The sequence below is a fragment of the Eutrema salsugineum genome, unplaced genomic scaffold (genome assembly GCF_000478725.1).
Source record: "Eutrema salsugineum unplaced genomic scaffold, Eutsalg1_0 scaffold_15, whole genome shotgun sequence".
NCBI lineage: Eukaryota > Viridiplantae > Streptophyta > Magnoliopsida > Brassicales > Brassicaceae > Eutrema > Eutrema salsugineum.
In genome coordinates this window covers 2,218,584-2,288,121 of record NW_006256867.1, presented here as the reverse complement: position 1 = coordinate 2,288,121, position 69,538 = coordinate 2,218,584, and the positions used below count along the sequence as shown (strand labels likewise).

Genomic DNA, 69,538 nt, shown 5'->3' with positions numbered 1-69,538 from the left:
GCTTTTATGTTTGATGTTTTTGAGACCTATTGCTTGTACAGCTCGCTTATGATACTATTAGTGTGTTCTGCCTTCTTGTGGCTAAACCTTTGATATTGATTTATTTATATGTTTTTGTTCATTAGTTTATTGTTTTCTCTATACATATCATGTTCTTTTGTTATCTTCTCGTTTGAGGAACAGAGAAGCCACGATTGTGATAATGACTATACACAGAGCTAGGCTGTAACATGGAAGAGCACTAACTTTGTCTCTTGAGACACATGCAACGACAATAATTTGAAAGTGAAACCAGCGTAGAAGATTACATATTTGCACAAGAGATGGCAAAAAATACAAACTTCTTTTAAGGTTTCGAACAAATGTTAAAGAAAATTGGTTATGAAGACGTTCATATTTGTTATTGGGTCTTGTTCTTTATATGTATTTGGGCCCTAATTTAGTAAGAAATTAAAATTTTCAAGATTCCTTACTTGTTTATGGATTAATTATCAGTTGCTCGAAGTAAGAAACTCCAAGAATAGAATGTAGATGATCAAAAACATGTCCAACTCCCTATTAGTATTACAGTAGTATGGTGTCAAACCTGTACGGATTTGTGTTTTAAACTTGTTTCCAAAATATCTCATACTAATTGGAGTTGGATTTAACTTATATTAAACTATATTGTCTAAGGATTGCTATCCCAAATCAAGTTGTTGATGAAAGAGATGTTAGAGGTTTCCAAGATCTTTATTCTCAGGTTGTTCCAGTGAGTCAGCTTTTCGTGAAATACCCCAACATTGTAGTACATGTCATATCAAAGAACCAATTAGCAAAGACAACATACATGAATCTCCTACTTGGTCTCATCTAGAAATTGAACAACCCTCCACATAGCTTCAACGAGACTATATATGCTCACAGAGAGTTTATAACTTTATTAAGCTAACAAATGTGGGTTTCAAGCTAGATTGGTTGGAGAGAAAGCTTGATTAGTTTCCGTGGAGAGGAAGAAAGCAAATGCTGATTGGTCTCAAGGAACACATCAGGAATCTAAGTTAAACTGAACAAAGAAATGGTCGAATCTGTCTTTTAAAGTCTGGCTCAAGGGTGTTGTCCACTCTTGGAATGAGTGGAAAGTAAGAATGTGATTTGCTTTTCTTCGTAAAGAAAAAATAAACTTTTAGACGTTTTATCTGTGCTTTTATGTTTTCTTATATTAAATGAAGAAGTTCCAGGTATAAAAAGAAGAAGCATATAAGATATTTGTTCGACCAAAAAAAAAAAATGGAAATATTTATACACATGACGAGTTCAGTTAAGTGTTGTTCACATAGTTTGATAGATCTATGATTGTGGGTTTTAGATCTTACAAAATCTTTTGCTATCGTGTTTTTTAATTCTTTTTTGCCGCGATAGTCAAGCTTTGGCTTTTGCTTTTTTGTAAAACCGAACATCATTTATATGATATTTACAGTTTGGCAAAAAAAAAGTTTGATAGATCTGAAATCTATTTAAGGCTGCTTGATTATTCTAATGTCCTCATGCAGTCATTCCCAAATAATCAAATATGCTTTGTATTCCCAATACTTGGGTTTAACAGGATCAGCATAGTGACAACAAAACCTTTCAATTTACGAAAATCCATGTTTTATATGTTTACAAATGAATATCTCTTTGTTCTGTCTGAACTGGAGGATTGCTTGGCTGGATCCTAAAATCAATATTCATAAAGAATAAGGATGTGAAATAGTTTATGCTTTGTAGTAATGTCCACTAGATGAGTTATAGGGTATGGTTCGAATCCCATCAACTATGAATTTATATTGTTGGTTTTCCATTTATCCATCGTTACACGTCTTAAATGGCAAAAAATACTCGGTGTTCTATACGTTTTGGAGAATATTATTCTTGTATCGATTTAGATTATAAAGTTCTTCAGAATTCAGAAATGGTGTAGTTCCAAGTAACTATTGCGTCTAAATGAAGATTAATCCTTCAAAAAAAAAAAAGGAAACGTGAAGAGAAGATGAAGAGCAACGAAGTTGTCTCTCACGAGGTCTATGTTTTTTGGTTCTTGCTTTCTTTTACGTAATTGAGCACATGAGATAAGACGTCTTCCTTCTCTATTCTGCAATACCAAGGCGTTACGGGAAGATATCATAAGCATCAACCGGTTCAGTTAGTGGATTTTATTCTCAATTTTCTACTACCGGTTCAAACCGGATTTTAATTATAGACTACACAGTTACTCACCATCTCACTCTACTATTACTATGCTCACAACCTAATCCTAGACAAATACAAATTACAGTTCATTAAGATATAATCGTTATTAATATTAATATTGACTTGATAAGAAACCCAAAAAAACGATAAAGTTGTTAAACAAGCTCATAGAACCTAAGTCTAGGACCAGAACATGTTATTTAGTCTTGTTCCAAATGCCATTTGATCTTATGATTTCTAGGCTTTGCTCTTGGTAAATTGCCAATTGATTAAGCTAACGATTTCCAGACCCGAACCGTGATTTTGAGACGAAATTATTTTGTTAACTCCTCTAATAGATTATAAAAGTTAAATATATACAATATATTTTGTTTTGTTTACAAAAAAAAAAGAAAGAAAATATTCTAATCAACTTGATACCAAAACCAAAAATGTTCTAGTTTCAAACCGAAGTTACGAACATTAAAGTAAACCGAACCAAGATAAACCATGATTCCACGGAGAGACTTGGTTATTTATACTTTAGATAATCTCCCTATAAATTAAGACAAACGACAAATAACCCGAGAAAGATGTTTGATTTTGATAAAATGGAAGTTCAAATTCTCTTTCTCTATCTCTCACTCTTCATCCTCTCTCTAAACTTTTTCTTTCAAAATGTCAAGCCAAGGCTATCCCGTCTCCTCCAGCCTTCTTTCGAAACTCGAGTCAAGGCTGCCATTTTATCAAGAAAAGAAGTAGCCGAGTTTCTTGAATCTCCCATTGTAGAAGAAGAAGAAAAAGAAGAAGAAGAAGTATATCAAGAAGGTATCGGTACAATCTCCATTTCTACGTTCGATTTTGATCCATACATGACGAGCAAAACCGAATCAGTAAACAAAGCTCTAGACGAAGCCATTCCACTAGGGGAGCCACTCAAAATCCACGAAGCCATGCGTTACGCGATTCTCGCGGCAGGAAAACGCGTTAGGCCTATACTCTGCCTAGCTTCTTGCGAGCTAGTAGGCGGCCAAGAAAACGCAGCTATGCCAGCGGCTTGTGCGGTTGAGATGATCCACACGATGTCTCTAATCAAAGACGACTTGCCTTGCATGGACAATGACGATCTGCGTCGTGGGAGGCCCACAACGCACAAAGTCTACGGTGAAGGAGTCGCCATTCTCTCCGGTGGTGCACTCTTGTCTCTTGCCTTTGAGCACATGACAACGGCTGATATTTCGCCGGAGAGAATGGTTTGGGCGGTTAGGGAGCTGGCTAGGTCTATTGGAACGAGAGGTTTAGTGGCGGGACAAGCGATGGATATAAGCAGTGAAGGTTTGGACTTGAATGAAGTCGGTTTAGAGCATTTGGAGTTTATACATGTTCATAAAACCGCGGTTTTGTTGGAAACTGCTGCGGTTCTTGGAGCCATTATTGGTGGTGGGTCTAATGAAGAGATTGAAAACGTAAGAAAGTTTGCAAGGTGTATTGGATTGTTGTTTCAGGTGGTTGATGATATTTTGGACGAGACCAAGTCGTCGGAGGAATTGGGAAAGACTGCCGGAAAAGATCAGATCGCCGGAAAGCTAACGTATCCGAAGATGTTGGGTTTGGAGAAATCTAAAGAATTTGTTAAGAGATTGACGAGAGATGCACGGCAACATCTTCAAGGGTTTAGTTCGGAAAAGGTTGCTCCTTTAGTAGCTCTTACTAATTTTATTGCCAATAGAAATAAGTAAAAATTGTGGGTTTTTTTAGAACTTTGATTATTTGTTTTTTTTTTGTGTGTTTGTGTCGGGATTATGTATTCATGCTAAACTAGTGTGTTTACTTTTAAGTGTAACAACACTTTCATATTTTTATTATAAAAAAAATTGTAAACGCAAAAACTGAAACGCCAATCCATTTGCCTTTATGTACATGCATTTGATAATAAAAAAGGCCTTTTAACTACTTTTAGAATTTGAACATATTAACATGTAAACAAACACTCAAACAATATTATCTGAAGAAACAAGACTATAATAACAAAGAAATGAGTTATAAACTGATATTCTCTTTAAAAAAAATGTCAAGATTCGAGTGATTCTTGCTGTGTTGATTCCATGATATTCAGATGTCAATTTTCTCAAATTTAACATAAAAGAGTTACCATTAAATGACAATTCAAGATTTTGGAACAAAAAAAAATTACTCAAGTAGCATGTTCTATTTGAATTCAGCTACATTGCATTTGCATTTGTATTTTTCGTTATATCTTTTTGTGAAGTCTATAAATTCAACATTAACAAAAAAAAACATGACAAATGACATGTATGCATAATGCATGTGTGCATGCATGATGCATGAATGCATGTGTGTATGCATGAATATATATGTGTACGCATGAATGTATGTGTGTATATATGCATGTATGGGTTTGCATTCTTTTTTCTTTTTTTTTTTTGCTAAATTGTTCAATGAAAAAGTTTAACTAATGGGTTTGCATTCTTTATGTGATAGGACGAACACATAGAGAAATCAACGGTTTCAAGATACGCCACAATATGCTTTGAAATCGGTTTGATGCAGAAGAAAATAGACACAACATCAAATACTAAAAGTAAATATCAGAAGACTAAGCAGAAGAAAAAGATTAGAAGACATACCGGAAGAAAAAGAGAATCACTAACCGCGCCTTCCCATCTCTAATAAGAACAAAGAAATTCACTCAGATAGTTTAATCAGGTCAAAATACATGAGCAAGCCAACACCTAAAATAGACTTGGAACTTGGAAGATCAAATTCTGACTATATGCATGAAAAGGCTAACTCTTATAAGATTTATTCACTGATCTGAATCATACTTACTTAAAACCGATCAGTTCATTAATCATGCTTACGCAGTTGAGGTATGAATCAGTTAATCAGTTTGTTCTTCAGAAAGTGTCAACATGTACGTAAGTCCATGCGAAGAGCTTCCTAAAGATGTCAGCGCAGAGAGGTCCATGCGAGGAGATTCCTAGTTCACAGCATTGTCATTTATACTGTTGGAGATCAATCCAAGATCCCCCACATCTCAAGTTAGAAAAAGAATGATTAATATGTAAGTCATGTCCAATAGTGATTAGTATAAACTTTTTTAGAAAGGAGTTCAAAACAAATCTGTGTGGAATTTGTTAATTAGACCCAAAGCAGACAATATCATCTTAATGGAGAGTTGGACATTGGTTTGAAAAACCCAACAATTGGTATCAAAACTACGTTCTAGAAAAGGTGGATCTAGACAATTGTTAAGAAGACTTTCGACATAAGAAACAGGTACCCCTAATCGCATGATCACCTTAAAGGTTCTCCCTCCCACAACAAACATTCAGCCTTTTTAAAACTTGACTCCAATATCAATTGTTTTGTCTAACTCTCCATTAATATGATATTGTCCATTTTGAGACTAAGTGGCAAAACCTGCACGAATTTGTTTTAAATTCCTTTCCAAAAGATCTCCTATTAATCACTATTTGATGCAGCAGCATCTCAAGATGTGTCACACACGATGCATTCTGTATAACACACTAAGACACCAACTTAGATAGAATATTTACTTTTCTTTTATCATGGTATTTTAGAGTTTTATGTTTGTCTTCTATTTTTATTAGGGTTTTGCGTGTGTTTAGGTCGGCTGAGACCATACCTATATAAAATTTTGTAATTTTTCTATAATCTTTGGCTTTGATTGAATAAAACTTTGAGAGAGTATTTCTTTGAAATCAATTTTGTCCTGACTTCTTGAGAATAACTCAAGTCTGATTCGTCTCTAAGTTCTTTAATCTCAGGAAGATTATCGTTACTTGGTGTTTATGCTATCCGTTGCTACATTAGTTGGTATCAGAGAAACGATCCTCATCATGCCTAAGAAGATTTATCGAGATACGACTGAAGCCTTTCGTGAAATTCTTGCAGAGTTTTTAAACGAATTGCAAGATATGTTGCAAGAGTCCTTTGAAACTGTTTTTCGTATGTCAAGAGCATCAACAAGCTCCCATGAAACCTCGTCGAGTTAATCGACCCTTCACGGAGGATGATGAAGAAGAAGTCCTCGATGTTAACCAGTTTGCTAGTTTTCGAGAGCATTTGTGGCAGCCTCGACCGCAGGCTGATTTGCTTGTGTCACGAGTTGAACACAATTGTTGGAAATCTGGATCCAAGCTTGATATCCCAGGATTTCACGGTGGTTTACAAAGCATATAAGATGCTTTTCTTGGTCTAGAAAAACATATCACTAGATGTGCTTTGAGGAAGATAATATTCATGGTTACAAAAAGTACTTCGGTGAACACAAGCCTTGTCACGTCACGAAGGCGAATTTGAGGATATTACCAGTGGAAGAAGAGAAAAGAAAAGAAAAGATTTAACGCTATCCACCGGATCATGCTGAAAATTCGAGGACGAATTTTTCGTTAACCGGGGAGACCTGATGCAGCAGCATCTCACGATGTGTCACACACGGTGCATTTTGTGTAACACACTAAGACGCCTAGATAAAATATTTACTTTTCTTTTATCATGGGATTTTAGGGCTTTTATGTTTGTCTTCTTTTTTTTTTATTTGGGTTTTGCGTGTGTTTAGGTCGGCTGAGACCATACCTATATAAGGTTTTGTAATTTTTCTATGATAGTTGGCTTTGATTGAATAAAACTTTGAGAGAGTATCTCTTTGAAATCGATTTCGTCTTGACTTCTAGAGAAGAACTCAAGTTTGATTAGTCTCTAAGTTTTTTAATCTCAAGAAGATTATCGTTACTTAGTGTTTATGCTATCCGTTGCTACATTACTATTGGACATAATCTATATATAATAAACACTTTTTGTCTAAACTTTAGATGTTGGATCTTGAATTGATCCCGACAACGTTACTAAAAAGGAAAAATACAATTCCAGTGTAAAAAATTTATATACTTATATGTGTAGTGATTTGCTGATGTGTCAGCTTCACAGCGAGTTTCAGAGCGTTTTACTTATGTGTCAGTTCTACAATGAGTTTTGGCTGTAAAAGACATTTTAATCATATTTTTTAATTACATGTCATTTTTTACTGGTTCTTAATAATTTAAAATATACTGTTCTAAACTATTATGTTTTAGTACTTCATTTTATTGTCAATCAAACCATTTTTCAAATTTAATAAAATTGATATTTAGTCAAATCTAACAAAAAAGTAAAAATCAATAAATAGAATGTCTAATGAAATAACGGTATTTGTGATGTCTTGATTAGGATTTTCGACTTCAAATATTTTAGTAAAAATATGTATGACTTCTCTCTAATTCTCTCACACCCTACTAAATTATTTAATATTTTTCTTCTTCTTCGAATAAGTTTGTACGATAGTTCAAAAACTACATCTAAAATACACAGAATAGTGATCAAAATCGAATAAATTCGTAGGATACTTCAAAAACTACGTCTAAACTATAAGTGATCAAAATTTGGATACCAATATGTTTTTTTTTTCTTTTCAAAATTGATAAATATATGTTAAAAAAAATTACGTCTAAAATACTATTTAAACTAAATTATTTGAATACCAATATGTTTTTATCTACTCTCTTCTACACTGTTTTCACGATCATATCTTCAAACATTAAAATGCAAATGCATGGAAATCTAACAAACAAATATATTTAACAATAGAGAATAAAAAATAAATATATCCAAACTATTATTAAATTTTAAAACAATCAAATGAAAAACTATAAGAGTCCGCACAAGACGCGGGAAAGTTCACTAATTTTAACTTTGTTATTAATTTTCTAAAACACAAAATATTATTTGAAACCGAAATTAACGAAAACATAAACGAACAACTTACTTATCTTTGCAACTGGGTTGTTCTCAAATCTATTTTGTTACTTAAGTATTTATTGGTTTTGATGTTTATAATTTTCCCGGTTTAGACATCAAATAGAAACACTCCTCGTAATACATTATTTTGGTTTTGGTTATAGATTGGATTTCGAAAATCTTGGCATGAATGATTGTAGAATATCTCAAGTATTTATCATCATTCTTGCTTGTACAAAATCTGAATCATAAAAGTTATCTTATTGCCACAAACCAACCGGTTGGAGATTCCAAACCGAACCAATTACTAAACTAATTCAAATGTGTTGTTGATCGGTTTCATAATATACTCCGAATTCGTTTCAAATTAGCCAACTTTTTGCTCTGTTTATGTCTTTTTATACAAGAAAATGATTAAAATTTCAAAATTATACTTATTGAGCCTTTGTGTTTTTAACTAAGAAACTCCTCCAAATCTCTTGAAAGCACTAAAACCTCAGTATTCAAAACATTTCTAATTACAGTAAATTTTAAGAAATTTTTACAAGTTCTATATCCAATAACACTGATTTTAGAATACTTATGGAAATTCATGTTTGAATAACATATGACTTGTCATTTTAATTCAAATCACTTCAAATATAGCAGTTCAATACGCCCCTCTTTGAGTAATTGTATATATGCTAATATTTGAGAGTTAACTAATCTAGGGATATGTTAACTAATATAAGAATATGTCGGAAAAGAAAAAGAAAAAAAAAATGAATCTTGGAATATGTACTTCCAAACTCAAATAAGATTCAATGGTTTTCATTTGAAGTTAAAAGTTTAGTTAGAGACTTAGAGCCAGACATTGAGGTTAATCAATGAAATAGTAATATATCAATGAAATAGTAATAGCAGATTGATATATTACATCTACAAATTTCCATTGATACATTACTTTTACATTCATGAAGTTATATTACTTTTCTTATCTTCTTCTGTTTGTTTGTTTTTAGTAGTTACTTTTCTACAATTTTCTTATTTTTTAGAAAAATTGCTAGTCTTTTACCATGACTGTCGATAATGTAAGGGACGAGACATTTTATAGGCACAATTAATGGACCCAAAGCTTGAATGGTTGAAATTAAAAAATAGAACCATGCAAAGAAAGCCAGGGAAAAACTAACATAATTGCATATTAATTCTTACAGAAGGAAAGGAAGGTGGGTCGGCAATAAAAGTTTATAATTAGTGGTACGCTTTAAAAAATATGGTAGAAAATGAAGGGAACAAAAAAAAGGAAGCAAATAAAATATAAACTAATGGTGGTTTGTTATGCCTTTTGAGACTAGTCAATTTTATGGCATTTATGCCACAATGGGAAAAACATGAAGGTAAGAACGGCTAATGCTTAACAAATGGCAAATAATCAAGTGTTAAATGGCATCAACTTTTGGACTCTAGAATGATAAACTTAATTCCATGAGATATGAATGTGTTCTTGTCATGTCATGACTGCTCCTATATTTCTTGCTCAAACATTGTGCACAAAACCAAATTTTGATGTAATCTATATGTATTTCATTTTTTTATATATTTTCACTTCTAAGTTCTAACCATGTCATGTATAGAATTTTTCTTGGATATTCACGTTTGTATATTTTTTTTAATTCTAAACATTCTCATGTATGATAAAAAATTCTTTTGGTCCATAACCCCCACAAGTTACATCAATGTAATTATATAGGTAAGTCTGGCTTTTGTTTTTACTTCCTTGTGTTTTATTTCTGCAAACAAATCTGTTTCACCAATAGTTGATGTTCAAAATCTTTTTAATGTTATTTTTCAAAGTACAATAGCTTATATACATGCATCATTTTAATGTTTTGTGGTAGTATATGCTAATTTAGTTCAGCTGCTGCTATGCTCATGTTGAGGAAAAGAAGCAAAAGATATACTAACTAATGATTTTGCCGTTTTCAAAGTATATTTTTCTTGTGTTTTTTTTTTGCCAAGCTAGACATTGCAGCACCATTAGTCACATATCAGAAGCAAAGTATTATTATCTCTCCAAGATGTGGGAGCAAAAAAAGGGGAGGAAAGAAAATAAAGAACATGTTTAGTTTGAGAACAAGATTGAAGAAGAATTGAACGAAAGGACTATTGAGTTTGTTTTTTGGAGTTAGAAATCAAAAGATTGTAGAGCAGAAAAGAGAAACAAAGGGCAAAAGTATATAGTTGAAATGAAATCAAATGTAGAAATGATTGTCAAGGAAGAATTTAATGGAAGATGATCTTAGTATCTTGGTCAATCGACACTTGATTTATTTCAACTATCAAGTGCATAAACCACTATTTGTATGTTCTGCTCCACATTTTTGATTTTGCAAAGTAAACTGTCTCAGTTCGCGCTCTTCCTCTTCTATCTTATTTTTCAGAACACATTCTTTGTTCTCTTTTCTCTTAACATAGATAAGAACATCCCCAACCATGAACCATTCTTTGAGGTTCTTAGAAATATATATATATTTTTTTTTGATTTTTGAACAGTGATGAACCTCATATTTTTTTACACCTCCAACCCTGAACCTCATTAGGAGTTCTTAGGAATAAAATATATTTTTTTTAAAATTATCATTTATAATTTTAATTTATTTGGGAAGTTATTTCAAACAAATTATATTACATAAAATCAAATTTATATAGCATTACATGATTTTAAAAATACAAAATATAAAAATTTGGATAAAAACATACAAAATACAGATGGCCAGAAGTTAAAAAAAACAAATGGCCAATGACATTGTGACAGCTAGCCGAAGAACTCTTAAAGAGATAGGTTTGTTGGGTTCATCCAGAAGAAACAGTCTCATTGGATATATGGGCTTTTTAATTTTAAAAAAAAACTCAAAAATGCAGTTGGACCTGATGAACCTATGATAATACTGGATGGAGGTGTTTTAATAATCTCTTTGAGCTTGTTTCAAATAATAAAGCTGCTTTCTCTTTTCAAATGTATATCAGAAAAGTTTTGCATTTTGTCCCAACCAAAAGATTAGCGTGGGAAATTGAATTTTTATAATGAAGACATCTTTAGAAGTTTAATATCTTCTAGAAGGTAAAAGCTTCGTCCAAATCCCATCACTGATCAGAAAATATCAAGGACAAGTAGAAATCAAATTAAGGTCCATACAGCAGTTCACACACAAAACAACTTTGACATGGAAACAATCTCTACTTGGTTGTTAGAGAATAGAGATGCTTTGATACCATATTAAGGTATTGTTGTATGTAGAAATTAAATGAACGTACAATTTTATATATACAAATGATTAAGCTAAAAGATATTTTAACCAATGAGCCAAATCTATAAACTAATCCGGTATAACCAACAATACACTTTATTAAAGATTTGCTCTAATCTAATCCCATTTTTTTTCTATATCAAACCAAAACTTTCAAGGTATTAGGATGATTAGCCGGTTTACCATCATTAGGATTTAGGATGGAGCTCGACCACTGCTGATAGAAGTTCCGATATTACAGAAAAACAAAATTAGGCGATGTCTGATATTTGAAGAGGGAATCAACAGAAGTTGGATTCGCGAAAGAAAAGAGTTGATCGAAAAGGTTTTTTTTTTTTTATCGTCCCGAGTAAAAATCTAACCTTGGTTAGTATGTGTGTATCTGGTCTAAAACCCTTCAAATAGTCGCTATTGTTGTTTGTATAAATCGAAGTTTCTTTGAGTTTTCTTGAAATCAAAATTCTTGCTTGCAGTTAGTGAATGGGGAAGTAGAATTGAGGTCTGATTTTGAAGTTGATTGGATCAGACAACAAAATAAAGAAAAACAGATTCCTGATTAGCTCTTTTGAAGTGTTCTCCTTTCTTTTTTTCACAGAGAAATCAACAAAACTTAAATGGCGGCGGCGGCGGCGAAACTTCCCGGCGGCGACATGGCGGTCCGTCTACCATTCCCGATGACGCAACGGCGTCTTTCAACAGTTCCGAGCATTGGCTCTTTCGATCCACGGAGGCGCTTCGTTGCGATGGCAGCGGCCAAGAGAAGCCCTAAGCGTCTCAAATACTCTACTCCTCGCTTCACCAAGGTTGTTACCACATTTTCCACCATTTTTACTCTGATTCTTGAAAGGTGTTTAATTGTGGTGTTCTTGGAACATAGGAAGGTGAGTTTCTGTCAATAGAGGTCGATCCTTCGGGTGCTGATGCTTGGAAACTTGAACCTGTTATTGAGCTTCTTAAACAAGGAGCTGTTGGTGTTATTCCCACTGATACAGTGTAAAGCTTTCTCCTTTCCTCTGCTTCCTACACGTTTTTCTTTCTCTATGTATACACCAATCTTCATTTCATTGCTCTATAGATATGCAATAGTCTGTGATTGTAAAAACCAGTCGGCTGTAGAGCGTCTACGAAGGTTAGCTAACTCCTTTCAGTGTTAAAAGAGTGTTTTAATGGCATTTACTTTCAATCCTTTTTAAGCTTGACACAAATCCTTTTGAACCTTTATAGGATTAAAAAGATTGAATCCTCCAAGGTAAGGAAGGAACATGGTATCTGTTACTTCCACAGAGTTGGGATTCTTCTTATTCTTCTTTGAACTTCCTTGCAGCCACTTAGCATTTTATGCCGTTCCTTTCGGGACATTGACACTTATACAATGGGGTTTCCTCGTGGCGATGGTCATGGTCATGCAAACGTTTTTCGAGCTGTCAAGCACTGCTTGCCTGGACCTGTGAGACACTTCTTCTTTTTTTTAACTCTCATGTACATATAACTGCAATACTCAAAACAGTTTTCATGTTCATTAACAAGGATGATCTATGGCCTATGTTTGCACAGTACACCTTCATCTTGACTGCAAGCAAAGAATTACCCAAACAGTGTGCCGGGTACGGCACGACAAGTGTGAAATATGCGTCCAGGAAAAACGTGGGTGTCCGGATTTTCGATGACGCTGTCTGCCAAGCTATTCTCCAGGCAATGGATGCACCGCTGATTTGCACCAGGTTAATTTCTTACTTAATCCCAACCATGACTTGTAAGGATATTTATGTGTGTGTAATGTGGTAAATAATGTATATAATGTGGTAGTGAAAGGGCCAAAAGAAAATGAATGGATGATTGACCCAACCGCAATTGGTGACATGTATGGACCAGAGGTATTATAGATAGCTAAACACTCAGTCTCACTTGACTTAAAGCCAGCTCTTTTGGTTGCTCAACTTCTCTATGTTTCGTTCTTTTATACAGGGTCTGGATTTTGTGGTAGATGGAGGTGTAAGAGTGGCTCAACCATCCACAATCGTTGATATGACAGGACCATATCCCAAGGTCATACGGGAAGGGAAGGTAATAGAGATATCTAACATTTAGTTCCTGCTTAATCCATCCAAGGAAGGAGCTTTACTTCTGAATTATTTGTACAGCTGGGACCTATTTTGCCATGGATGGTGGTTGAGGATGACGAGCGCCAAGATCTTATCGCTTCGTGAACTTAGGAAAACATAGATCTTGACATTTAGATTTTAGACACAGGACTCCTTGTCATTGAAGAATATGAATAATGTGAATACAGATTACAAATGTGAAATCCAAAATCGATACAGAAACAGATACACATGTGTGGGGAGGTCCAAGACCAAGCCAAAGAATAAGAGGATGAACACAATTATACGTATGAGAAACACAAACATCAGCTGTGGGTTTTGCCGTAGAGATTTGTGTAGACCGGTTTGGTACGTTGCACGAGAATCATACTCAAGGCGGCTGCAATGAGGCAGAGTCCAGACATTATGAGTGACGTCAAGAAGTAACAGATGGAGCCTCGGCATCTCAGGACGTCGTCAGAACCGAACATGGATACATGTGCTTGCCGCTCTGCTTCACGGTCGTATATGGAGCTAGCAATCAGACCTGAGAAGACTAAAGACCCAGCCGGGTTGGCCAGCGTCAGGAAATTGTATAAAGCTCCAAACTTTTTGAGACCAAAGAGCTCAGAGGCAGTGGCTGGTACGATGGCCTAGTGAGCACCATAGCCAAGACCAATCAATAGTGTACCAATGTGCATAGCTCCAGGCCATCCATATGCAAAGAAGATGTGTCCTATTGACATTACAAGCTGTGCCACTGCTATTGCAATCGGTCTTGGGTACGCATAGTCCCTGCAAATCATTCTACAGCCACAGGTTTGTCAATATCCTATTACATACAGTGTATATGGGGCAGTAATGTCATACCTGACGATGAGTTCAGAGAAATAGCCGCCACCGATGCGTCCAAGGAAGTTCCAAATGCTAATCATCGACACAAAAACGTGAGTGTTATCATACCCAAGAGACTGACTCATCTGACCAAGATTGTCAATTACCGTAAGGCCCGAACCAGACCCGAGCAAGAGTGAGATGAAAATGAGCCAGAAATCAGCTTTCACGAGTACTTGAGTTAGAGTAAAATCCTCGCCTCTGTGAGGTCCTCTCCGTCTCTTGACACGAACTGCACCTTCTGCAGCTGCCTGCATCAGCTTTGCTTGCAACTGAGCGATTCTCTTATGTCTCTCCAACGCAGGAAGCAGGTCTACTTCTTTCGGTTTCTCGTCTTCCACTTCACTCAGTATAAGCTCAGGATCACGGTCAGATGCTGACTGCCCCGGTTCTTGACCTTGCTGATCTCCGACGAGAGGTTCTTCTAGTGTGTCACGAGGGTCAGCTGATGCTGTGAAGCAGCTCGTTGCGATGGGGATCAAGATGGGTACAAGGAGAATGCCAAACAAAACTATGGTGAAAGCAGTGATGACTGAATGGCTAAGATCAATGAAGTCTTCAACAAGCATCACTGTCATGAGATAGGCAGCAAGTAGAATGCAAACGGCATAGATGATGGTGAAGCTGGTGCCATCCGAAGAACGGATCTGCCTGTGACCACCAACGGGTCTGATGAAGAACATGAGCGGGACAACAACCACTGCTGGTGCAACTGCAACCATGAAGATGAGTGATGCACGGTCAGAGGAGTGGATCATTGTGTATATCTGAGAAAGGATGGCACCGCCTAGCCCAGCAAAGCCCTTGAGGATACCAACCACAGGACCACGGCTCTTGGGGAAATTATGTACACCGGAGACTAATGCCGCCGTGTTAAAGTAGGTCTCACCGTTGTTCCCAACGAATATGAGGATACACATCTGAAAAGATGACAAAGATTCAGTCAATAGCCTGCACAATCTTGAGCAGTTTCAACAAATAGTCTTCAACAGTTTCAACAAAAGTAAACTTGACCAGTTTCAACAAAAGTAAACTTGCATTTTCACAATCTTACTACTATACTATGTCCTCCTCACATTGTTTACTCGTAGTCAACTCATATGAATCGATCAAATCTATTCATTTCTAATCTTTGAAGACAATAATGGAGCTCAGTTTCCACGATTGAGAACAATAGGTGTAAAAGACAGATACTCAATCTCTCATGGATTTAAAAAAAAAAAAAAAAAGCAGATTTTGGGAGATTTTGAAACAGACATATCATCAAAAGGCAAACTTTAATAGAAAGTCTTCAACTTTAATAGAAAGTCACCAACTTTTTTACGATCTTGATATAACCCAACAAAGAATCAGATGGAATCAAGAACTCACAGCCCATAAAGGAAGAATCGGAGCTCGTCTGGTGACGATAAGCCAAACCCAGCCATACCCAACAAGGTTTTGTACAGAACCAACGAGAAGAGCGGCCCAGAGAGGCAAGATCTCGGAGAGAGTCCCAGCGAGGAAGCCGACACTGTCGCCGAGATCTTTAGCTACACCGAGCCTTGAGAGCTGTTTCTGGTTGTAGTTCAAGGAGCTCTTGATCACCGGAGATATGCTGCCGAACAAGTAACCGATCCCAGCGCAAGACTGAATCCACATGGCCGCCACAAACACTAGCCATCTATTGTTGATGAACGATACCAATCTTTCTCGCCTCGGCCACGCCATCTTAAAGGTGGTATAGATTGAAAATGCTTTTTTGGTGTTTGCGTGTCTTTAGTATTACAATCAACCTTTATGGTCTGATTGCAAATCAGGAGAAAACATGGTGTACTAGTAGAGAGAGTAGATTAGATTACTTAGTTGGGGAAAATCAGATGTTTTTTAGTTGGACAAGGATTTTTTCCCGTATTTTAATTAGGAAAAAAAACAAATTTTAGTTTTTTTTTTTTGGTTAAAAAAAACAAATTTTAGTTTCTACTACTTTCTAAGTAAAACAGAATATTGAAAATAAATTATGCTTTAACTTTCTTTATTTTGTTGGCGGGATGCATGCGTATTTACGCATTCAGAATCATTTTTTTTTTTATCATCAATCATACCTTTTTATTTTTTGTCAACTATCACCACCATTCATATTTTAAACCTTAATATACTCATTATTTCCTTATAGGTTATATAATAATATGACTAATGACTCACCAGAGCCTTGCATGTATCAAAAAAGGTATTTGCCTTAAGCCACCAAAATTTGTTCTAGTTTTAAAGGCCATATTTTCTTATAACTTTAACCAAATATGTAAAATACATGATTTTGTTTGTTATATATAGTAGAAGAACATTATATAGTTATATATAAATGTTTGAGACCTACAACAACAATAAAGGTATTTTGATGTTTAAAATTTTATTTTGTTTTAAGAAACTATAATAGTATTAACATAAAATAAACTATAAATAGAAATACATATTTAAACATATAAAAAACACATTTTATGATTTGTCTTAGGCCTCTATAAAGCTAGGCACGGCACTGTGACTCACTGGTTATTAAAGAAACTATACTAGTAAGTAGGCTGTAGGCAGACAGATAAAAAAGTAGGTAGACAAATTTAAATATTTGACTCAACTTCTGATCCAATCTTTGTGTCTCTGATTCACAAAACTGTGTCTGATATCTCATGAGGAAGTGAACAAAATTGTGTCTGTGAGCGATCAGCCTACTTATTATGGAATCGCCAAGAACGGTCAACGATACAAGCATGAAGCATTTGTATCTAGCTTGGAAATAACGATATTGCCATCAACTTTGTGTCTTAGTTTATGATAGATCTCGATGACTATTTTATTTTCAAATTAGTTTCCTTTAATTAATCGAAGGCCGCCGAACAATATACTTCTTATGTTTGATAATATAAATCATTTAATACATTATACCATTTTCTAATTTTTTTCTCTTATTAAAATATTATAATAATAAAATTAAAACTGAAATTTTCTCAAAATTTTCTATTAAAAGCGAAAACAACATTATTTGAAATAAATAAAAAATCAATTCTAAAACAACATGTTTAAAAATTTATATTAAAAGCGAAAAATTGCTCCCTTTCTGGATCTTATGGCGAATTTGGAAATCAAGATGCAACTTAATTTTTCGAAAGATACGCGTTTGTCTGCTTCATGTCAACAAGGATGCGAAAATTGATGTCTCACAATGGCTCACGGCAACAGTTCATGGAACTTCCCACTCTAATTTAACTGGATCTTCCAAATCTTGCTTAAAATCTTGGACATGCCCACCTTTTGATATGTTCAAATGTAACTTTAATGTCAGTTTTAACTTGAACAACAATAATTTTTCGGCGGGATGGATTGTAAGAGATCACAAAGGAATACCCTCTTTCTGGGGAGCTTCTCTCATGGGATTGGGAACAACACCTTTAGAAGCAGAAGCCAAAGCTCTACTAACAGCTATGCAACATACTTGGTCGTCAGGACTAAGGAATATTGTTTTTGAGGGAGACTGCAAATTCTTAATCGATGTTCTGAATGGCAAATCTGAAAATTATCAAATCTCAAACATCTGTTCTGATATCCTTCACTGAAAGCACTTGTTCCTCAAATGCATATTCATTGCATACTTCAAGAGAGAATAACACTCCGGCACATCTTTTAGCTAAACATGGTCCTCCTAATAATCTGTTTTATTCTGCAAAAACTTGTCCACCTTTGTGGTTGTCAAAATGCTGTATTCAAAGATTGTAATTTTTACCATAATCAATAAATCTGTTTGTTTGCTGAAAAAAAAAATGCGAAAACAACACATTATTTGATTATTGGCTAGAAAGTTCACTCATGAAAATGTTATTGATTAAACAAGAGATGTTTGTTCCTGTGGTGAAATATGTTTTTATAGGAGTTTTTGACGTGTTGCCTATTGTAAAGTTACATGTTTTAAGTGAATTTTAAATATCGTAGACTTTTTTGCATTGTCGTGAGTCTACATTATTTTTATCAGCTAAAATCTCCATATTTTTTTCATGTTTTACATTTTTTTCTTGGGACAAATTTTTGTCATCTTCCATCACGAGTCTCAGATAGAATTCTTAAACTTACTCTTTTAAGAAACATGATTAGATTGGTGAAACATGAAAGCAAGTCTTGCCTTTTGGCAGTTTTGTTTCTTCCAGATTTACCATACAAAACCAAACATAAAGCTTTAAATAATTGTTCAGTCCATCTAGTCCACTCTGAATCGAACTAATCAGACCAATATTTTAGCACGCTAAGGTGCATACTACATATGGTACACTTTAGTTTTGGAGTAGACTAAAAAAATCAGACGAAGGTAATAATTTGGTACACATCTACAGTTCATTGCGTTCTTACATGTTTTTTTGTCCGAAGTTGTTTTGAAATTGATCCAAAATAAATCAGACAAAAATGTGATTGATAAAAAAAAAGTAGACTAATCCGACTTTGGCCTGATCGGGAATGGATGGTATAATCATTCAATGCCTAAATGTTTTAGAAAATTTCCTAAGGATGGAACAAACGTAATGATGCATATGTATCATTTCCATACTAACAGTGTAAAAAAGGTGTAATTCATTGCGTTCTAACATGTTTTTTTGTCCGAAGTTGTTTTGAAATTGGTCCGAAATAAATCAGACAAAAATGCGATTGATAAAAAAAGTAGACTAATCCGACTTTGGCCTGATCCGGAATGGATTGTACAATCATTCAGTGCCTAAATTTTTTAGAAAATTTTCTAAGGATGGAACAAACGTAATGATGCATATGTATCATTTTCCATACTAAAGTGTAAAAATGGTGTAATTCACTACTTAAAATATTTTTAATAACAGTAGATTTGAAAGTTCATTTACAAATCACTAATTAATTTAATAACATAGGATTTCAAAAAACATTTTAAATTTAATGTTTGGATAACGTATTTGATACAAATAACCTCGAATTGTAAATTGAATACACTTTTTTAATCATTTATATGACCGTCCAAAAATCTGAACTGAATTAAATTTTAAACATGCAAAAAATTTTTTTAGAATAACGCATGTATTTTTTATTACTGAAAGCAAGCTTACTTTCCACGTTAAATGCTGCTCTATTTCAATTTTGGGAGTATATAGAAAACTAAAGATTTAGACACATTTTATATAAAAAAAATCTTTTTTTTATTAAACATGAAAGTTTTTAATAATGTTAACGGAAGAGTTTCAATTGTCTCTGATTTCGTTTTAATTTTGCTGGTTGTAAAAAAAATAATATAAGTAAATGCTCTTCTTCTCATTTCAATTTCAGGAGTATTAAAAGAAAAATAGAGATTTAGACAATTTTATAGTGTTAATGGAAGAGTTCTAATTTTCTCTGATTTTCCCTTTTTAGGTTTTTTTTTCTTTCTTCCTAGGGTAGGCCTCATATTTATAGTTTATGTTTTGAATAAGGTATTTGTTACAAATCATTTCAAATGGTAAATTTTCTTTAATCTTTTTCTACATATCTATGATCATCTAAAAATAACCAAAAATCTAAATTAAATTAAATTTTAGACATTGTGTTTGCGTAGGTATTCATGTAGTTATTACTGAAAACAAACTTTTTTCCCAAGTTAAATTTTGCTCTTCCCATTCAATTTCGGGAGCATTAAAGAAAAAGTAAAAATTTAGACACTTTTTATAAAAAATAATTATTTTTTGTTGAGCATGACAATTTCTTTAATGTTAATATAAGAGTTCTAATTGTCTCTGATTTTATTTTAATTTTTCTAGCTGTGAAAAAAACGTAAATGCTCTTTTTCTCATTTTAATTTTGGGAGTATTAAGAGAAAAATAGAAATTTAGACAATTTTTATAATGTTAATAGAAGAGTTCCAATTTTCTCTGATTTTCTCTTTTTGGGTATTTTTTCTTTCTTCCTCGGGTAGGCCTCATATTTATAGTTTATGGTTGAATAAGGTATTTGTTACAAATCATCTCAAATGGTAATTTTTTTTAATCGTTTTCTACATATCTACGATCATCTAAAAATAACCAAAAATCTAAATTGAATTAAATTTTAGACATTAAAAAACTAATTTTAAGAAAAACCTATGTGTTGTCATAGATACTCACCTTAGTTATTACTGAAAGCAGGCTTTTTTCCTAAGTTAAATCATGCTCTTCCCATTCAATTTCAGGAGCATTAAAGAAAAAGTAAAGATTTTAGACACTTTTTATAAAAAATAATTATGTTTTGTTGAGCATGACAATTTCTTTAATGTTAATATAAGAGTTCTAATTGTCTCTGATTTTATTTTAATTTTTCTAGTTGTAAAAAAGCGTAAATGCTCTTATTCCCATTTTAATTTCGGGAGTATTAAAGGAAAAATAGAGATTTAGACAATTTTTATAATGTTACTGGAAGAATTCCAATTTTTTCTGATTTTCTCTTTTTGGGTATTTTTTTCTTTCTTCCTAGGGTAGGCCTCATATTTATAGTTTATGTTTGAATAAGGTATTTGTTACAAATCATCTCAAATGGTAAATTTTCTTGAATCTTTTTCTACATATCTACGATCATTTAAAAATAACCAAAAATATGAATTGAATTAAATTTTAGACATTAAAAAAAATAACTTTTAGAAAAACCTATGTTTTTTCATAGGTACTCATCTAGTTACTACTGAAAGCAAGCTTTTTTCCTAAGTTAAATCATGCTCTTCCCATTCAATTTCAGGAGCATTAAAGAAAAAGTAAAGATTTATACACTTTTATAATAAAAAATAATTATTTTTTTGTTGAGCATGACAATTTCTTTAATGTTAATATAAGAGTTCCAATTGTTTCTGATTTTATTTTAATTTTTCTAGTTGTAAAAAAAGCGTAAATGCTCTTTTCCCATTATAATTTCGGGAGTATTATAAAAAAAAAGAAATTTAGACAATTTTGATAATATTAATGGAAGAGTTAAATTTTCTCCAATTTTGAAATTTTTTTTCTTTCTTCTTAGGGTATGCCTCCTATATATATATACATAAGAAGGCAGAGAAATTTACAAATCATTCTTCTACTTTCAAAACCATCTTCGGTTAAAAAAATTTAGTAAGATGAATTATTATTCTGAATTTCGAATAGATCCGGCTATGATCATATCAAAAAAACTATCAAAGCGTGATCTTGATGGTAATGTGAAACTACCAAAAATACAAGTAATGTCTGTCTTCAAAAAGATGAAAGGCGTTACACATGAGACTTTGCAAAACGGTATCGAAGTGAAAGTCCTCGACACAGCTGAAGCAGACCCCAACACTAACTATAAAAGCGATGAGTACACAGTTACTCTGAGATGTATTGACAATAATAAATTTTATTTCGGAGTTGGTTGGAGTACTATGAAACATTCGATGGATCTCAAGGAAGGTGAAACTCTAGAGCTCTATTGGGATTACTTACATGAAACATTCATTGTTCTCAATATTCCATATCTAGTTATGGACTAATGATGTGATTTGATGATGTAGCTCGATTACATCTATGTTCCATTCTTTTCCTATTTTTACCTTATGTTTTGGATTTTATATTCTAGTTAAATATTGTTGGTTTTTCCTAGTTTATTTTTTTTTAGTATTTTCTAATCTAGTAATTATACAATCTTTAAGTATTGATTAATGATGTGATTTGATGATGTAGCTTGATTACATCTATCTACTATTCGCTTTTCCTATTTTTACCTCATGTTTTAGATTTTATATTCTAGTTCAGTGTTGTTGTTTTTTTTCTAATATATGTTAACGTGCATAGCACGAGAACATTTTTGCTTACATAAAACTATAAAAGTCCAAACTTCCAGTTATAACATAACTAAAAATTACATCTATAAACCAACTTCAATATAAGAATGAGAGGATACATCAAAAACATCAACACACTTATTACTGATTAACAAGAACGAAATCAATGAGTTTGTAATCAAAAACATTAACACGCTTAATACACGACCCCTAAATGGCATTAAAATATTCAAGTTGGAGAGAATGAGTAAAAGAAAAAAAATGTGGGTCGATAAATTTTAGCTTAAATTTCGGACCTTTATGTAAGACGTTTTAAAACAAGCTAATTATAGCACTATAAAAAAGATAAAAGAGAAATTGAATAAGTTCATTGGAATTTTATCGTGAAAAAGTAAATAACTAGGAAAATTAGTTGAAAGACACCAAAAGTTAAATATTTTTGAACTGATATATATCATAAAGATTAAAAATAAAGAAGTGTTTTGAGACACCCTGAAAGTTACAAACAATATTCTCATAGCAATGATATATATATTTGAAACTATTTGTTTAAATCCTTAAACACATGGGTTTCATCGTTTTCGTTGCATACAATGAGCTTGTAAGGATGGTTTAATATTTTGGGAGATCGTACATGGAAATCCATTTGCAGAGTTTCTGTATGAAGTATCTAAATATGCATGTGGAGATCTCGTCCTGTTGGAGACCATATTTGAAAGATGTTAGTGCGAGGAAGTCCATGCAAGGAACCTTTTGAGCGATGTCGTAATCGGGAAGCCTCATGTTGGAGTGTCTCGAGTTGTGTTAAGTTCATTCTCCAGAAAGTGTCAACATGTGGAAGTCCATGCGAGGAGCTTCCTAAAGATTTCAGTGTGAAGAGGTCCATGCGAGAAGTTTCCTAGCTTGCAAAGTTTTTATTTATGCGGTTTTGATGTTCATAATATCCCGGTTCAGACTCAGATATCAAAACACATTATTAATATACATTCTAATTTTTTTCTTAGTATATATATATAAACACTCCTTGTAATACATTGTTTTGGTTTTGGTTGTAGACAGTTTGATTGGATTTCGATTTTAGTCTGTCTTGGCATGAATGATTGAAGCATATCTCAATTATCATCATCATTCATGCTTTTTACAGAAGCTTAATCATATTTTTTTTTATTTCTAATAGCCACAAATTCAAAACTCGCAGCCCTTTAGTCAATGACTAAATGGATTTTCATCAGATTCGTTGCATACAATTAGATTGTGTATAAGGATGTATGCACAAATCCCTTTAGTCAATATAGTTTAAAAGCACCAAACCAAACTTCTTAAAATACTCAAAACACTCCTTGTAATACATTGTTTTGGTTTTGGTTGTAGACAGTTTGATTGGATTTCGATTTTAGACCGTCTTGGCATGAATGATTGAAGCATATCTCAATTATCATCATCATTCATGCTTTTTACATAACCTTAATCATATTTTTTTTTTCTTTCTAATAGCCACAAATTCAAAACTCGCAGCCCTTTAGTCAATGACTAAATGGATTTTCATCAGATTCGTAGCATACAAGAAGCTTGTGTATAAGGATGTATGCACAAATCCCTTTAGTCAATATACAGTAAAACCTCTATAAATTAATAATGTCGGGACTATGATATTTTATTAATTTATCGTGATATTAATTTATCTATAAATTAATTTATAGAGAACATTTGCTTTCCGCTTATAATTTTATAATTTTTTTTTTGGAATAATGTTATATTTTAAAATTTTAACAAATTTCGTAATGCAAATTATGTTTAACAATCATAACTATCGCAATAAAATAGCTTTTAATACCATATTGGATTATCCATGTAAAAATATACATGTTCATAAGTTTAAAATTATAAAAAGACTATGGCTACTATCCGTATTATTGATGATAAAATTGAAGATAACACTAAAATACATTTAAAAACATTTACAAATAAGAAAATCAATGACCACATTAAAAGTTATCATAAATTTTGAATGTATATCGTAAAACATCAATAAAAGCTATTGATATAATAATTAAAGAAATAAGCTCCAATGAGATTTCAACTTTAAGTAAAAACAAACACATTAGTCATATTTTAGAATACTATATTTACATATATTTTTATAAATGTATATAATTATTAATTTATATTTTTGTTGGGATCATATCTTTACATAAGAATTTCAAAAAAATTATTATTTTATTATTTTATCAAATTTGATGGATTTTTACATTGGCCCGACTTGGGACCTGTAATTCATTAATATATTATAATTATTAATTTATTGAATATTAATTTTTAGAGGTTTTACTGTAGTTTAAAAGCATCAAACTAAATTAGTTTTTTGAGCTAATTTTTATATCGATAAATTAAATTTCTATAAATTAATAATGCCGGGACTGCAATATTTTATTAATTTATCGAGTTATTAATTTATCAATATAAAAATTAGCTCAAAAAACTAATTTGGGATTTAAAAAATATATTAATTTATCGAGTATTAATTTATAGAGATTATACTGTACTCAAATAGTTTTTTTTTGGTAACACTGTACTCAAATAGTTCGACAAGAATCTCTGTGTATTAAATTTTAAGATAGATAATCCATTTGATGTTTTTGTATGTGACCAAATGTTCTAAACATATTCCTTATGTTAGTTATTGTTGCTAAATTAGAAATCAATTAATGGTGTATAGTATATGGTTAACGGCATCCATCCGTTTTGGAATTTCCGTGTCTTAAGGTAATACAAGCAATGTGAACCTTTGGAAACTGTCCTTAATTTCATATGTTATCTTTGATGTAGTTTTTCTTCTCATAATGTTTGTTTTCGTTATCCGTATAACTCGTTATATAATTCAATATTAAACAGAAATGCAGTGTGCCCGATCAAAAGAATAAAACAAATAAAAAATTAGGCAAATGGATTACTGTTAAGTAACGATGTTGATGGTCCAGCCAGCCAAATGATATTTGCCCTTTGGCTTGGCCCCTTGTCTTTTGGTAGATGTTTACCAAAAGAATTTGTCGTAATCTCTCATAATAATATATTTTTCTGACGCTATCTTGAATCACAATATATACGTATAAATTTATCAAAAGAAACTAAATTTTTCTTTAAGATATCGAAATAAATTAATTTTTCTATTTAATGTTTGAAATTATTTTAGATCTTAATGCTCTGCAAAAATCTCCATTTAAAAACATAGAGGGAAAGAGTATTTGCATATCATTTTGAACTTCTAAATGCTCTCCTATGCTTAATTAACAAAAATTGAAAGAATTGTGTTTTAGTTTCCATTTCTATTTAATGGCGTCTCAAGTTAAATATAAAACAAAATTTTTGCTAGGGCAAAGTTTCTAGCAAAAGTTCGTTAAAATATACATTTCAATTTCTTAAAAATAAAATATAGGTGAAACTATTATAAATTAGATTTTTGTACTTCGTTTTTTGAAGAATAAACATCCAACCCTTTATAGAAAAAAATCGACGTTTGCGAAAAACTTCTCTAGCCAGCAGCTAATGAATGGTGAGTGCCATTTGAATAATAATACAAAAAAAAAAGATTCGTATCGTTAGTCATATATCAGCATTAATGAGTCTAATTATAAGTGGCAAGTGCCATTTGCTGGCATCACCATTAGGCCCAAGTCAATGTTGATAACATAATTAGAATTAATTACTTGTTAGACTTAGACACAATTGATGAATTGACCATATCAATCTAATTAATTTTGTTACTTTTTTAAAACCATTTCCATTTGCTTATGTAATAAATCTAGGTTATTCTTTTCTCGTCGCCAAACTTTTGTCAATTTGTGGACAGTGCTTGTCACCTCCAATAAGTTTGTAACTGGTGACGGTAATATATTTACGTGTCGCTGTGTGATTTGCTAATACTCCAATAATTTTACCAAATTCCTCTCCTTTTCACTAGGTTTGGGAATAATAGCTCCCCAACTTTCGGGACTTCTTTGAGCCTTTAGAAAATATGCCAAAAGTATCAACCATGAATAGCGATCATCATAATTGCAAAATGTTTCTTTCTTTTTGCGCTAAAAGATAAATAAACATGCATTATTTTAAAATTTTATTAGTAAAATTCGTGCAGCTACTAATGAATGTTGGTTTACGAGTATTATCTATATATATATATATCAAATTCAAATATTTTGAACAAAGAACCGTAAATAAATACGAACACGTTCAAAAAAAATATTTGTAAGAAATAATAATATCTAAAAAAACTGTTTTAATTAACCCACTTGTCTATGTGCTCAACTTGTTGGCATATTCTGTAACGCATGCTCCTCAGTCCTCAACCATTGGAAACCACAAATTTTTTTCCTCCTACAAATCTATTATTTAACATTTATATCTTTTTGTTTTAGTTAGTTTTTTTTTGCTAATGGCATATAATTTTGTTTTATTTACTAAATTCAAACTTTTTGCCCACGTAAGAAAAAATTATTACTCTTCCATTTCATTGTAGAATTTCCACGCTAGCTTATAAATTTTTTTATCAGAATATTTGTTACTACACTGTTATAAACAAGTTTAATTATTAAACTTAAACAAAATATAGCTTTCTTTACAAAGAGTATTTGTTCAAGTAATCTAGTATATTAGTTAAAACTTAAAAGTAAAAAAAAAACAAGGAAAATACGTGGAACCACGTTTGCGTACACGTAAAAAGACTTTTTGTTTCCTAGTTCTTCTGCTCTGTTGCCGTTGTGAACAAATTTAGGTTCTAAAAAGAAAAAACAATTATTAATCACTTGGGGAAATGATATAATCGGACGGCTGCGATACCACCGCAAACTATCACCAATACTAACCCGAACACGTGTACGGCTATTAACCATTAACTTTCCACATTTCTCGCGAGAACATAAAAAAAAGAGTTTCGAAAGCGAATATTCGGGAAAAGTTGGGTTGTAATTTGTATAATGAATTTCTCGTGTACGTTCCGATATACGCTGACGTGTACGAGTCTTATTTATTATTTATTTTTAGGAATTAAAATTAAAATTAAATGTATTATTGTTACAGAAAACGATACCCTTCCTATATAAAACCCTTTTAGTCTCTGTTCATATTTCATTCACATTTAAAAAACGTTTTATTTCTTACGTTTATTTTTCTTTTGTTATTTCTCTCTTCTCTCTGAAGAAGTTTCTTGGGAGAGAAATTTTTTTTCATCAATGGCGATGAGGAAGCTTTTGTCGAAGCGTCTCTTCAACATCTCGAATGTAGCGTCTCAGAATCTCATGAATTGTCGCATTTCTTCGTCTCCGTTGGCCGTACGAACCAGAGTTCCCAAAGAATCGGGAGAGACGAAAATTGCTCCGGAGCCTGGAGATTCCGGAATTTCGCGGAGGTTTCTGCACAATACCCCCATGATTCGGCCGGAGATTATGCAGATGCCGGTGGGAGAGAGCTTGATGGAGAAGCTCCGTGAATTGGATGGAAGCAAAGACCGGATTCGACTAGACGGCCTTGCTCCGCCGTCTATGGCGATTCCTGAGGTGGAGACGGAGACGGAGACGTCGGGTCTCACGGTGGAGGATACGAAGAAGCTGCTTAGAGCGGCGCAGATCGAAATCGTGAAAACGAAGCTTAGAGAGACCGGAAAAAGCTGGATGCCGTACGCGGAGTTCGTCGGCGTTTGCGGTGAAGCTTCTTCAGATCCAGATCACGGATCTCGAATTGCGAAGATGTTGGACGATTCAGCAAACGTCATCGTTCTGGGAGATTCCGTTTGTCTCAGGCCAGATCAGGTAATTTCCTCTTTTGGTTTCGAATCTGAAATCAAATCATCTTCTATATTTGAATCAATTTTGCCTGTGAAATCAATCTCTGAATCTGCAGCTGTTTTGAACAGTATTGATTGGGAGAGATAGAGAGAGATAAAACTCTCTGAGAAAAAAAAAAAGGAATTAGGTTCCCAAAGTTTATACGTTTTTTCGATTTTGATCTTTGGAAGCTACCGAAAACTGATACCATTTTCATCGGTTGTATCTCTTTCTTTTGCTTCCAATTCAACAGGAAAACTCAAAACCTCTGTTACCAGAGTCACGTAGGAGGTTCCCAAGTTTGAGGTGGTGATAACGAAGAACAGTTTCTACAAAGACCACAACTTTTTTCCCGCCCCCTAAACAAAACCAAAACAAAAACCATTGGTTGGATTAGGACCATTAGGTTAAATTGAGTCAATACCCATGACGATTCGATACAAAACAAAACCCAAAACGAAGATTTCAGAAGAGAGAGAGAGAGAGAGAGTTTGAGAAGCTTTAGGTTGCTTTAGTATCGGTCATTTACTAACAGGCTCTTGGAGATATTAGGATAATCAAAGTGGAGAACTTAATTGACAAGACCACATGATGAGTTTCTGTTGGAGAGTCTAGTGTTCTCTTGTCAATTGGTATTCGATCTTAAACTAGAAACAGGGAATATGGGGATAGATTACTTGACTTAATTAGTCATTGATCTATATTGTTGTGATTTTGAGTGCTAATTGTGTCTCAAATAAGGTGGTGGAGGTTCTTGTTTTACCCAGACATTTTCTGTTTTTGTCTATTTCCCTTGTGTCTGATCAGGTTACAAAATCAATAGAAGGATTGCTTCCTTTGCCAAAGATTCATAACCCAAATGACCCACGAAGGATCGAGCTGAAAGAGCTCGAAGCAGTAAAGGCAGTGATTGATGTGAAAGCGCACTCTTTGGTTCGGAGAGAGCTCTGGGCTGGTCTTGGTTACTTGATCCTACAGACCGCTGGGTTCATGAGGCTAACGTTTTGGGAACTCTCGTGGGACGTGATGGAGCCAATCTGCTTCTATGTCACGTCCATATACTTTATGGCTGGGTATGCTTTCTTCCTCAGGACATCGAAAGAGCCTTCCTTTGAAGGGTTTTACCAGAGTAGGTTCGAGGCTAAACAGAGGAAGCTTATGAAACTTAATGAGTTTGATGTTGGGAGGTATGATGAACTGAAGAAGCTGTTTTGCACTAAGCCTTCAGATCGTGTTTCCAAGACTCTTGGAGCTATGGAGAGTTAGATTTTGGTTTAGACGAAAATTGGTTTAGATTCAATGTTGTTGTCTCAAATGGTGTCTGATTTTTCCTAACTAGAGAATTCTACCCAAAAAAAAGAAGAAAAAAAAGTATAGGTAGATTAAGTTTTCAGTTTTCCATTAAAACAAAAACAAAAAGTTGTTCGAATTGTTGCGGCTTTTGTAATATCAGGGAAGAGTATGTTGTTGTTTTTAAGGTTTTCATTACTTTTTTAAGTGTAACATTATGTATATAACTATTTCAAATGTAATAGAAACGCTATTATTTATCAATAAAATTTCACATTTTCGATAAATTACAACAAAAGGTAAATAGGGTGAGCTATACGGGAAGCTTGTGAAGTTGCTTATATGAGAAGATTGTATATGTTTCTGATAGGAGAAGCTTGTGATGGATAGGCACAATATATATGACAGTTAAGGTTTTTTTTTATCAGCGTGGATTCCTTTCACGTTCTTGTGGATTTTATATTTGCAGTAGTTAGGGATGTTTCGTCCCTGTTACCCAAAGATATGCCTTCAATTCTACGACCGTGTATATGAACTGGAGTAAAAATGCTTTGGAGAATACCAAATTAAGCGTTGTTCTCCTTAAAGAGAATGTGAGCGAACCTAGGTAGACATGGTCCTCCAAATTTAAGTTTTTTTATTCAAGTTGTATTTATTGGTTATACAATATGTGGTTGATAAACAAGGATAGATTTTTTTAGCAAGGTGCAAAATGTATCCTCAAATATTCAAGATGATTCTACAAGATGTAGTTTCGTTTAAGTAATGGATTCTAGTCAAGATCTTCTGATCAATTCATTTCTCTTAGCTATTTGCTTAACTTCTACACTCCGTCATAACTTAATTTCTTCTCAAGTAATATAAAGATGATCTTTGTGGAAATAAAATATTACAAGCCAACCTTTTCTATCAAGTTTTGCCCAAATCGATTTTTGAGAGTTCATAGTTTTGGTTGGTAAGAGTTTAGTTTAGTAGAAGGATCAAATTAGTATTACTTCTCGGTTCAATATGCTTTAAAACAAAAAAAAAACGTTAGAATTAAATAGATTTCATAAAATAGAACGAATTTAAGAGTTGGAATGTTTTAAAAATCTCATATGTTAGGTTGTTTAGTTTACTGAAGTGAACAGTTTTTGGATACATTGAGAATTGAGAAATCATACAAACTTTGTAGGAGACAGAGAAAACCTCAAACAAAATTTTGTAGAACCCTAAGTAATCAACGGTCGACTAATATATACAGACCTGGGCTTAATCTTTTCAATTGGGCCATAATTAATCAAAAAGATCCAAAAAGGAGCAAATATATATACGTATATATATATATAAAAGAGAAAATCCAAAAGACAGAAATAGCCTGAAGTTTCTCTCTCCAGTGCACCACCATCTCTTTTTCAACATAGAGATCTGTTTTCCCACGATGTATGTTTCTCTTTAGTCGTTCGATCTCTACTTTTAAGGGATCTTGTCTTTCTTTCGTGGCTGATTCAATCAATCACTTTTGATGTAAGTTTGCTCTTAATTCTTGATTTTATTTTAGTGAATCTGAGAATCTGATTTATTTCGCAATGTTGGAACACTGATCGATTCATCTTTGTCGGTTCGAATCGATCTTCTCTCAATTTCTAAACTCCGTGAACAATTTAGGGTTTTTGGTTTTGCTTCTCGATGTAGATTTTATAGGGTTTTGTTTAATTGAATTGATTCGAATTTAGGCTTTAGGGTTTTTATAATTCGAGTTCATAATTTTTATTTGATTTGTTTTTGCAGTAACTTTTTTGAAATGGTGAAAGGAGAATCCACAAGCACGTCTTACTCTGATAACAATGGAGCAAACGATCAAGATCACGACTTTGAATGCAACATTTGTTTCGAGTTAGCTCAAGATCCGATTGTAACTCTCTGTGGCCATCTCTTTTGTTGGCCATGCCTATACCAATGGCTTCACCACCACTCTCATTCTCAAGAATGTCCGGTTTGCAAAGCTCTTGTCCAAGACGATAAGCTCGTGCCTCTTTACGGTAGAGGCAAGAACCAGACCGACCCAAGAACGAAACGTTACCCCGGTATGCGGATTCCGAACCGACCAGCTGGTCAAAGACCGGAGACAGCTTCTCCTCCTCCCTCTCAGCCTGAAGCAGCGAGTAATTTTTTCAACTACGGTATTGGTTTGATGGGTGGGTTTATGCCAATGGCAACAACTAGGATTGGGAACTTCAGTTTTGGTGTTGGTGGTTTGTTGCCTTCTTTGTTTAACTTCCAGTTCCATGGGTTTCCTGACGCGACGCTTTATGGTACAACACCGGTTTACCCTTACGGTGGTTACCATACCGGTTTCCGTGGAGTTCCTACTCATGGACAAGAACGTCACAATCAGCCTATGGCTCGTGGAGGACACCAGAACCAAAGTGATGCGTTTCTGAAGAAACTCGCTCTTCTCATCGGATTTTGCGTGTTGATATTTCTTTGCTGGTGAAAACAAAACACATTTGGTTTTGTTTCGAGGTATGATTCAACAACTCTCTTACTTGGTTTCAAAACATTGTCTGTAAATACGGGTAATAGCTGAGTGAGTCTGTGTCTGCTTTTCCTATGTTTGGTTCTGTTTTGGAGAAGGAAACTTGGGTCTATAAGGTTCTTTTACACAACTCTTCTATATCTTTTTTTGGCTTTTGTGTTGTTTTTTTCTTTGCATCGTTTGAAAACTAGATGTTGTGGAATAAATGGTGTATGTTAATGACATAAGGTTGATAGATGCTTGCTTACATATATAGATGCTTACTCACTGATACATCCTCTATTAGATACACACTGGTATGCTCTGTTCTGTTTTGTAAAATTGTAAGATTTCGCAAATTCGTTAACTATCTTTAGACTTCTTTATCTGTCACGGTGTGGTGTGGTGGAGACAACAATATCCATCGGATAAGGGAGATTTACTTTAGTGCAGTTTCATGGTTGTTTCAGATAAGAAAACTTTGAATCCTTTCATGTTTGCTTCTGGTATCAAAATGTTTGATTCAAGAAAGAACTAACCTAGAACACAAATCATTATCAGTATTTAAGTTTTGTGTCACACGTTTTCGCTTTAGATTTTATTGTATTAAGGCTTTGAGTGGAGTTTCTCAAATGAGTAAATATCGAAAACTATCAAAAAACATAATCGTGTCTTGTGTCATCTTCCTGTTGAGTCGTCTTTGGCGGCTTCAAAGGGTCTTTCTCTTCCTCAGATCAAATGTGCAAATATCAATGGTGTGGTAGGAGTTAAAAGATATGGTGCAAATTTATATATTATCTATTCTAATAATTGAATCGTGAAGAGACCAATTCCCCCACTTGTGTTCATTTTGACTTTTAAGAAACAGTTGACTTTTTTCCCCAGACGATTCCTTTAAATCCAATTAAAGAACCTTACAACGAAATCTTGCAGAATCACAAATGGTTTCCGACACGAACTCACTTCAACTTCATCTCCTCTTCTTCTTCCTCTTACTTTCTCTCTCCCCTTTCGCAACTGCGCAACAGCCTTATGTCGGCACATCAACCACCGACTGTTCCGTCGTCGATAACTCAACCTCCGTTCTCGGTTACACATGTAACGGCCTCAACAAAACCTGCCTTACCTACGTCATTTTCCGATCAACTCCTCCTTTCTCCACCGTCTCCTCCATCTCTTCCCTCTTCTCCGTTGACCCCTCTCTCGTCTCCTCCCTCAACAACAACGCCTCAACAACCTCCTCCTTCCCTTCTGATCAACAAATCATCGTCCCTGTAACTTGTTCTTGCTCCGGCAACAACAACTATTCTCAATCCAATCTCACCTACACGATCCAACCAAACGATTCTTATTTTCGCATAGCCAACAACACTCTTCAGGGACTTTCGACATGTCAAGCTTTGGAGAGACAGAACAATGTTTCGTCTACTTCTCTGTTTCCTGGTATGAGGATCGTTGTTCCGATTCGTTGCGCTTGTCCCACGGCTAAACAAGTCGATGAAGATGGGGTGAACTATCTTGTGAGCTACACAGTGGTTTTTGGAGACACGGTGGAGATCATCAGCCAGAGATTCGGCGTCGAGACGAACAAGACTTTAGTAGCTAACCAAATGTCTTTTGAAGATTTTGGAGTTTTCCCTTTCACCACAATTCTTGTTCCTTTGCAGAATCCTCCTTCAAATCTCAACTCTCTGGCTCCTCCTCCTCCTCCTCCTCCACCGTCTCCTCCGCCTCCATTGTCGCCGGACGGTGGGAAATCGAAGAGAACTTGGGTTTATGTTCTTGCCGGAGTTCTTGGAGGAGCTTTGGTTTTGACTGTGATTGGTGCAGCCATTCTCTGTGTGGTCAAGAAGAAATCTAAAAAAGAAGAAGAAAGGGCAAATCTCGATAGCTTCACGGCCAAGAAACCACCGATCTCCGATCAAGAATCAGAGTTCGACCCGTTGGATGGTTTATCAGGTATGGTGGTTGATACCTTAAAAGTTTACAAATTTCACGAGCTGCAATCTGCGACGAGCGATTTCACTTCCTCTAGCTCGATCGGAGGGTCAGGGTACATCGGAAAAATCAACGGCGATGGTGCAATGATCAAGAAAATCGAAGGGAACGCATCCGAGGAGATAAACTTATTGTCGAAACTTAACCATTTCAACATCATCCGTCTCTCTGGATTCTGTTTCCATGAAGGAGACTGGTACTTAGTCTACGAACACGCTTCTAATGGGAGCTTAAGCGATTGGATTCACGCGAAATCGTTCTTGAGCTTGGCTCAAAGATTGCAAGTGGCTTTAGACGTAGCAACGGGGCTTAACTATCTACATGATTTCGCAGATCCTCCTTACGTTCATAGGGATTTAACCAGCGGAAATATCTTCCTCGACTCTGAATTTCGAGCAAAGATTGGTAATTTAGGTTTAGCAAGATCGACTGAAAAAGGTGGAGATTACGTTTTGACGAAACACGTGCAAGGAACAAGAGGGTATTTAGCTCCTGAGTATTTAGAACATGGGTTGGTTTCGACTAAGCTTGATGTTTATGCTTTTGGTGTTGTGTTCTTGGAGATTGTTACTGGTAAAGAAGCTTCTGAATTGAAGAAGGAGATCGACGAAGGCGTTGCAATGGAGGAGATCTTGATTCGTGGAAGCTTCTTACCTGAAGGATTAGTGAGTTTTGTGGTTAAATTGGTGATTGATTGTTTGAAAAAAGATCATTTGAATCGTCCATCAATGGATGAAATTGTTTTGTCTCTGTCCAAGATCTTGACGGCTTCGAAAAGCTGGGAATCATCGTATTAAATTTAAGGCCCAATATGTTTTGCGCTTATTGACCCAATAGAATATATTTTTTTTGTTTTTGTTGCCGGTGTTGAATACAACAACTCAAAAGGATTATGGATGCAGGATGGTAGAACTTACAAGCTTATGTTGTTGTGATGGATTTAGTTACAAAAAAATGTTGATTCTTGTATAAATATTTGATTTTTAACTGTAAAGACTTGAATACTTAAAACTAATCTGACTCCAACTTTTTTTTAACGTTCTTTTTTTATATGAAATGACTCAAGATAACAAAACTTTAAAGATTTTATAAAACACAGAAAAACCATAGTGAAAATGCAATAAAACCCGATAGAAACGCAACACATCACTAGCAAGTAAAGAGAGATTAAGGTCTCAATACCCCCGACTTGACAAAGTTGCCGATCAAAGTATTTGGGCCATTACAGTATGGGTTCAAATACCTATAGGATCGATAAAAAAACATAGCAAGCAGCTGATGTTAAGAAATTTACGTAGTTCAATTCTATATGATGCCAAAAAGTTGCATAAACTAAAAGATAATATTTAACAAAATAGTATTTTTACCAAATTAAATATATTTTTGTAAGACTTATTCAAACCATGTTTTGGTCTCCCATAATATCCCTATTATTTATTCAAAATATTAATATGAGTATAAACTCTTCCTTATAATAATGTAATAGTTGATCATGTGACAGTTCAATTTAAGGTTTTTATTTTCACTCATTGCAAATGTTTTTCTATCTCATGCATGGTCCTAACTCCTACTGATGTGTGAAGGCCTGAATTTAACCAATTTGGATCTGATATATTCAAAGTCAAAGTTTGCATTTCTTTATATAGATGGACCCTTTTTTTATTAACTACCTTTAAACAATCTATTTTAGAGATTGACAGAGACAATTATAACACAATAAATAAATAATATTGTCAACTTGAACCATAGTATCGTGTAAGAAACGTACAATGATTAGTTATATAGATGTCGAAGTGGTGTTATTCACATAAGATATATATGATTTTTAATTAAGATTTAAGAACAAAATATGCAAACTTTAACCTAGAATGGTCTAATAAAAGTAAAGCTATTCAAAATCTCGAAAGGACAAATACAAGAAGATATTAGTAAACAAAATTCAAAAGTATGTCATGCCTAGATTTTGAAAGTTCTTTTTTCCGATAAAAGATTTTGAAAGTTTCCATGCACAATGGCATGTATATAATTAAGTACTAAAATATTCATATTGATGCACAAATATATGGGGAAATCGAAGACATATAGTGAGCTTGTGGTCACACCACTATACAAAGCACTCTTAAGTTGCAAAAATGAGTGTGCTTAAAAGGCGGGAATAAAACAAACAAAAGCATCTAACACCAAAGCTAGAAAATTTTAAAACCAAAAAGATAGTGTATATCGATATTTAAGAAAACAAATCATCTACACCAATTAAAAAAAAAAATAATCAAGCAAAAAGAACAAGCTAGAAATGAATTATTTTTTTTTTTTTTAAATGTGTATATCAAAGAGCTAAAAAGAGGAGATAAAAAATAAATAAATAAAGAAGAAAGGAACCATTGGATTGACACCAAATGGACAAAAAGTAGAATAAGAAGGGACCATCGCCTCCATGTTCAGAAGTCCCTTTGTTTGTAGTATCACTTACCCAGAAGTCCCTTTGTTTGTAGTATCACTTACCCATTAACTAAGGGGAAAATTCCATATAAAATCCTTAACTTAATTTTAATTAATGAGCTTTTGAAATCTTTAACTTTTCGTGTGCCCAGAAAAAATTTTCAAGTATTTTTTCTACTCATTTTAAATCTTCAATTGTTATTCGTATAATTAATTTATAGCATATACGAAACGATACTAAACGAAAATGGAAACATTATTCGAATCTCGTTAACAAACTAGCTACAGTACTCGTCGTGGTTAAACAATGGTTAACATAAAACTCGATATAAACTAAATCTCGACAAAATTGAAGCGAAATCCCCAAATCAAATTGAAGTAAAATGATCACACGGATAATAATTAAAGATTTAAAATAAGTAGAAAAAACACTTAAAGTTTTTTTTGGACACACGAAAAGTTGATGATTTAAAATGCTTATTGAAATTAAGTTGATGATTTTATATGGAATTTAATCAGATTTACTCGCATATATTACCATAAACAAATAATCAAATTTATGATATGAATGGTGACTAAAATCACAACACACTGAACTAGCAGTGCAGAACAAGCAGATCTAGTAATGAACATGTGTGATCAGTGCATAACGAACGGAACAATTAAAACAAACAGGACGGAACAAACAAAGAAATGGAACGGTAAGTTGGTAACCATATTAAATACGATGCAAATAAAATAACTATCAAATTTTAACTATTTGATTCTAACATTTCTTATGACCGCAATAATGTGGTCCTAACAGAATGGTTGATAAAACTTCATATAATATTTATAAAAAAAAAATAATGACAAACAAACGTATCTAAATAAATACCTTTTCTATTTACTGTGTTTGATCAATCATGTGCAGTTTATCATTTTTGTTCGTGGCGTAGTGCAGCATGCAGTACTGCATCAGCATATTTACTTTAACAACTGTCTTTAGTACTGCATTTTGGTTGAATTGCGACTGTCATAAAAACAATAGGAAAAAAACCAAGTTGTTCCCTAATTTCCATTTAAAGGCAATAGTTTTTTTTTACAATATCATTATTATTGAATTTAATACATTTACATTTAACAAAACAATTTAGACACGGTGTATATGAATCTATGGTGGTTTAGTTTTTTGTTTTTTCTTGCAACTTCATTTTTGTGTGCAAATTACAGTAAAAATAATTTAGAGAGTTATTAATTTATAAATAAATTATATGGTTCAAAACATAAATTTAGGATTAACAAAATTTATGAATTAATTGAGTTTATTAATTTATCGAATATAAATTTATAGAGTTTCTGGTGGTAGTAATATTTTTGTATGCTTACGTGAAACTCAACCAAGAAAAGAACTAGCTAGTGACCACAACTTTCAAAAGTATTTATCAATTTTTAGATGAATATAAGTGTTACCTATGTATGAAGAAAAAGTTATGTGAAAACTGACAATAATTTGATATAGAGTTCCTCAGGATCAATATTCTTCATCCAATAATATCATTGTATTTTGAACTGTTTAATCATGGAAAAACTTGTGTAATTTCTTCATGTTTATTTAAGAAGTCACGAGCTTTTCATATATTCAAATTTGATTGAAGGCACACACACACAAAAAAAGATAGAAAAGAAAACAAGAGAAAGCGAGAGACATTGAGAGACGATGTATGATTCCTCGGACAAGCATTATGCTTCGCATTCTCATTACCCTTCTTTACCTTTCACTTTCTCATTTTCTCCATTCTTCCTTGTTTCAGATTTTGCTATATTCATCTTCCATAATTTGAAAATTTTTTGTTTGTCAATTTTGAATATTTTTTTTTTTAAAAATTGAATGCAACAACTGTAAGCGAAGTTGTGAGTATTTTATAAGATGTTTCGTATACCATTCATTTCTTATAATATTTTCAGAGATTAAAATAAACCAGTATACATCTTTGGTCAATCATGTAAGTGAGTATTTTATAAGTGTAGTCTAGGAGGGTGAATTTAATTCAGGGTTGGTTTAGATTTTTAGTTCGATTTTTTTTTTTTGATATCACGGAGATATAAATTAGAAGACGTTAACCATATTAACAAATTAAATTTATGTTTGTGAAAAACTCATATCCAAAGTTTGAAATTTTTTCAAATAGTAGCACATGAATCAATTCATTCACTTTTAATTAGGTTTGAGTGGAAAGTTCTCATATTTGAGAATCACTTGATTGTTAATCCATCCAGTAAATATTGTTCCAACAAAAATCCACACTTTATATATTCATGCATGAACATGAAAAAACATGAACCTATTTATTTATTACTAAATAATTTTGAAATAATTAAAAATTCATAATTGAAAATGTAAGAATAGTAATACGGGAACTAACACAGAACAGAACACAAAAATTTTCTCTTCAAAGATATTTCACTAGTAAATCTGTTTGTAACTTACAAGTATACAGAACACGATTTAGAGCAACCTCAAGACACACCTTGATTTGATACACTAGTCTCACTTGTTCTTGAATCGATACGTGATTCAAGAACCTCTCACCCAAATCCCTTAGCACACTAGCTCACAAAAACTCTCACAGATTTTCGCTCACCCTTTGCTAAGTATTCTTTCAGTTGTGTTAAAAACCCTACACGGTTTTTACACGCCTATTTATACATAACAGGACTTGCGGCTACTCCTCGTCTAGATCCTCCTGATTTCTCCAAATCTTCATGAGAATCTTCACCTTCCTTATCTTCTCCTAAGATAGAGGAAACTTGATATTTTCTTCAAAGATCCTCCAAGATACTCCAAGCTTCCTATCCACGTCAGCTTCTCGTCTCTTGAAGTGTCCAGCACGTCCTGCAGCTCCAGCTCAGCTTCCAGCTCACCTCCACGTGTGTAGATTGCTTCGCAAGTCTTCCTGTGTCAGCTCCAGAGCTAGTCGGACTGCTACATGTGCTGCTCCAGCCTTGTTTGCATCTTCAATCTCCCCCTTTTTAGCATATGTGCTCCACAAGTACCTGTTAGGGAAATTGAGACCAAACAAGCAACAACAAGCACACTACAAGCCACACACAATTCTGGGAATGATTCCAAAAGATTCCGATTAACCACAAGAAACTCCAGGAAACCAATGGAGTGTAAGTCTTAACATAAACGAGTTCAAGGAGTTAAGAAATAAAACACAATGTCTTATATAAAACTCTCTTTACTCCCCCAGAATTCTAAAACCCCCAAAAACTCCCCCATAGTTCATGCATCCACCGATTTCAATCTTCTCCCCCTGCTTGTGAGCACAGATGTTAAAAACAATCGATGAGCAAACATAATTCGAAGGTTCAAATAGGGTTTAAGTGGGTTTACCTGTGACTGCAGTGCGTAGCATGGCCGTTACTACCCCGAGTTGCTCAAGAACTGACGCCACATCTTCAAGGGCTGTCCTGATTCCCTCTGCATCAGCTGGAACCTCAGGCACTCGAATCACTCCCAGACTCACGTTGTTGACTCCTCCAGTTGACGTGTTCGACTGGGCAGCGGTTGATGGACGCGGACTCGAGGTTGAGGGACGCGATGTCGAGGCAACTCCAGTCCTCTTTCTTGCCTCTTTCTTTCGTTTCTCCTTGGCCTTTTCCTCAGTGACAGCAGCAGCAGCTTCCTTCTTGAGAAACGTTTCCCCACTTCGTGGATCCTTCTTGTATTTGGTCGGGAAGATCCACATTTCACCTTCTTCGAGCTGCAGAATGAGCTGCCTCTTGATGACCTTGCTGATGAGACAGGGAAACATCAACCATCGTCTATCCCCCTTGATGACCTTGCTCAGATCAAGCATCTGCTGGAAAATCATCCGCCCAATGTCAACATTGATTCCATGCGCCAGCTTATAGACCAACCTTGCCCGTTCCTCAGAGATGTGGTGCTTATTCGTCGAAGGGACCCAGTTGTAGGATGCGATGACCATCAGTGCAGCTATCCGTGAAGGAAAATCTCTCGAGGTTAACTCAGCCCATGTAGACTGATGCCCTTGTGACAGGTATCTTGATACCTCAGAGATTGGCACAAGATCTGCCTCAGCCTCCTCTTTCCTTTCAGCTTCAGTCAGAGGCTCGCGGCGTAAGGTCTCATTGATGATCCCTGAAGAAATTCTGACTTTAGCTCCCCTGATTCTCACAACAAAAACCTGAGATGGATCACTCGGTGACTCTGGAGGTAGCTCTGCATAGAACTCTCGCACCACCTTGCTCATGTATGGCTCGAGTTCTGTCACCGTCCACCGCATTCCGCTCTCACGAAGTACCTCAAGGTACTTCCATTCATCCTCTTCGTCCACATCTACAACTCGTTTGCTCCAGATGTGACGATCCTTGAACACCTGGAATCGTTCATCAGACACCACCCTCTTTTTGCTCCTGAGGTTGGACTTCTTCTTTTTCTGCTTGACATGACTCGACTCAGGTTCTAGGCAAGGAGCGGCTGGGGTTGATTCAGCTCTTGGTTCTGAGGTTTCAGCGGATGTGGTTCTTTTCTTTTCTTTCCGAGCTCGCTTGGCAGCCGGGACCGTCACCATCGCCAGACTCCGCTTCCTTTTGACCTCGTCGATTTGCTCCTGAACCGACATCTCCTCTGGCCGCTCGTCTGTCTCAGATGGCGGACCTCTGCCTTCTTCATTCTCATGCACCACCTTTTCATTGTCATCGGGCTCAGCCTCTGTTCGGGTCTCCGATGCGGCTTCTTTATCCTCCCTCAGTTGATCGGCACCTTGCGTTTCAGTTTCTGCTCGAGGGCTTTCTTTGTTTTCTGCCTCGGGCTCATTCACACCATCGTGTTCCTCTTCTTGTGCCACCGATTCAACCTGAGCCTCCACGGGAAGGGGAAATTCTTCTCCAAGATCCTCCGGTGATTTGGCTGATGAGTCTCCGCCTTCGTCTGCAGTGGCGAAGGATTCGCTCTCGCTGCCGGTCCCCTTTCCTGTTCCAGACTTCTCTTTGCTCTGAATCACCGGTGGATTCTGTTCTTCACCACTCGATCCATCGATTAGGTGAGGAGACGAAGCATCACCTGTTGCATGTTCCATCTTTGACTTTGATTTCTTTCCGATGAGCCCTCTTCGTGTTGCAGACACCATCTTATTCACCGATCTGGACCAAGATGCTTTGAATTGAGTCACACAAGTTCTCTGCACCTAGGGTTTCTGAACAGTTCAATGTAGCGTCTCTTCCTCTTCCTCTCCTGCAAATATAGCAACATCTCTTCGATTTCCCTCTCCTTATTTGATTTTCCTTTTTCTTCATGGGCTGCTGTTGGGCCTGTCTACATAAGCATCATTTGTCCACGACCCACTTCCTGTTCAACCATGACAACACCTTTTCCTAGCACAGGAGAATCCGTTAGTACACAACAAAGACCACGACAGTCATTGACACATTTAAACCGAAGAATTTTGTGATGGCTAACATGAATAGTAACCGTTCACCTCATCACACCTCAACTAGCTTTTGAAAACAGTTTTTGCTTATTTACCCAGATTCACAGATGACACACAAGCTGATTCAGCACATGACTCGAATGATCACTCCGCTTCTTCTTGATTCTTTGTACCTTGCCAGGTTTGATACTGATACTAGCTTTCACACTATCTTGTCTTTATCACGCTCTTCATCAGTTTTCAACCTTTATTCAGCAAGAGAGAACCTTAGGTACTTGTCACAGTGTATTTTTTTATTGGATACACTGTGACTTGGCAGCTTCCTTTCTTTTTCTGCCTTGGGTTTTTCTTTGATCTTTGGACAGGTCTTCTTTTTGATGTAAGACCTATCTCTGAAGTATAGATTATCCTGTAGCTCAGTTTTATCATTGCGATTTCTCAAAGACCGACTTACATTGCTTTCAGGCTGTTTGGTTCTCTCTGTGAAACCTGTACTGATGTCAAGACATGACGACAAGATAGGTAGCTCTTTTTCTCCGACCTTTAACCCTCAAGGCTGAATCGAAACGTTATGATCATCCTGAGCCTGTACCTGTATCAGTTCTGCACATTTCAAAACACTTGTTAAATTCCACAAACACCAATTGCATTCTTAAGGGGACAAACGGATTAAAGTCCCAGGGGTTTGGTAATAAATCAGCCAGTTGAGATTCAGTGACACCATGCTCGATCACTACCTGTTTTCTTTCCACTAACTCACGGATAAAGTGGTGTCTTATGTCGATGTGCTTGGTCCTTGAGTGTGTACTGAGTTCTAGGAAATGCTTATAGCACTCTTGCTGTCACAGTACACAAGAAGTGGACCTGAATCCATTCCATAGTCAGCAGACATGTGCTTCATCCACAGTAGTTGGCTACAACAGCTCCCCATGGCAATGTATTCTGCTTCAGCAGTGGAGAGGGACACTGAGTTTTGCTTTTTGCTGAGCCATGAGATGAGGTTGTTTCCGAGAAAGAAACACCCACCACTGGTGCTTTTCCTGTCATCAGCACTCCCTGCCCAATCTGCATCACAATATCCCACTAGGTTCTGATTCGATCCTTTTGAGTACCAGATGCCTAACTCAACTGTGCCCTTGACGTACTTGATGATCCTCTTTACCGCCTCAAGATGCGATTGCTTAGGTTTAGCTTGGTACCTAGCACAGATGCCAACACTCAGGCACAGATCTGGTCTGCTTGCCGTGAGATAGAGGAGACTCCCAATCATTCTTCTATACAAGGTTGGATTGACACTTGCTCCCTCATCATCTCGCGTGAGGCTGGTGGTTGTGCTCATTGGGGTCTTTGCTTCTTTGGCTGAATCAAGCTTGAATCTCTTCAAGAGATTTCTGGCATAGGTGCTTTGTGATATGAAAACACATTCCTCAGATTGTGTGATCTGAAGTCCCAAAAAGTACTTGAGCTCTCCCACCATACTCATCTCAAACTCACTCGTCATGCTTGCAACAAAGGCATCAACTAGCTCTTGAGAGGTTCCTCCAAAAATTATGTCATCCACATAGATCTGAACAACCATAATCTTATCCTTCTTCTCTAGTATGAACAAGGTTTTGTCCACACTGCCTCTCATGTAACCCTCGTGAACTAGGAAGCTCGTCAGTCGTTCGTACCAGGCTCTGGGTGCCTGCTTCAGTCCATACAATGCTTTCTTGAGCTTGTACACATGAGTTGGATTGCCTGCATCTTCGAACCCTTTCGGCTACTCCACATACACCTCCTCCTGAATCAGACCATTCAGAAAAGCACTCTTGACATCCATCTGATATACCCTGAAGTTAAGTATGCATGCCATTCCCAGAAAGAATCTGATTGACTCAAGGCGTGCCACAGGTGCAAATGTCTCTTCAAAATCCACCCCTTCTACTTGAGAGTACCCCTGAGCTACTAGACGAGCTTTGTTTCGAACCACTGCTCCATTCTCATCAATTTTATTCTTGAAGATCCACTTGGTTCCCACAATGTTGCAATCCATCGGTCGTGGCACTAGTTCCCACACGTCATTTCGAACAAACTGCTCGAGTTCTTGTTCCATGGCAACAATCCAGAACTCATCCTGTAACACTTGTCTGTGATCTTTCGGTTCAATCACTGACACAAAGCAGGAATATAGCACCATCTCAGAGAACTTCCCAACCATTTTCTTGAAATCCAGTTGAATGCCACGAGTCTTCCTCCCTTCATTCACCTCACCGATGATATCTGAGGCTGAATGATTCCGATGAACTTGCTTTGTGTTCTCCTGAGTCACGATCTGAGGCTCTTCGGTTGACACAGATGGCTGTTGCATCGCCTCTGCTGTCTGTGTTACCCGATCACCTTCGTCACCTTCAGAATCACTCCCGATCAGAGGCTTCTCCCATTCCATCTGAGCATAGTCATCGAACACCACATTTACTGATTCAACCAGAACCTTTGTCCTCATGTTGAACACACGAAAGGCTGAGCTATGACCTGAGTAGCCCAGAAAAATTCCTTCATCACTCCTTGAATCAAACTTCCCAAGATGATCCTTGTCATTCAAGATGTAGCACCTGCACCCAAAGACATGAAAGTAACTTACGTTAGGCGTCTTTCCTTTCCACAGTTCATAAGGAGTTTTCGATGTTCCCTTTCGCATGTACACCCGATTGATTATGTAACACGCTGTGCTGACTGCTTCTGCCCAAAAACGTTTTGGAACTTGATTCCCATAAATCATCGCACGAGCCATCTCCTGAAGTGTTCGAATCTTCCGTTCCACTACACCGTTTTGTTGTGGAGTTCTGGGTGCAGCAAAATGATGTGCTATTCCATGACTTTCACATAACAAGTTCATGAACTCGTTCTGAAACTCTCCCCCATGATCACTCCTGACTCGTTTGATTGAACTTCGTTCATTCATGAGTTGTAAAGCCCAGATTCTGAAGCTATCCGCCGTGTCAGACTTTTCTCGGAGAAACCTAACCCATGTGAATCTGGTGAAGTCGTCAACCAGCACAAACACATACTTTTTACCTCCCAAACTCTCTGTCTGAACTGGCCCCATCAGATCCATATGAACTAGATCAAGTGGTGCTTTGGATTGTACGTCAGGTACTCGTTTGTGTTGGACTTTCACCTGTTTGCCTTGGTTACATGCTCCACACACAAACTTATCTCCTCCCTTGATCTTTGGAACTCCTCTAATGCTCTCCTTTGAGATGAGATCATTGAGATTCCTGATGTTCATGTGTCCGAGTCGCTGGTGCCACATCTGCAGATTATCACAGGCAGTAAAACAGCTCATAACCGACCCTGACTTGTTCCACATGTAGCAATTGTTGCCTGATCTTTCTCCAGCTAGGATAATTTGTCCATCATCATTCACTGCTCTGCATCCTTTGTTGGTGAATATCACAATTAGCCCTTCATCACACAGTTGACTTATGCTAATAAGATTTTCCTTAAGTCCCTGTACTAAGTACACATTGACCAAATCAGGCTGATCTTTGTCTTTTGTAATGCCTTTTCCTTGTATGGCACCAACACTTCCATCACCAAACGTGACTCTTCCTCCCTTAATCTTCTTAACATTTCGGAGGTAGCTTCGGTTTCCAGTCATGTGCCGTGAGCAGCCACTATCGAAGTACCAAGGCTCTGACTCGTCTTCATCGCTCTCAACTTGGGCCATGTTGCACTTGAATCCATGCCACAGCATTGACATTGGATCATCCCTGAAAGATCTCTTAACAGTGAATTCTCTTGGCTTGAAAGAATTCTTCTTCTGTTGCCCCTTAGGTTCGAATCGCAAATCCTCTTTCCTGAGCCAGACTTGATTCGTGGGTCCATTCCTACTGAACTTCCTTTGCTTCATCAGTTTCTGAATCCTGTTCCATCTGCTGTAGCAGTATGCCTTGATGTGTCCGATCTTGCCACAGTAATAGCACTCTCGTCCTTTTCGTAGTTTGGTGACAGGTGTTTGATCTTCAGCCCGATTGTATCCTGATGAAACAAACTTGATTTCATCTGAGCTCTTCTGTTCCCTTCCACTGTACCCCAATCCATGCTTCGTATTGGCTTGACTTCCGTAGCTCAGGATCTTGTCCAGTTGCTTGGTTCCAGCGAACATCTGAATCTGCTTCTTTAGCTGATCTAGTTCAGACTCCAGCTTCTCCGATATCTGCTTTTCAACCTTCAAGTGCTGCCTCAGACCTTCGGCTTTGTTGGCTAACTCCAACTTCTCCTTAATCAGATTGACACTTCCCTGAGCAAGTGTGTTTGCTGCTTCGAGATCTTTGCTGAGCTTGTCTACTAGTACATACAGTCTCTGGTTTTCTTTCTTCAATTCACTGTTTTCTTGGTTGAGACTAACCAGGACATGACGTACTTCCTTGTAGCTGCTCATGAGATCATCCTCCTTTTCTTCTTCAGGCTCTGACTCAGACCCCTGTCCCTCCTCAATTTCAGCGATCTCGATAAACGTCACGAAGTTGTTTGTCTCTTCGACTGAGTCATCCTCTGAATCATCATCCGATTCTTCCTCAGCCAACATGGACTTTTCCTTCCTGCGATTTTGATCATTGACACATTCCAGCTGAGTGTGTCCAAATCCTTTGCAGCCATAGCACTGAATTTCCCGTCGCTTGATAGTCGGGCAGTCATTCTTGAAATGTCCATATCCCTTGCACTCATGACACTGCACCTCACTTTTTCTGTTAGACTTGTCCCCTTCAGTTGTCTTCTTGAAGGAGGCAACCTTCTTCTGAGGTTTCCCAGTTTTCCGCAAAGCACAATCAAACCTCCGAACCAGAAGACTTATGGGATTGTCTTCCTCATCTTCAGTGATGCGGTTTTCACACTTTAGAGCTAGACTTTTAGGCTTCTTCAGACTGTCTAGCTCCATCTCATGAGCTTTCAGCATGCCTACAAGTTCACTGAATGGCATGTTCTCTGTGTTACTGGACACACTAAGTGCTGATTTGTACCCCATAAACCTCGATGGCAGACACCTCAAGAATTTCTTCACCAGCTTCTTATCCTTGTATTTTTTGCCTAACACCGCTGCTTCTTGTGCCAGAGCACTCAGTTTCGAACTGAATTCAGAGATGGTTTCATCCTCCTCCATCTTTAGATTCTCAAAGCGAGAAGCAAGCATGTCCTTTCTGGAGTTTTGAACCTTTGTTGTTCCTTCGTACTGCATCTGAAGTATGTCCCATGCTTCTTTGACAGTCTCAACACCTTGAATCAGCTCAAATGTCTTTCTTGATATGTTGGTGTGAATAGTAGTCAGCGCCCTTGAATTGTACTTCGCTCTTTTTGACTCCTCTTCAGTCCAACTTTCTTCTGGTTTTGGATGAAAGACTCTGTTGGCATCAGCTACCAGTGGTTCTTCCCATTTATCTGTTACTGCCTTCCATGCCAGTGGATCGATCCCTTTGATCATGGATCTGATCCTAGCTTTCCAAAACCCGTAGTTCCCATCATCCAGGATGATCCTGGAGTTGTTCACCATTTCCTTATAGCTCTCCATTTTCTCCGCAGGATCTCACCTGTTTGTAGTACACACAGATGACCGCTCTGATACCAAATAAAAATGTAAGAGTAGTAATACGGGAACTAACACAGAACACAACACAGAGATTTTCTCTTCAAAGATATTTCACTAGTAAATCTGTTTGTAACTTACAAGTATACAGAACACGATTTAGAGCAACCTCAAGACACACCTTGATTTGCTACACTAGTCTCACTTGTTCTTGAATCGATACGTGATTCAAGAACCTCTCATCCAAATCCCTTAGCACACTAGCTCACAAAAACTCTCACAGATTTTCGTTCACCCTTTGCTAAATATTCTCTCAGTTGTGTTAAAAACCCTACACGGTTTTTACACGCCTATTTATACATAATAGGACTTGCGGCTACTCCTCGCCTAGATCCTCCTTCTGATTTCTCCAAATCTTCATGAGAATCTTCACCTTCCTTATCTTCTCCTAAGATAGAGGAAACTTGATATTTTCTTCAAAAATCCTCCAAGATACTCCAAGCTTCCTATCCACGTCAGCTTCTCGTCTCTTGAAGTGTCCAGCACGTTCTGCAGCTCCAGCTCAGCTTCCAGCTCACCTCCACGTGTGTAGATTGCTTCGCAAGTCTTCCTGTATCAGCTCCAGAACTAGTCGGACTGCTACATGTGCTGCTCCAGCCTTGTTTGTATCTTCAATAATAACTTCATATTTAATAACATTTAATAAAATATGTGTATCTTTGATCATATACACTTATCTATTCTCACTAGATTTTCCAAAATACAATGCAGTGGACATCATTGATCATTATGCTTAGGATTTTTCAAATATTGATGGAGTCTCTCTTTAAATTAGAGCCTACGACCAAATATATGTTTTGTTGTAAGCCAATATGGATAATATTTTGAAAGGTTGATTTTAACGAAGACACAATATGCATTATTATATTGGATGATGACACCTGCGCGTCGATTTCTTCTCAAAAGGTGGTTCTAGTTTACCTTTTTGTTTATCTCTTTTCTATTGATTATACTACCGGTTCTTGTTATCTTCCCCGGTTAACCTCGAATTTGAATAGAAAAAAAAAAATGATTGTCTGATGAACACAAGAACTGATGAATGGATTAATACTGATATGATAATCGCGTATTTGTAGTTTAATCATTTATTGCCTTTGTCCCGATGAACTTGAGGGTTTCTACATATGTAGATAACACATGGCATATTAAAGAGCTTTTAATGATCCATGAGACGTGTAAGTATATATGTATGGCTATATTAACAACCATACGTGAACAAGTGACTCTAACTTTCTTTCTTTTTATTTTGACTAATTCTCTATACTGTATCTACAATACTACAGAATATCCCCATTGAATTCCTATACGCTGAATCACCCATTCATTAATATACCTTAAACATGAGGATCCTAGTCCATATAAGATATATAGGAGATTAATTCATTGCTAATACTTAATTACTATTTGGTTGTAATTAGAGTTGGTTCTGATATTACGTAAAAGTTATAAAAAATAGTAATTAAATTATTTCTAAACAGTTTTGAAAGAGCAACACATGTTTTGGCTAGAATCGTTTTGATTGAAAAACTAATTCGTATGATTTAAGAATGTTTTGCGTCGCACCCTATTGTTCTAAATTAGTAAGATATTTTCCTAAGGATATGTCCAAATGAACAAATTTTTTTTTTTGTTATATATATAGATAGTGATCAACTGCGTTTATGTCGTTTCAAGTGTCACTATTTGGAAAGTTTACTATAATCAAACCAAACTAAATATACAAATATATAACTCAACTAACTTCTCGTTTATATATATTTAGTTCAATTTTCTAATTTTTATATACTTAGTTTAAAATGTATCAAATTTTTATTTTGTGCAAGTTATTAACCCTTTATAACCTAAGATCAGAGCCAGCCTTGAAAGCAAATAAACAAAACATATGTTTGCGGCCTCCAATACTATATAATAAACTTCCCCTCATATTTGTGAATAATATTCATTAGGTTACTTAACTATTAGCAGTACAATGGTGGATGAGATATGAAGTGTTTAATTAATCCTTCTTTGTTTTTTTAAAATTTTTTTATTATTTTATCAACCAATAAATTTTTTTTTTCGTAGTCTGTACAGTTCAGAACCAGCTGTCTAAAATTGAAAAATCAAACAAAACCTTAAAATTTGAAAGAGAACGGTATTCATCTTCTGTGGAAGAACGTGACACCGTAGGATAACGTTTTACCAACCAGGAAATAATGTTTGTTTTGCGAAACACGCAAAAGCCACCAGTAGATCATCTGGTCTCGTGACATCCAGCCCAGTTGTTATCACTGTAAGCGCGAAGGGTAAAATCTGTGTCATGAATCAAATTAATCTCCATCCGGATAGTACCTTTAAGATACCGTAGATACCCTTCAGATTAGTAAAATCAGCAACAGATGGAGCGTGCATCTTCTGACAAACGTAATTAATGGCGAACTGTGAGAGTAAGATACTATAATTTTCCGGAAAGACTTCTGAAGTAAGATGGCTCCGAGAAGTCTTCTTTGTGACCCTGAACTTTATTGAGCTGATGAGGCAGATGTGTGCCCATCGGAGCACAGTCACTCATACCTGCAGTAGTAAAAAGATCTATAGTGTATTTCTCTTGACAAATAAAGAGATTATTATCATGAAAACTGGCCTGAATGCCTAAAAAGTAATGGAGAGGCCCCATATCCTTCATCTGAAACATTGAACTAAGTTTCTGAAGCAATTTGGTCATAAGATCATTGTTGCTGCTTGTAAGAACCATGACATCCACATACAGCAGAAGATAAATTGTGTCTCCACATTGCAGATAAAAAAGAAAGAGGGATCACCATAGGTGCATTTGAAGCCAAAAAAAAAAGGAACTCCATTTGTCAAACCAAGCCCTAGGGCTTGTTTGAAACCATACATAGCCTTCTTTAGTTTGCAATTGTAGTCTGGTTTAGTAGGATATTCAAATCCTGGAGGTTAAACCATGTAAACCTCTTCCTTCAAATCTCCATGTAAAAAAAAACATTTTTAACATCTAATTGTTTGATTTCCCATCTCTTGACTGTTGCAACATCGAGAACAAGTCTAATAGTTGCTGTCCTGACTAATTGACTATAAGATTCATTGTAATCTACTCCCTCCTCTTGTTCATAGCCTTTGGCTACTAATCTTGCTTTGAGTTTGTCCAACGAACCATCAGATTGAGTTTTGTTTTAAAAACCCATCTACAACCTAAAGTTTGAATGTCTGAACTCGGAGGCACTAGATCCCAAGTATTGACTTCTTGTAAGGACCCATGCTCTTCTCGCATTGCTTCATACCAACCAGGATCCTTAAGAGCAGATTTAACTGTTTTTGGCTCAGGATAACTCAATTTCACAGAAGACAAAACATATTTTGGATTTGGCTTGTGAATACCGGCTTTCACAAGAAAGAGTTGTCGTAACATAAGAAAGACTTGATAAAAAATAGATTTCAGCTTAAGAGGGAAGAACCAACAATAACGTGAATAATTTATCGATAAAGATCACATAAAATCGAAAGCCTTGAGTAGACATAATAGAAGCAGGTCCCCAAAGATCACAATGAACCCGTTTTAAAGGTCATGAAGAAAAAAAATCAGAAGATAATAAGGGTAGTCTGCAGGACTTTCCCATTTGACAAGCTATACACATCTTATTGGGGCTTCTCTTACTAACTAAGATAGATTTGAGTCTTGATAAATGCTGGAGAGCGTCTTCATGAGGATGTCCCAAACGCATGTGCCACACTTCATCGTTCGTAGACTGTTGTCATGAAGAGTAATGAGCCATGAAATGGGCGGGGGGGGGGGTTCTCAACACATAAAGATCCTTGTGTCTAGTTCCTCTGGTTAACAGTTGTCTGCTCCTCTTGCCTTTACAACAACACTATCAGAGTCGAATTCAAAGCAGCAAGGATAATCAGAAGTTAACTTAGACATTGAGAGTAAAGGTTTAGCAATTCCCGGACATACAAACATTGTTTAGAGGTAAGTTACCTTGAATGGTGGAGAGAACAGTTGAGCCAACGTGTGTGATAGGAACAAACTCGCCACTGCACGACATCATCGCATCAGTACCAATGTATGGCTGAGAAGTGAGCAACTGAAAAGCAGACATAGTATTGTGAGCAGTAGCTCCTGTATCAGGATACCACTTCTGACCAGAAGATGGAGTTTGATCAGAAATCCTCATAGCCGATATAGCTTTGTAGAAGTCTTCATCTTAGTAAGAATGGTCAAAACATTTGTAGCACTTGAGAACGATGTGACCATAGCGACCGCAGAGTTGACAGATGGGCCTTGTGGACTTGGAAGAAGAGCCAGTGCTGATATGCTGATTGAAGCCTCGACCACGAGTTAAGAAATTATATCCACGACCAAGAAAGTTGTCTGAGTGACACCCGGAGTTGTCTCTACCACGGTTATTGTATCCACGACCAGTATTGAAGGCAAGATGCGGAGTAACAGATATATGTTTGCGTGACATAGGACTGGATCTTGTCATAAAAGTTGATCAATTTGACTTCAACATCCTCAAAATGGGAACAAGAAAAGTATCCATAGAATTTTATATAACAGCGGTGATAGCCCGATATTCTTGTCCCAAACAGTTAAGAACACTATAGATATTTTTATTATCAGCAACATGACAACTTATAGAGTCTAGTTGTTCGTAGAAATCCTTAACTTTTTTTCAGATAGTCAGTCATGGATTTACCTGATTTAGAAATGGTTTGAAGCTTGGCTGAAGCTCAAACTTCCGAGATATGGAGAAGCAATTGTATTTCTTTGCAAGAGCAATCCACACTTCATGAGACGTCTGTAGACCATAGACTGCACGAAAGGCTTCCTCATAAATCAACCCAAAAAGCCAAGATAAGACCATCTTTTGAAGCCAAACGAGCAGATCTGGATTCGGAGCTTCGGTTAGAGTCACCAACAAAAACAACCACCGTCGGAGAAGGGCGTGGAGTTCCACCAGTCACATGGCTGACAAGTTTCTGACTTGACAACCAGTGTTCAACTGCGTCTTCCAGAGGAGATAGTTTGAGGCCGAGATATGCAGAGTGACACAATGAGACATGTTCAGTGGTGACGGCTGAGCGACCTGAGGAGACATCTGGAACGGCTGAGCGAAATTGGATAGAGAGTAGCTGGCACAAGAGGCATGAACAGCACCTCCGAAACTCTGTCATTAGGTGTTGGAGCTTGAATCTGGCTTGATGGAGCTCGAGACATAGGTAACGGAGTCTGAGCTGCTGTTGGTGTTGGAGATAGAGTAGATATGCCTGCTGGTAATGAAGATGAGCATGCCAATGGTCCATGCACCAACGCTTGCTCTGATACCATGAAAAACCAAGTAAAAGCTTGAAATTTGAAAGAGAAGAAATAAAAACTTTCTATATTTTTAGGATAAATATTTTCGATTACAATGACTTTGCTTAAATACAGAAAACAAGTTAATCATAGAGTAACTCTTGTTTTCACCAGTACACACTAACGCCTGATCCTAGGAGCACATAACAGTTTTTTAGCTGTATACCGTGAGCTGGAGAATCCGTACAAAACTGCAATTTTGACGTTCTCTGTTTTTGTCTTGATGCAGGGGAAGATGAAGAGATGACATGGACAAGCTGTATTGTGGGCTTGCCTCGACATATTGAGTTTGGGCTTTTGTATTAACAGGCCCAACCAATGCTGAAACCATACAAGCCAAAGTCTCGAATTAATGGCCAAATTGCCACAAATCGGAAGGCAATGATCACAGCTGCCATAATTGAGTCTACATGGGATGTGGCATTTTTCGATTTTGTCTCTTTTTCTTATTTTTTGAATTTTCGTTTTTATTTACCGGAAATTAATTTAATTATAAAAACTAAATGAATTTCAATTTTTTTTCTCTCTTCTCTCTCTTCTTTCATGATACTGAGGATTCAGATTTGAGCTCAGCTGAATCTTCAGCTCAAATCCTGAAATATCTGGCCGGGTTGAAGTAGCCACTGCGTCGTCCTCATCTGCATTTGCCTTCGTCCTCTTCTAGCATCCGCAAGCTCGATTACAGAGTTATTAGGTAAGAAATAAAAATTTTGGGGATTTAGAATTTAGATGCTCGATTTGTGAAATCTTGGAGTTTAAGTATGCACATTGGATAATTTAAAAACCTATATGGGTCAATTAGTTGATTTTTGATGTTGAATCTAGCTTAATCTAGCTGAATCGCGGTAAATCGTAGTTCTAGGTTGTGAATGTTGAATTGGGACAAGTAGTATAACTAGGAGACTTGGGACAGTTGGTACAAGTGGTAGAACTAAGAGGGGATGGATAATTAGTACAAATTGTAGTTATCGGACAATCAGTACAAATTTATTACTGGTAGATGTGGGAGAACTGGTACAAATTGTACAAGTGAGAGAAAGCTGAGTATTGAGAACTTTTTTTTGTATTTCCAGGAATTCCAGTAGAGGATAACGAGCCGCACAAACATACATTTTGATTATGGAGTGTATTACTCAGCAGAAGGAGAATAGTTGAAATGGAATTCAAGAGATCTCATCTATGTTATATCATTTAGAAACTTATCTATGGACGATTTAACATATTCAGTGCTTGTTGATGGTATATGCAAGAAGATTGGGTTGAACAACAGTAAAAAGAAGCTGAGATTGACCTATATACCGTTGGTACCTAAGCCTTGTAGGGAGTAATTTATTTTCGATGATGGTGATGTTTATATTTATCTAACAACAGTGGATAAAGAGAGACTCAGATCTGTTCTGAATGTGGAGGTAATAGAAGATTTGGAAAGGGAATAGATAGGCGAGTTATGTGAGGAGCTTCCCAGAGCAGATAAGGTGGCTGATATTGCGGAAGAAGCAGAGGGACAACTGAAGCTGATAGAGTATGTTGATTTAGGGGTATTACATGAAGTTGTTGTAACGGAAGAGAATGCGGCTGTTAGTGCGGACCAATTGACTGATCACAAACCGGAAGAAGAAGACGGACAACAGGTATCAGAGGGACAACTGGTGTCAGAGGGACAACAAGGACAAGAGAAGCTGATAGAGAGTGTTGATTTAGGGGTATTACATGAAATTGTTGTACTGGATGAGAATGCGGTACTGGATGAGAATGAGGCGGACGAGGACGGCTGGGAAGGTATGTATGAATATGCAGATGAACATGATCATGTTGAGCCTCCACGGCCTGCAGAACAAACTCGGTTTGTTCTAGAATGGGATGATGGCGCTGGTTTTGGAAAACATCAAGAATTTTGTTCAAAGGAGGCTTTGCGAGTTTTAGTCGATAAAGATTCGCATAAGGGATGTTTTGAGGTAAAAACTGTAAATTTGGATCCCGGGAGACTCATACTAAAATGCCGTCAAGCTGAACATGGTTGTCCATGGTATCTACATGCTGTAAGAATGCAGGATTATACTTATTTTAGTATTAGAGTGTATAGGAATATCCATACATGCTCTCAGGTTGTTGCAAGCACAATTCGGAAGAAAAGGAAAGGCACACCACAAGTAGTAGCAGATGTTTTGCGTGGAGCCTATCAAGATGAAGTAGATACCCTTGCGCCTAAAGCTTTGATCAAAGTTGTTCAAAATGAAGCTCACGTTAATGTGTCCTATTCTACTGCCTTGAGAGGAAAAAAACTACCTATCAGTGAGGTGAGGGGCAGTCCTGAAGAAAGTTATCGGAAATTGTATTGTTATCTTTACATATTGCAGCTTGTTAATCCTGGGACAGTAACAAGTGTGAAACTGTATGCCAGAAATAAGTTCAAATATCTTTTTGTCGCTTTGGGCGCTAGTATTGAAGGTTTTAGAGCAATGAGAAAAGTCATAGTTGTGGATGCAACTTTTCTGAAGAGTGTTTATGATGGTATACTTGCCACAGCTCAGGACCCAAATCATCACCATTACCTCATGGCAATGGGTGTAATTGATATGGTTGTCGGTGTTGAGGGTTGTCAAGTTTTACCCTAAATAAAATTAATAGCTGCAAGTGGACAGCTGATCGATTGTAGTACTTAGGGATCGAATCCACAGGGAAAGAGGATCTTTTCCTGCAAAAGCCTTTGAAAGAAATATAAAGTAAGGAAGTCTAGAACCAAACGGTTTTGTGGGGGTTTTGGTGGTGTGTTTAAAATGTAAAAACGAAATCTAAAAAGAAACTACAGGAATTAAATGGCCTAATAACTAAACTTAACGAAAATGAATAAAAATGAGAAAACGGATATTCTAATTGCTTAAATGAAAATCTACTAAAAAGGAATGACAATATTGAATTAAAGCTTGAAATAAAAACGGTGTGAATCTATAAGTAAAGAGGCGTTGGGCTTCAAGGAAGTTTTCTCAGGGGTACGAACGATTCAAAACATTGCTAGAGAGTAAATTTGATAAGATCTTAGCTTAAACTTTTCGAACTGGAGTCACTGACGTATGAATACGCCACTGTCGTGATCATAGACAACTATCTCTCTCAACCCTGACCAGTAGGTTTCCACTCTAGCCTTGGAAGAGAAGAGATGCATTATGTTTAAGACTCGTCAGCATTCACAAATCGCCCATAGGTAGGTTTCCACTCCTATGTTTGTTTTGCTCTCCCAAACTAGATCTGACACCGGATGAACACTTTCGTGTCACCAAGCATCTGGATCAGATTGTATTTCATGACGCTACTCTCATGCAGTAAAAACGAATTCAGAAGAAAAAGTTCTAAGATTCGGCTCAAAAGCTCATGGAATCCTCATCGAACATATAAATCCCCATCGAAAATCCCTTAATCCCAACAATAAAACTACTCAGACATAATGAACGAAATCAAAAACATAGTATTAATAAGTAGAATAGAAACCGAAATTGAAAAAGAAAGAACAAGGGTTCAAGAGAACAAATCTCTATCTCCCTAAAAGCTAAAGCAAAAACAATAAGAAAAATATGAGGTAATGATCCGGTTCCTCCTTTTTAGGGTTCCTAAAACATGTATTTATAGTGTTCAAGACATCTCTGGACGTCACTTATGGTTTCTCCAAATGAGGGAATCATTGTGGGCTTCAGAAATGGGCCTTCGGGCTTGGAGTTGGCTGGCCGCAGTCAGGATGGCTGTGACCGCGGGAAATGGCCTGTTGGCCGCTGGTGGAAATGCTCGCCGGCTGGTTTACGGGACATCTTGCTCTTCGCGTATCTATTGATTGAACCGTTGGATTGCCAAGCTGTAAAGTGTGGTGGAAAGCTGATACTTCCATCTTTAAGATCTTCAAATTTGGGCTGGATCAGATGGTGAGAAGGCCTTCAATCAGAGGTGAACTTCTGACGATTTGACTCTGAGCTGAAATCTGATTTTCTATCCATTTTGTTAAGCTTTTCCCTAAGTTACCTGAAAAGAGTCTTGGAACTACAAATACTAGAAAAACGTGATAAAAGTACTTAGAAGCAATTAAAAACATAGAAAAGGTATTTCAAAACGATCCATAAAAGTGGTCAAAATACGGTGTTATCAACTCCCCCAGACTTAAACCTTTGTTTGTCCTCAAACAAAGTAAAAGTCTAAACTGGTTAAGTGAAAACAAAAATAAGAAATGCACAAATCTCATAGACATGAACTCCTAAACTAGGACCAAAGATAGTGCATCAATCCACAACTTAGTCTAGAAAATTCTCACCAATGCACAAGAGATACTAGTCCACTTTTTCCGTCATGCAAAAACTTAAACAATTTAAATCTTGATTTCAGTCAACTAGCTCTCTGCATTCATTAAGTTCAATAGTGAGTTCTCATTAAAGACATCATCCAGGGTAGACGGCGTTTGGCATTAAAGGGCTGTTTAAGTGGTGGAGTTAAACTGTTTCGGGTTACCTGAAGATCTGTAGGATGCAAGATAATATGCAAAACCGAAAGAGAGATAAGGACCTGTTGATGACCACAGTTTTCAGTCACTTCTTCTTGCCAAATGTTGTTGCATAATCCTTCCTCCTTTGCTGTAAACAGCTGTTCTCCCAGACTTAGATTCTTTCCGAAAATCAGAAAACAATCTCCAAAACTCCATAAAATCGAACTCCAGTTGCCTTGGGACTTAAAATTCGACCTCTCTAGACTCTCTAAGGCTTTTATTTCCTTTCTTTTCTTATTTTTGGATTTTTTTTTTTTTGAAAGGAAATGCCTTTTAAAGAAAGAGAGACTAGAGGACGAGATTGTACCAAAATTTGAGATTTTTTTCTAAGGCAAACTGAGCTTCTTCTTGTGTTATATCCTTCCGGGAATTCTTCCGGCAAATCGCAGGTCTCTGTCCTTGGTGACTGAAAACTGCGTCGTTCCTCTTTCTCTCCAACACTTTTTTGCACTTATCTGCATATAAGACAATAGAAAACAGGAGTGCATGTGGTTTGAAAGAGGATTGGTTAAGGTGGGGAACTAGCTAAAGATGAACTAGCCATTCAGGATCAACAGAGAGTGGTAAAAGGATAAATGAGACATGAATGTATGATTCGTTTCCCTGGTCTAATGCTTCAATGAGAAAATTAAGTCCAGATTAAGTCCAAATAAAACAGAGCTAGTGTATCCCTTCATCTAAATCGAAATCATTCAAATTCCTCTGGGGTACTTCGTTTCAAATGTGCTTAGCTACCGCCTAGTCTAGTCCAAAATCATGAATGAGCATGTCACTAGGAATAGTCTAAAGCACACAGTCAACTATCATTGATTCATGTTCACCATTCCTTTTAAAACGTATTTTGTTTTGAAAACAGATTTTGAAAAACTTTAAGGAAAATGCAAAAAGTGTAGATAATGCAAGACTCATGAAAGAAAAGTGGTTAGAAAGGGATGAAATCCTCCCCCAGACTTAAATCACACTGTCCTCAGTGTGAAACAAGTCGAGATTGGATGAGAAAAATGCATAGATAATCGAATTGGTAAGGACAAAGAGAACTTACCTGGATCCGGGATGCTGGTGGAGATGAACCGGATTCATTCGAAGGGGTTTGGGAAGGTGATTAGGTGGTGATGAAGGTGGTGGAGGGTGATGAATGAGGTGGAGGGTGATTGGTGAGGTGGAATGGGGTGAAGTGGGTGGTTTGGGGTCGGGTTTGATCTCAACGACCAATTGCCGCGATCAGGAGTCACGCGACCGCGGTAAACAGGTGCTTGGCCGCGGTCAGGATCACGCGACCGCGGTCGATGCTACGTTTCATGCGGTCAGAATGTCTGCGACCGCGGGAGCTTATTTCGCGGCCTCTTCCTGCTTCTCCTTGGTTCCTGCTGGGCCGAGCAGTCTGGTACCATCCTTATTTTTGGTTTTTTAGGGTTTTTTGATTTTTTGGCTTTTTTTGTTTTATAAGAAACACATGAAACTAAGAAAAAGAAAAAGATCAAAAGAAAAAGAAAGAAAATTCCTAAAGAAAACAATACCTAAATGGGTTGCCTCCCATTAAGCGCTTTTGTTTTAAGTCGTTTAGCTCGACTTTTGGTGTTGGACGTTGCTTAGTCTGATGAAGAAGACCTTGTCCTGAGACAAGTCTTTTTCGACATCTCCTTGCTTTGCCTAGCAGGTTCTTCGTCACTCCAAAGTTCTTCTTCAAACTCTTTTGTTGCAGAACGTTTTCCTGCTTTGCTGTTGTATGGGACAGCTTCTGTGAAGACATCTTTGTCGATATTAGCAAATGAAATCCTCCGGTTTGGCCAGTCCATTATAGCTCCGGAAGTTGCTAGAAAAAACCATCCGAGAATCACTGGATATGTTGCATCTCTCGTTTCGACAATGTAGAAGTCGACAGGCACTATGCAATCTCCTATTCTCAAAGGAATTTCATGAGTTATTCCTTGAGGTGTTGCATTGGAATCATCAGCTAGACTAATCTTTTCTCTAGTCCTGCACAGGTGTTTAATACCAAGTCTCAAAGCAATTGCCTTGGACATCATGTTAAGACAAGCTCCAGAATCACATAACACGTTTTTAAACATTTCTCCTCTAATAGAACAAGAGATAAGAAACTGACCTGTAGTCTTGACCTTATGGAGAATTCGAACTTGCCTTTCTCTGCAGGTGTTGGCTGGTGTCTCGAACGCAGAATAGGATTCACAAAAGAAAGCTGCAGCGTCATATTCAATGATTGAATCGATGTATGGCATCTTTATCTCGCTGCATGTCTGGTCTTCTTGGATTGAAGAATCAGCTGAATCTTCAACACATTCCTTTGCCATCATACAAGGTAATGATTTCTGCCAATCTGTTTCTTCATCTGAAACTTGGTTTTCTTCTTCCTGAATTGCTTTTTTAGGTGCTGGAGGCTGAAGTTGGGATAGAAGATGTATTATTTTTCTCTCAAATCCCGGAGGTGCATCTGAACGACCAACTCCTGCGGTCAGAGGCGTCGCGACCGCGGGAAAAGTGCCCTTGGCCGCGGTCAGGATGCTTGGACCCGCGGCTCCGGATATGACTTGCTCAAAGTCCGTTTCTTCCTTCTTGTACTTGACACGAACTTCTCCAACTTCTTTATTGGGTAGACCAGAATCATATGAACTCATACATGGGCGTTGTTGTGCATCTTCATCAGGACTTTTGGGAGATTTCTTAGAAAATCTCTCAACTTGCTCAATGTTGGGCATCTGCTCCATTCTTGCATCAATCTCCCGTGCTTTGAGCTCGAGTTTGTTCAGCCTGTGCTCGATCTATTGCAACTCTTTATCTGTCTTCTCTCTATATCAGGAGGCGGATTCTCTGACTTCTTTAATCTCCTGATTTGATTCGACAATATCACTTGAATTCTGTATGATGTCATACCCTTGTCTTGTCTGCTCTGTTGCGACTTGGTGGATCATCCCAGCTAGTGTTTGTGAGTCCTTGTGGGTTTGTTCTTCCAAAACTCGAACATGATTGGCCATATCATCGAATTTTTTGTTGAACTCTTCAGAGATTGAATCAATTTTCTTGAGCAGGGTGTTTTCGGTGAGAATCTGCTGATCAAGGAACTGGTTTATCATTCCTTCGAGGCGTCCCAAACGTCTACTGATCCTCAAGTTATCCTCTTGCTGACTAGGGTTCTGCAGTGGAGGATTATAGGCGTGTGGCTCGAAGTAGGTTGGAGAAGGACCATAAGGATCTTCCCGGCGTCGAACAGTCTGTCTGCGCCGGTGGTAAGGGTGGTTTGGCTGGCTGTATCGATCCATGTGGCTAAGATTTCAGGCTTGGTGTTCTTCTCTGCGTCTGGTGGCTTGAGGAGTGTTATAGAAACCTTCCTCATAGTGTATATTTCGATTTATAGGATCCATATCTTCTGAAATAGAAACAAAATAACCAAAAAATGGAAAATTGCAGAAAATGGGGTTCTAGAGTCGATTTACCAACCTTTCTTGGGGTTTTGCGGAAAAGAAAACACGTGCCTTCCCCGGCAACGGCGCCAAAAACTTGATGTGGTTGTCGGTGTTGAGGGTTGTCAAGTTTTACCCTAAATGAAATCAATAGTCGCAAGTGCACAGCTGATCGATTGTAGTACTTAGGGATCGAATCCACAGGGAAGGAGGATCTTTTCCTGAAAAAGCCTTTGAAAAAAATATAAAGTAAGGAAGTCTAGAACCAAACGGTTTTGTGGGGGTTTTGGTGGTGTGTTTAAAATGTAAAAACGAAATCTAAAAAGAAACTACGGGAATTAAATGGCCTAATAACTAAACTTAACGAAAATGAATAAAAATGAGAAAAACGGATATTCTAATTGCTTAAATGAAAATCTACTAAAAAGGAATGACAATATTGAATTAAAGCTTGAAATAAAAACGGTGTGAATCTATAAGGAAAGAGGCGTTGGGCTTCAGGGAAGTTTTCTCAGGGGTACGAACGATTCAAAACATTGCTAGAGAGTAAATTTGATAAGATCTTAGCTTAAACTTTTCGAACTGGAGTCACTGACGTATGAATACGCCACTGTCGTGATCATAGACAACTATCTCTCTCAACCCTGACCAGTATGTTTCCACTCTGGCCTTGGAAGAGAAGAGATGCATTATGTTTAAGACTCGTCAGCATTCACAAATCGCCCATAGGTAGGTTTCCACTCCTATGTTTGTTTTGCTCTCCCAAACTAGATCTGACACCGGATGAACACTTTCGTGTCACCAAGCATTTGGATCAGATTGTATTTCATGACGCTACTCTCATGCAGTAAAAACGAATTCAGAAGAAAAAGTTCTAAGATTCGGCTCAAAAGCTCATGGAATCCTCATCGAACATATAAATTCCATCGAAAATCCCTTAATCCCAACAATAAAACTACTCAGACATAATGAACGAAATCAAAAACATAGTATTAATAAGTAGAAATAGAAACTGCAATTGAAAAAGAAAGAACAAGGGTTCAAGAGAACAAATCTCTCTTTCTCCCTAAAATCTAAAGCAAAAACAATAAGAAAAATATGAGGTAATGATTCGGTTCTTCCTTTTTAGGGTTCCTAAAACATGTATTTATAGTGTTCAAGACATCTCTGGACGTCACTTAGGGTTTCTCCAAATGAGGGAATCATTGTGGGCTTCAGAAATGGGCCTTCGGGCTCGGAGTTGGCTGGCCGCGGTCGGGATTGCTGTGACTGCGGGAAATGGATGGCTGGCCGCGGTCGGGATGCTTCTGACCGCGGGAAATGGCCTGTTGGTCGCTGGTGGAAATGCTCGCCGGCTGGTTTACGGGATATCTTGCTCTTCGCGTATCTACCGTTGGATTGCCAAGCTGTAAAGTGTGCTGGAAAGCTGATACTTCCATCTTTAAGATCTCCAAATTTGGGCTGGATCAGACGGTGTGAAGGCCTTCAATCAGGGGTGAACTTCTGACGATTTGACTCTGAGCTGAAATCTGGTTTTCTATCCATTTTGTTAAGTTTTTCCCTAAGTTACCTGAAAAGAGTCTTGGAACTACAAATACTAGAAAAACGTGATAAGAGTACTTAAAAGCAATTAAAAACATAGAAAAAGTATTTCAAAACGATCCATAAAAGTGGTCAAAATACGGTGTTATCAGTAACTGATAAGGAGAAAGATGCTAGTTGGACTTGATTTTTTGAAACATTGAAAACTGTTATACCTGATGATCACAAGCTATTTTTTATGAGTGACAGACATAGGAGCATTAATAAGGCAGTCTAGGAGGTGTATCCTCTGTCTCATCATGGATTTTGTGTTTGGAATTTGTCACAGAACGTGAGACTGAAGGCTAGGATCGGATGTAAAGATTTGTGTGCAGACAAATTCAGAGAATGCACTCACAAATACATAGAAGTTGAGTTTGTAAGTGCATACACAGAGTTTCCAAGGTGGTTTCCAAAAGCAGTTGAGTATTTAGATAACAGTGTTTCTCTTGAATAATGGGCAAGATGTTACTTCAAATGAGACAAGTACAACTTGGACACAAGCAATGCTTGTGAATCTATGAACAGTGTCTTCAAGAAGGCAAGGAAATATGCCTTATTACCTTTGATTGATGCATACATAGAAAAAAGTGTCTGAATGGTTCAATGATAACACCGTATTTTGACCACTTTTATAGATCGTTTTGAAATACTTTTTTATGTTTTTAATTGCTTTTAAGTACTTTTATCACGTTTTTCTAGTATTTGTAATTCCAAGATTCTTTTCAGGTAACTTAGGGAAAAGCTTAACAAAATGGATAGAAAACCAGATTTCAGCTCAGAGTCAAACCGTCAGAAGTTCACCCCTGATTGAAGGCCTTCTCACCGTCCGATCCAGCTCAAACTTGGAGACCTTAAAGATGGAAGTATCAGCTTTCCAGTGCACTTTACAGCTTGGCAATCCAACGGTTCAATAAAAAGATACGCGAAGAGCAAGATATCCCGTAAACCAGCCGGCAAGCACTTCCACCCGCGGCCAACAAGCAATTTCCAGCGGTCAGGAGCATCCCGACCGCGGCAAAACACTCATTCCCTGCGGTCACACTTGTCCTGACCGCGGCCATCAACCTCCGAGCCCAAAAAGCCCATTTCTGAAGCCCACATTTGGAGAAACCCTAAGTGACGTCCAGAGAGGTATTGAGCACTATAAATACATGTCTTAGGAACCCTAAATGAGAGAACATGATCACCACCAAAATATTTACTTCATATTCTTATTGTTTTTGCTTTAGCTTTTTAGGGAGAGAGAGATTTGTTCTCTTGAACCCTTGTTCTTTCTTTTTCAATTTCGGTTTCTACTCTACTTCTTAATACTATGTCTTTGATTTCGTTCATCATGTCTGAGTAGTTTTATTGTTGGGATTAAGAGATTTTTGATGGGGATTTATATGTTCGATGAGGATTCCATGAGCTTTTGAGCCGAATCTTAGAACTTTTTCTTCTGAATTCGTTTTTACTGCATGAGAGTAGCGTCATGAACTACAATCTGATCCAGATGCTTGGTGACACGAAAGTGTTCATCAGGTATCAGATATAGTTTGGGAGAGCAAAACAAACATAGGAGTGGAAACCTACCTATGGGCGATTTGTGAATTAGGACGAGTCTTAAACATAATGCATCTCTTCTCTTCCAGGGCCAGAGTGGAAACCTACTGGTCAGGGTTGAGAGAGATAGTTGTCTATGATCACGACAGTAGCGTATTCATACGTCCGTGACTCCAGTTCGAAAAGTTTAAGCTAAGATCTTATCAAATTTACTCTCTAGCAATGTTTTGAATCGTTCGTACCCCTGAGAAAACTTCCCTGAAGCCCAACGCCTCTTTCCTTATAGATTCACACCGTTTTTATTTCAAGCTTTAATTCAATATTGTCATTCCTTTTTAGTAGATTTTCATTTAAGCAATTAGAATATCCGTTTTTCTCATTTTTATTCATTTTCGTTAAGTTTAGTTATTACGTCATTTAATTCTCGTATTCTCTTTTAATATTTCGTTTTTAGATTTTAAACACACTACCAAACCCCTACAAAACCGTTTTTGTTCTAGACTTCCTTACTTTAACTTATTTCAAAGGCTTTTTGCAGGAAAAGATCCTCCTTCCCTGTGGATTCGATCCCTAAGTACTACAATCAATCAGCTGTGCACCTGCGGCTATTGATTTCAATTAGGGTAAAACTTGACACCCACAACACACACCACACATCAAGTTTTTGGCGCCGTTGCCGGGGAAGGTACACGTTTTTTTTTCTGCAAAACCCCGAGAAAGGTTAGTAAATCGACTCTAGAACCCCCATTTCTGCAATTTTCCATTTTTGGTTATTTTGTTTCCATTTCAGAATATATGGATCCTATAAATCGAAATATACACTATGAGGAAGGTTTCTATAACACTCCTCAAGCCACCAGACGCAGAGAGAAGCATCTACGTGATCTCTACGAAAAAACTCAACCCGAAGACTACAGAACCTTCCAGAAGGAGCCCTACGCACCTCAGATGGCAAACCCTAGATACTCTATGTATCGCCTACCTCACCAGGTTCTTCAGCAAGATGAGAACGTCCAGCTCAGCAACCGACTGAGTCAGCTCGAAGGCGTGATCAGACAGTTCATAGAAGCTCAAGCAACCGCTACAACTGCTCTAAACGAAAGGATTGATGGGATATCGAAACTTTTCAATGAAAAAATTGATAACCTAGCCTCACAAGTCAATTCAATAGAAGAACGTGCAACCAAGGACGCAGCTATGATCGCTAACAGGTATAACAGCATGGAGGAAGACCAAGCAAAGCACACCTATGAGCTTCGCAACACCAAAAACAAAGTCATGGACCTGGATTTCAAACTCGATGATGTGGACAAAGCCCTAAACGAAGCTAAGAACGAGTCTTATGACTTTACAGTCGAAGTTTCAGAGAAGGTTTACAAAGTCATCGACAAAACCGAAGAGCTTGACTCAACCATGGACAAAGTAGTCTATGCTCTTGATGAAGTTGAAGAAAAGGTTGAGGAGATCATGCAAGGATTTGGAGAGCAGATTCCAGCAACCAAAACTAAAGACTCAAGTCCAGAGAGGAAGTACATCGAGCCAGAAGACCCAGGAGACCATTCAGGACGCAAAGGAGGAAGCAACAGCAGCAGAGCAGCTCAGAGGCAAACTCCCGTGGTCGCGTTGGCTCCGACCGCAGCCAACAAGCGTTCTCCCGCAGTCGTGATGGGTCTACCCGCGGCCCATGGTCGTTTCCCCACGGTCGCGTCACCTGCAGTCAAGGCCAACCGTAAAAACATTCCAAAACAGCCCTGTTCAGCTCATACAAGCATCTGTACGTCTGGTACACCTCCTGGGATGACCACTCCATCAACAACTGGTTTGCTCCATAAGCACCCAAAGATCTGAAGAAGAGGACGAGTCATGGCCTTGCAACATGGCTTTGTCTTGTGAAGATGGTATGAAGAGCAATACTCTGAAGATGAAGAGTATGGGTTGTTTGTAGAAGATCCAAACGCAGGATATTCCTCAGAAGACGACTCAGGAGAAATTCAATGGATCACCAACAACATCAGTAGAGAGAAGCTAATGGAGTTCAACAACGTAGTCAGGTCATTCCCTGCTCATTTAAGCTTCGATGAAATCTGGAAACTTGGTCGTTTGCAAGTCTTTTTCAGGTACTGCAAGGAGTCTAAAGAGGATATCCATAGATACTTTATGAGAGCTCGATACATGACAACACCAGAAGCAGCTGTCTATGCGATCACCTCAAAAATCTGGAAGAGTGCAGCCACTACACCAACAAAATCAGCAAGGAGAAGCTCGATGAATTCAATGATGTGGTTCGAAATTTGCCTGAAGGAATCACGTTTGCCAGAGCTTGCAAGGACTTCATGATAGGCCACTACTTCTGTGAGAGCAAAGAATCAATCCCTGAGATAGAAGACTTGTTCAATCATGCAAGAAAACGTAAACCTGTTCGAACACTTCATAAAATAGAAGGTATAGGTCAGTTTCTTATCCCTTGTTCTATTAGAGGAGAAATGTTTAAAAACGTGCTATGTGGTTCTGGAGCTTGTCTTAACATGATGTCCAAGGCAATTGCTTTGAGACTTGGTATTAAACACCTGTGCAGGACTAGAGCAAAGATTAGTCTAGCTGATGATTCCAATGCAACACCTCAAGGAATAACTCATGAAATTCCTTTGAGAATAAGAGATTGCATAGTGCTTGTCGACTTCTACATTGTCGAAACGAGAGATACAACATATCCAGTGATTCTCGGATGGTTTTTTCTAGCAACTTCCGGAGCTATAATAGACTGGCCAAACCGGAGGATTTCATTTGCTAATATCGACAAAGATGTCTTCACAGAAGCTGTCCCATACAACAGCAAAGCAGGAAAACGTTCTGCAACAGATGAGTTTGAAGAAGAACTTTGGAGTGACGAAGAACCTGCTAGGCAAAGCAAGGAGATGTCGAAAAAGACTTGTCTCAGGACAAGGTCTTCTTCATCAGACTAAGCAACGTCCAACATCGAAAGTCGAGCTAAACGACATAAAACAGAAGCGCTTAATGGGAGGCAACCCATTTAGGTATTGCTTTCTTTAGAATTTTTCTTTCTTTTTCTTTTGATCTTTTTCTTTTTCTTAGTTTCAGGTGTTTCTTATAAAACAAAAAAGCCAAAAAAAATCAAAAAACCAGAAAAAACCAAAAAGAAGGATGGTACCTGACTGCTCGGCCCAGCAGGAACCAAGGAAAAGCAGGAAGAGGCCGCGATATAAGCCCCCGCGGTCGCAGACGTTCTGACCGCGGGAAACGACTCATCGTTCGTGGTCGCGTAGTCCTGACCGCGGCCAAGAAATGGTTCGCCGCGGTCGTGCAGCCCCTGACCGCGGCACTTGGTCGTTGAGATCCAAACCCGACCCAAACCACCCATTTCACCCCATTCCACCTCACCGATCAACCTCCACCTCATTCATCACCCTCCACCACCTTCATCACCACCTAATCACCTTCCCAAACCTATTCGAATGAATCCGGTTCATCTCCACCAGCATCCCGGATCCAGGTAAGTTCTCTTTGTCCTTACCAATTCGATTATCTATGCATTTTTTTCATCTAATCTCGACTTGTTTCACACTGAGGACAGTGTGATTTAAGTCTGGGGGAGGATTTCATCCCTTTCTAACCACCTTTCTTTCATGAGTCTTGCATTATCTACACTTTTTGCATTTTTCCTTAAAGTTTTTCAAAATCGGTTTTCAAAACAAAATACGTTTTAAAGGGAATGGTGAACATGAATCAATGATAGTTGACTGTGTGCTTTTAGACTGTTCCTAGTGACATGCTCATTCATGATTTAGGACTAGACTAGGCGGTAGCTAAGCACATTTAAAACGAAGTACCCCAGAGGAATTTGAATGATTTCGATTTAGATGAAGGGATACACTAGCTCTGTTTTATTTGGACTTAATTTCGACTTAATTTTCTCATTGAAGCATTAGACTAGGGAAACGAATCATACATTCAGGACTCCTTTATCCTTTTACCACTCTTTGTTGATCCTGAATGGCTAGTTCATCTTTAGCTAGTTCCCCACCTTAACTAATCCTCTTTCAAACCACATGCACTCTTGTTTTCTATTGTCTTATATGCAGATAAGTGCAAAAACGTTGGAGAGAAAGAGGAACGATGCAGTTTTCAGTCATTAAGGACAGAGACCTGCAATTTGCCAGAAAAGTTTCCGGAAGGATTCAACACAAGAGGAATCTCAGTTTGCCTTAGAAAAATCTCAAATTTTGGTACAATCTCGTCCTCTAGTCTCTTTCTCTTTAAAAGGCATTTCCTTTTCAAAAAAAAAAACAAATAATAAAAAAAAAATCCGAAAATAAGAAAAGAACGGAAATAAAAGCCTTAGAGAGTCTAGAGAGGTCGAATTTTAAGTCCCAAGGCAACTGGAGTTTGATTTTATGGAGTTTTGGAAATTGTTTTCTGATTCCTGGAAAGAATCTAAGTCTGGGGGAACAGTTGTTTACAACAAAGGAGGAAGGATTATGCAACAACATTTGGCAAGAAGAAGTGATTGAAAATTGTGGTCATCAACAGGTCTTTATCTCTCTTGCGGTTTTGCATATTATCTTGCATCCTCCAGATCTTCAGGTAACCCGAAACACTTTAACTCCACCACTTAAATAGCCCTTTAATGCCAAACACCGTCTACCCTGGATGATGTCTTTAATGAGAACTCACTATTGAACTTAATGAATGTAGAGAGCTAGTTGACTGAAATCAAGATTTAAATTGTTTAAGTTTTGCATGACGGAAAAAGTGGACTAGTATCTCTTGTGCATTGGTGAGAATTTTCTAGACTAAGTTGTGGATTGATGCACTATCTTTGGTCCTAGTTTAGGAGTTCATGTCTATGAGATTTGTGCATTTCCTATTTTTGTTTTCACTTAACCAGTTTATGTTTTTGCTTTGTTTGAGGACAAACAAAGGTTTAAGTCTGGGGGAGTTGATAACACCGTATTTTGACCACTTTTATGGATCGTTTTGAAATACTTTTTTTATGTTTTTAATTGCTTTTAAGTACTTTTATAACGTTTTTCTAGTATTTGTAGTTCCAAGATTCTTTTCAGGTAACTTAGGGAAAAGCTTAACAAAATGGATAGAAAACCAGATTTCAGCTCAGAGTCAAACCGTCAGAAGTTCACCCCTGATTGAAGGCCTTCTCACCGTCCGATCCAGCTCAAACTTGGAGACCTTAAAGATGGAAGTATCAGCTTTCCAGTGCACTTTACAGCTTGGCAATCCAACGGTTCAATCAAAAGATATGCGAAGAGCAAGATGTCCCATAAACCAGTCGGCAAGCACTTCCACCCGCAGCCAACAAGCAATTTCCCGCGGTCAGGAGCATCCCGACCGCGGTAAAACACTCATTCCCCGCAGTCACAATTGTTCCGACCGCGGCCATCAACCTCCGAGCCCAAAAAGCCCATTTCTGAAACCCACATTTGGAAAAACCTTAAGTGACGTCCAGAGAGGTCTTGAACACTATAAATACATGTCTTAGAAACCCTAAATGAGAGAACATGATCACCACCAAAATATTTACTTCATATTCTTATTGTTTTTGCTTTAGCTTTTTAGGGAGAGAGAGATTTGTTCTCTTGAACCCTTGTTCTTTCTTATTCAATTTCGGTTTCTACTCTACTTGTTAATACTATGTCTTTGATTTCGTTCATCATGTCTGAGTAGTTTTATTGTAGGGATTAAGAGATTTTCGATGGGGATTTATATGTTCGATGAGGATTCCATGAGCTTTTGAGCCGAATCTTAGAACTTTTTCTTCTGAATTCGTTTTCACTGCATGAGAGTAGCGTCATGAACTACAATCTGATCCAGATGCTTGGTGACACGAAAGTGTTCATCAGGTATCAGATATAGTTTGGAAGAGCAAAACAAACATAGGAGTGGAAACCTACCTATGGGCGATTTGTGAATTAGGACGAGTCTTAAA

The 69,538-nt window shown here is 36.9% G+C and overlaps 8 protein-coding genes across 10 annotated transcripts in view; 7 read left to right on the top strand and 1 right to left on the bottom strand.

The window, feature by feature from the left end:
• The window catches only part of LOC18021913 (tetraspanin-8), a 1,883-nt gene extending 1,758 nt beyond the window's left edge, over nt 1-125 (top strand). The window contains 1 exon segment of the mRNA XM_006404805.2: nt 42-125. Within this exon segment, the coding sequence (XP_006404868.2) occupies nt 42-125 (84 nt within the window).
• Nucleotides 1-3,998, top strand: part of LOC18021911 (heterodimeric geranylgeranyl pyrophosphate synthase large subunit 2) — a 10,012-nt gene extending 6,014 nt beyond the window's left edge. Inside the window, exon 2 of one of the 3 annotated variants that reach the window (XM_024158331.1) lies at nt 3,044-3,998. In XM_024158331.1, the coding sequence (XP_024014099.1) occupies nt 3,063-3,929 (867 nt within the window). In that variant the 5' untranslated portion in view covers nt 3,044-3,062 and the 3' untranslated portion in view covers nt 3,930-3,998. Of the gene's footprint in view, nt 1-2,801 lie in introns of those variants that run through there. The other 2 variants (XM_024158330.1, XM_006404803.2) reach the window with 2 other exon arrangements.
• Nucleotides 3,999-11,950: 7,952 nt separating this feature from the next.
• LOC18021910 (uncharacterized protein YciO) lies at nt 11,951-13,507 on the top strand. Its single transcript, XM_024158540.1, has 9 exons — nt 11,951-12,103; nt 12,178-12,293; nt 12,376-12,429; nt 12,525-12,549; nt 12,625-12,747; nt 12,855-13,021; nt 13,105-13,174; nt 13,266-13,364; nt 13,442-13,507. Exons 1-9 carry the CDS (start codon nt 11,951-11,953, stop codon nt 13,505-13,507), a joined length of 873 nt encoding a protein of 290 aa, XP_024014308.1.
• A 200-nt stretch (nt 13,508-13,707) lies between these two features.
• On the bottom strand, nt 13,708-15,985 carry LOC18021909 (protein NUCLEAR FUSION DEFECTIVE 4). Its single transcript, XM_024158533.1, is given in 3 exon segments — nt 13,708-14,176; nt 14,252-15,195; nt 15,647-15,985. Coding segments are annotated over 3 exon segments (1,752 nt in total).
• Nucleotides 15,986-21,365: 5,380 nt separating this feature from the next.
• LOC18021908 (B3 domain-containing protein At1g43171) lies at nt 21,366-21,758 on the top strand. The gene has a single exon (XM_006404800.2). The coding sequence runs from the start codon at nt 21,366-21,368 to the stop codon at nt 21,756-21,758; it is 393 nt and encodes a 130-aa protein (XP_006404863.2).
• Nucleotides 21,759-27,274: 5,516 nt separating this feature from the next.
• Nucleotides 27,275-29,442, top strand: LOC18021907 (calcium uniporter protein 2, mitochondrial). Its single transcript, XM_006404799.2, has 2 exons — nt 27,275-27,850; nt 28,673-29,442. The coding sequence occupies exons 1-2, from the start codon at nt 27,275-27,277 to the stop codon at nt 29,129-29,131; spliced, it is 1,035 nt and encodes a 344-aa protein (XP_006404862.1). The 3' UTR covers nt 29,132-29,442.
• Nucleotides 29,443-30,521: 1,079 nt separating this feature from the next.
• On the top strand, nt 30,522-31,906 carry LOC18021906 (E3 ubiquitin-protein ligase RNF185). Its single transcript, XM_006404798.2, has 2 exons — nt 30,522-30,661; nt 30,926-31,906. The coding sequence occupies exon 2, from the start codon at nt 30,939-30,941 to the stop codon at nt 31,629-31,631; it is 693 nt and encodes a 230-aa protein (XP_006404861.1). The 5' UTR covers nt 30,522-30,661; nt 30,926-30,938; the 3' UTR covers nt 31,632-31,906.
• Nucleotides 31,907-32,014: 108 nt separating this feature from the next.
• LOC18021905 (lysM domain receptor-like kinase 4) lies at nt 32,015-34,549 on the top strand. The gene has a single exon (XM_006404797.2). It carries the CDS (start codon nt 32,594-32,596, stop codon nt 34,445-34,447), a length of 1,854 nt encoding a protein of 617 aa, XP_006404860.1. The 5' UTR covers nt 32,015-32,593; the 3' UTR covers nt 34,448-34,549.
• Nucleotides 34,550-69,538: the final 34,989 nt, after the last annotated feature.

What these genes read in the sequence shown, in the direction of transcription:
- LOC18021910 (XM_024158540.1), top strand. Translation starts at nt 11,951, where the DNA reads ATGGCGGTCCGTCTACCATTCCCGATGACGCAACGGCGTCTTTCAACA. An exon ending in GCTGTAGAGCGTCTACGAAG is followed by an intron (nt 12,430 to 12,524) that starts GTTAGCTAACTC and finishes GAACCTTTATAG; the next exon opens with GATTAAAAAGATTGAATCCT. An exon ending in AGGTCATACGGGAAGGGAAG is followed by an intron (nt 13,365 to 13,441) that starts GTAATAGAGATA and finishes TTATTTGTACAG; the next exon opens with CTGGGACCTATTTTGCCATG.
- LOC18021908 (XM_006404800.2), top strand. Translation starts at nt 21,366, where the DNA reads ATGAATTATTATTCTGAATTTCGAATAGATCCGGCTATGATCATATCA.
- LOC18021907 (XM_006404799.2), top strand. Translation starts at nt 27,275, where the DNA reads ATGGCGATGAGGAAGCTTTTGTCGAAGCGTCTCTTCAACATCTCGAAT. An exon ending in TTTGTCTCAGGCCAGATCAG is followed by an intron (nt 27,851 to 28,672) that starts GTAATTTCCTCT and finishes GTGTCTGATCAG; the next exon opens with GTTACAAAATCAATAGAAGG.
- LOC18021906 (XM_006404798.2), top strand. Translation starts at nt 30,939, where the DNA reads ATGGTGAAAGGAGAATCCACAAGCACGTCTTACTCTGATAACAATGGA.
- LOC18021905 (XM_006404797.2), top strand. Translation starts at nt 32,594, where the DNA reads ATGGTTTCCGACACGAACTCACTTCAACTTCATCTCCTCTTCTTCTTC.